The 64,078-nt window shown below is 31.4% G+C and overlaps 5 protein-coding genes and 2 pseudogenes across 8 annotated transcripts in view; 5 read left to right on the plus strand and 2 right to left on the minus strand.

Moving 5' to 3' along the window:
- The window catches only part of LOC101216466 (splicing factor 3B subunit 3), a 16,205-nt gene extending 2,716 nt beyond the window's left edge, over positions 1 to 13,489 (plus strand). The window contains 15 exon segments of the mRNA XM_031888829.1: positions 1,043 to 1,130; positions 1,251 to 1,406; positions 1,551 to 2,199; positions 2,202 to 2,759; positions 2,762 to 3,061; positions 3,064 to 3,515; positions 3,737 to 3,782; positions 3,785 to 4,046; positions 6,205 to 6,520; positions 6,647 to 6,802; positions 8,194 to 8,335; positions 9,785 to 9,861; positions 10,236 to 10,375; positions 12,361 to 12,469; positions 12,838 to 13,489. Of these exon segments, the coding sequence (XP_031744689.1) occupies positions 1,043 to 1,130; positions 1,251 to 1,406; positions 1,551 to 2,199; positions 2,202 to 2,759; positions 2,762 to 3,061; positions 3,064 to 3,515; positions 3,737 to 3,782; positions 3,785 to 4,046; positions 6,205 to 6,520; positions 6,647 to 6,802; positions 8,194 to 8,335; positions 9,785 to 9,861; positions 10,236 to 10,375; positions 12,361 to 12,469; positions 12,838 to 13,035 (3,649 nt within the window). The 3' untranslated portion in view covers positions 13,036 to 13,489.
- Positions 13,490 to 16,841: 3,352 nt separating this feature from the next.
- On the plus strand, positions 16,842 to 18,347 carry LOC116404980 (strigolactone esterase D14-like). Its single transcript, XM_031888457.1, has 2 exons — positions 16,842 to 17,318; positions 17,679 to 18,347. The coding sequence occupies exons 1-2, from the start codon at positions 16,924 to 16,926 to the stop codon at positions 18,130 to 18,132; spliced, it is 849 nt and encodes a 282-aa protein (XP_031744317.1). The 5' UTR covers positions 16,842 to 16,923; the 3' UTR covers positions 18,133 to 18,347.
- A 2,342-nt stretch (positions 18,348 to 20,689) lies between these two features.
- LOC101216712 (serine/arginine-rich SC35-like splicing factor SCL33) lies at positions 20,690 to 24,564 on the plus strand. 3 transcript variants are annotated; one of them, XM_011653764.2, is made up of 7 exons: positions 20,690 to 20,828; positions 21,413 to 21,568; positions 21,792 to 21,869; positions 22,530 to 22,694; positions 23,422 to 23,547; positions 23,668 to 23,781; positions 24,308 to 24,564. In XM_011653764.2, exons 2-7 carry the CDS (start codon positions 21,423 to 21,425, stop codon positions 24,330 to 24,332), a joined length of 654 nt encoding a protein of 217 aa, XP_011652066.1. In that variant the 5' UTR covers positions 20,690 to 20,828; positions 21,413 to 21,422; the 3' UTR covers positions 24,333 to 24,564. The 3 variants fall into 3 exon arrangements, 2 of the variants coding, with proteins under 2 accessions (XP_011652066.1, XP_011652068.1); XR_969105.2 differs by lacking the exon at positions 24,308 to 24,564 and adding an exon at positions 22,136 to 22,346 and having other exon boundaries at positions 20,811 to 20,828; positions 23,668 to 24,041; XM_011653766.2 differs by lacking the exon at positions 24,308 to 24,564 and having other exon boundaries at positions 23,668 to 24,046.
- A 1,741-nt stretch (positions 24,565 to 26,305) lies between these two features.
- On the minus strand, positions 26,306 to 27,256 carry LOC116405108 (F-box/kelch-repeat protein At2g44130-like). The gene has a single exon (XM_031888799.1). It carries the CDS (start codon positions 27,254 to 27,256, stop codon positions 26,306 to 26,308), a length of 951 nt encoding a protein of 316 aa, XP_031744659.1.
- Positions 27,257 to 42,798: 15,542 nt separating this feature from the next.
- LOC116401608 lies at positions 42,799 to 46,796 on the plus strand (annotated as a pseudogene).
- Positions 46,797 to 47,820: 1,024 nt separating this feature from the next.
- Positions 47,821 to 52,051, plus strand: LOC116401677 (histone-lysine N-methyltransferase ATXR4-like). The gene is given in 8 exon segments (XM_031889318.1): positions 47,821 to 48,273; positions 48,902 to 48,957; positions 49,725 to 49,851; positions 50,704 to 50,773; positions 50,866 to 51,004; positions 51,006 to 51,040; positions 51,281 to 51,352; positions 51,515 to 52,051. Coding segments are annotated over 8 exon segments (1,023 nt in total). The 5' UTR covers positions 47,821 to 47,868; the 3' UTR covers positions 51,634 to 52,051.
- Positions 52,052 to 52,815: 764 nt separating this feature from the next.
- On the minus strand, positions 52,816 to 59,430 carry LOC116405190 (annotated as a pseudogene). Its single transcript, XR_004218347.1, has 12 exons — positions 58,875 to 59,430; positions 55,969 to 56,659; positions 55,367 to 55,453; positions 55,187 to 55,270; positions 55,018 to 55,107; positions 54,835 to 54,920; positions 54,422 to 54,476; positions 54,237 to 54,328; positions 53,965 to 54,078; positions 53,725 to 53,872; positions 53,481 to 53,636; positions 52,816 to 53,390 (listed from the first exon to the last, which is right to left on the minus strand). The product of XR_004218347.1 is annotated as a carbon catabolite repressor protein 4 homolog 1-like (transcript).
- Between the last annotated feature and the right edge of the window lie 4,648 nt (positions 59,431 to 64,078).

The following is a 64,078-nucleotide window of genomic DNA, read 5'->3' on the forward strand; positions in this document are numbered from 1 at the left end:
AATCTATGATGGCCACTTATAGATCCTAAAACAATTTTACTCATGAATTAGCTTGATCAAAACTAGTTCAATGAATCGGTTGAAACAAAAAATATAAAGAAAAATTTGGAAAAAAACACACAAAAGGGATTGAATAAACACAAGGTTTTTAATATCATTAATCTGAATTTTGCAAAGTATATCAATAGATGTTCAAAGGTCCAGAAACTCAGAAGTCATTCGAAAGCTAAAAAATGAAAATTGTAGAAAATAAGACCTAGGAACATGAAACTTTATTGAATACTAATTGAGAAGTCAGAATGCAAAACAAAAAAAAAATGTAGAAATGCTCTAATTTGTCTTAAATAATTCCTCTAGAAGGCAGCAAGCTTGATGCACATGCTTGACCAGGTTTAGCATTATGAATTCCAATGCAGTGCACACTTGACTTCTGCACAATCTTTCTGTCCTCTGTGCCATCTTCCAAACTGTTCGACTTTTTCATTGCCATCTTTGCTCTATTCTCTCCTCGACACATTGAACTAACTTCATATATAAATTTGAGCTTGAAAATATTTGTCTATGCAATGTGAAAGCTTCTTGGATCTTCTTTGCCTTGATTTTTGGGATAGCTCCTTTGGATACATGCAATAGATTAATGGTGGTGGGTTCACATCATTATAGATTGCTAATTGCTATTAGTGATGGTATTTCTTATTTTTCATCTTGAACCTTGTATAAGAGGAAGCCATAGCTTTATAGGCACCTTGAATGAGGGCCATTTTGAGTTCTAATTTGTTGCTTTATGATAGAGTAAGTAGCAAGACATCATTTCCGTGATGCATCATGCGTTATATTGCTTACCATTGCTTTGTTTTTATACCAAGCTTCTGATTGACATGTTCTATTAGTATTTCTCCTTCCTGATTGTGACAGCTTTGGAAATGTAGATGTACCTTTCTCTTTTTCTATGAAATTAAAATAAAAAGTAAAGGGGAACATAAATATATTTGTGCATACTCGTTCATTCTTTCTCCTTACACCATGATCTTCTTTTTTCCAGTGGATGCTTTATTGCTGCTAGTGCATATGAAAATCGTTTGGCTTTATTCTCCACTTCAATATCTGCTGGTAGCGACATCGTTGATAAGGTTGGAACGCTTTCTTGCTCATAAAAAACTATAACTTTCATGCATATTGATATTAACATTTTACAAATTGTTATTTCATGAAGAATGTTCTGTTGAGAAGTTTTAGTAACCTGGTTTCAGAGAATAACTTATCCTCCTGATAGTGAAGGAGATTCAGTTGCTCCTCGAAGCATGCAGAAAGCCAGTATATGTGGTACCATATGGAGTATGTGCTTTATTTCAAAAGATCGTGGGCACCTTACACAGGACAACAATCCTATACTGCTGTTCTTCTTAATAGGTGTGGTACAGATGCTATGCTTTTAGAAGATGGAATGTCAAAAATTCTGTTGATTAGATAGCATTTGATTGTGAATTATTATATGTTTGGTATTTGATTATAGTTGGAAGTAGTTTTGTTATGTGCTGAAGACTTAATACTGCAGGAGAGGAGCGATTTTGAATGAACTGCTATTATTGGGATGGAATATTAGGGAACAGACTATACATGTTATATGTCAATTTTTGGAAGATGGACCCCTGGCTTACGAGGTTGTTGAAGTTCCTCAATCTTATGGATTTGCACTTCTATTTAGGGTTGGTGATGCTCTCTTGATGGATCTTAGAGATGTTCACAGTCCCTGTTGTGTTTATAGAATTGGCTTACACTTCCCACCCAACGTGGAACAAAACTTTATTGAAGAGTCATATAGAGTACAAGATGCAGATGACGAAGGACTATTTAATGTAGCTGCATGTGCTCTGCTGGAACTGAGGGATTATGATCCCATGTGCATTGACAGCGATGATGGCAGTTTGAATACAAACCAGAATCACGTGTGCTCTTGGAGTTGGGAACCGGGCAATAATAGAAACCGAAGGATGATTTTCTGTATGGATACAGGAGATCTCTTCATGATAGAAATGAATTTTGACTCTGATGGCCTGAAAGTGAATCAGTCTGCTTGTCTTTACAAAGGTCAACCATACAAGGCTCTTCTGTGGGTTGAAGGTGGATATTTGGCTGCATTAGTGGAAATGGGGGATGGAATGGTCCTGAAATTAGAAAATGGAAGACTGATATATGCAAATCCATCCAGAACATTGCCCCAATTTTGGATATGTCAGTTGTTGACAAGCATGATGAGAAACAAGACCAAATGTTTGCATGCTGTGGAATGGCACCTGAAGGGTCTTTAAGGATTATTCGAAATGGTATCAGTGTAGAAAATTTGTTGAGGACATCTCCAATTTACCAAGGTATAACGAGTATATGGACCATTAAAATGAAACGAAGCGATACTTATCATTCATATTTGGTACTGTCATTTGTTGAAGAGACCCGAGTTCTATCAGTTGGCTTGAGTTTTATTGATGTCACTGATTCAGTTGGTTTCCAGTCTGACACCTGTACTTTGGCATGTGGTCTTTTAGATGATGGTCTAGTGATTCAAATACATCAAAATGCAGTAAGGTTATGTTTACCCACCAAGATCGCCCATTCTGAAGGCATTGAGTTATCTTCTCCAGCTTGCACATCTTGGTTTCCAGATAATATTGGTATAAGCTTGGGAGCAGTTGGACATAATGTGATTGTTGTTTCCACTTCTAACCCATGCTTCTTATTTATCCTTGGAGTTCGAAAGGTTTCTGGTATGACTATGAAATATATGAAAAGCAATATTTGAGATTGCAGTATGAATTGTCATGCATTTCAATTCCTGAAAAACATTTTGCCAAAAAAGAATCAAATTTTCCTATGAACTCAGTTGAAAATAGCATTATGTCCACTCTTTTGAATGAGGTGAGTTGTGATACTATTATTGTTATAGGCACCCATAGGCCTTCCGTGGAGATTTTATCTTTTGTTCCCTCTATAGGCCTTACGGTCCTTGCTTCTGGAACTATTTCATTGATGAATATATTAGGGAATGCTGTTAGTGGATGCATTCCCAAGATGTAAGACTTGTTTTAGTTGACAGGTTTTATGTTCTTACGGGGCTCAGGAATGGAATGTTGCTTCGTTTTGAGTGGCCTCATACTGCTACGATGAACTCATCTGATATGCCTCACACTGTTGTTCCCTTTTTATTGTCTTGTTCCGATTCTTTCAGCAAGGAATTTCATAATGCTGATATATTGGAGAAGCACGAGGATGAAATTCCATCTTGTCTTCAATTGATTGCTATTCGTCGTATAGGGATCACTCCTGTTTTTCTGGTTCCTTTGACGGATAGGCTGGATTCTGATATAATTGCTCTAAGTGATAGGCCGTGGTTATTACATAGTGCTAGACAGTCTTTCATATACTTCCATATCATTTCAACGTCAACACACGTAACTCCTGTGTGTTCTGCTGACTGCCCTAGTGGACTACTATTTGTTGCGGAAAGCAGTCTACATTTGGTGAGGAACCTTATGAATATTTTGCATAAACACATATATCTTTTACATGTACATGATTATCTTTGATTAATTGTAAGTTTGTAAACACATCATGTGTTTGCCTCAGATGATGAATTGGTTTATGTTTCTTCCTGGTATTTTTTGGGATATGAGTTGTATATAGATATACTGATGATGGTGGACCATTATTTCTCATCTAATTAGTACTTTCAATATTCTAGGTAGAGATGGTGCATACCAAGAGATTGAATGTGCAGAAATTTCACCTTGGGGGCACCCAAGGAAGGTCCTATATCACAGTGAGAGCAAATTACTGCTTGTGATGAGGACTCAATTGATTAATGATACATCTTCATCTGACATATGCTGTGTAGACCCTCTTAGTGGGTCAATTTTATCATCTCACAAGCTTGAAATTGGAGAGACAGGAAAATCCATGGAGTTGGTGAGGAATGGAAACGAACAAGTTCTTGTGGTTGGAACAAGCTTGTCTTCTGGTCCTGCCATAATGGCCAGTGGTGAAGCTGAAAGGTTTTGTGCTTCTCACACTTTTTGTTCATTTTATGTCTTAGATTGAAATGTTTATAATTATAATTTTTAATCCCGATGGATGAAGTTTCTTGCAAATTAAGTTTTTAAAATTAATATCAATTTGCAATGTGTTTGTAAAAATACTTTTAAAAGTTATTAGCAATTGCTCATGCGCAATGCACATATGTATAAATTTTAAATTTTATCATAATATTAATTCTATTTTTTTGGACTAGAAGTTAGTGTAAATATTGAAAGTCTACATAAATCATATTAATTAAAAATTTCAAAATGGTACTTGAGAAAGTGATGAGAGATTTTTTGTGGAAATAGGGTGTGGAAATAGGGTATGGTCTCAAAATCTTTGACCTTGGGAGTTCTAGGTATTGGAAATCTTAGACTCTGTAATGAGGTGTGGTGGGCAAAATGGTTGTGGTAGTTTTTCTCAAAGGAAAATGCTTTGTGCAATAGGATTATTATGTATAGATATGATCCTCCCTCTTTATGTGGGTTACATGGCATGGTGTTTAGGGTGTTACTGTGTTAGTAAAAAGCTTTAGTCAACTATCAATTATCTCCATTGGAATGAGACCTTGTGGGTGGTATCGAAAGCAAAGCCATGGAGGTTTATGCTCAAAGTGGACAATTTCATACAATTGTAGAGATATGTGGAGGTCCATTGTCCTTATCATCCCTTTTGAGATGAAGGATTTCATACAATTGTAGAGATATGTGGAGGTCCATTGTCCTTATCATCCCCTTTTGAGATGAAGGAAGAATTTTGTGATAGTCTTATTTCTTTGCGGTGTTGTGGAGGGATTTGACCTAAGAGGGAGGAGGGTTGGGAGGTTGCTAGGTTTAATGCGTCCTTATGTGCGTTTGTCACCTAACCTGTAATAAGATCTAGTCGGATTTGAGTTTCCTTGTATGTTTATTTTGGCTTGCTTGCTTTATACGTTCAAATGAAAACTGTCATTTTCATTGTGGAAAAAAAAAGGGAAATTGTATTGGGTGGCAAATTAGTTTAGGTATTTTGCAAAAATATCTTTAAGGTTTGTGATTTTGCAAATATAGCAAAAATAATCAAATTCAAGCTTTTATATGTGTGGGTTGGGCTTTATTTTTTTACCATTTTTGCAAATAATAAAGTATGTGTGCTATAGACTTAATTATTATAACTTGTTTTGCCATTTTTGCAAGTGTCCAAAAAAAATGTTCTAGGGGTTCCATGTTTTTCGATGGAAATAAAAGGATATGCTCAGATCAGTCCATGTTGAAAATTTGTCAACAGTAATTGATCATTCATGAACTAGGATGTGATCATTTTTTAATTAACAAAAGAATAAGAAATCAGCTTCTTTAGGGAAATGAAAATACCAAAAAGGCCACTAGAAGAAGGGACAAGCCAACAGCACGACCACAAAAGTAGAACACAAATTTAAACTTTAAGACAGACAATCTTTCATGCAAAAAAGGCCTTCTGCAGATAGTAGCTAGAAATTAGAAAAAAGGTCATTGGAAAAGGAATTATAGAATTAAGTACCTAATTGAAGTTGTAAAATTTGGCAGACTCTCAAATGCATACATGATGTCTTCAAAATTTCTTCTATTTCTTTTCTGTCAAATGCTTCATGAGAAAATTCATTTCTATTTCAATCAAACAAGCCCTCTTCCTCTCTCTTGATACAGATTTTATTTTCTTTCCTTTTTTAATAATAAAAAATTTATCGGTAATTTAATAGGAAATGAAATTTCAGTGGTGAGGTGAAATGTTCAAAACAGCATAGATGAAAGTGATGGACAAAAAAAAATCCTCAAAAGATCAGTTTAACCATGGATAAAGAATGGGGAGCATTGACTCAAAAATCCTATATTTGAGTTCAATTCTTCTTTTAAGAGAAGGTGGAGTTCAAGTCTGATGAAGAAGTGCTTCTTGAATCTTGAACATGACTTTGCAAAGAATGAGAATCGAGGCTAAATTCTTCTCTCCCCCTTCTCTGGGTTGTTGGAGATAAGCTTAAGAAAGTTTATTCATCCATCTTTTTCATTACCTTCTAGCACTATAATGAAACATTCTCTACTGTGCTGGTTGAACTTGTAAATTTCTGCATTATCTTCCTCTATTTTCATTAGTTTAACTGACTATATCCTTTAACAGTACCAAGGGTCGGTTGATTGTCCTCTGCCTTGAACACGTTCAAAACTCAGATACTGGCTCAATGACTTTTTGTTCAAAGGCAGGATTATCATCTCTTCAAGCCTCACCGTTTCGTGAAATTGTTGGATATGCTACAGAACAGTTATCAAGCAGTAGTCTTTGTAGCAGTCCAGATGATGCAAGCTCTGATGGTATAAAACTTGAGGAAACAGAAGCATGGCAATTACGGGTGGTTTATTCAACTTCCTTGCCTGGAATGGTTCTTGCTATCTGCCCTTATCTTGATCGATATTTCTTGGCATCTGCTGGTAATGCTGTAAGTTGCATTCCTTCTGTTCTCTTTTTGGCTTCTTGTAGATTCTTCTTTTCTGTCCTTGAGATTTAAATGTCTTTTGTGTACATCACATGATTGTTCATTATTCATTCTATCTACTATTTTCAGTTTTATGTATGTGGTTTCCCAAACGATAGTTTCCAAAGAGTGAAAAGGTTTGCAGTTGGGAGGACACGTTTTATGATAACATCTCTTACGGCTCATGTTAATAGAATTGCTGTTGGCGATTGTCGTGATGGTATTCTATTTTTCTCTTATCAAGAGGTAAGTTGTAATTGTAAATTCTTTTTCATTCTCGCCCTTTATTTTTATTGTTCAAAGCTTTGTCTCAAAATTTCCTACGCTTTATCATACTATTTTTCAAAATAAGCAAAAGCCTTTGATTGTTAGAATGAAGAACCGCAAAAAGCCTACAAAAGCCACTGGTTGGTTGGTTCTAAGAATTCAACCACTTATCATTAAGATGTAGTCTAGGAGGGGAAAATTTGGGAGTGACAGGTAAAATGGTTAGAGTGGGCCAAGAATGGGATTATGGGAGTAGCTGCCTGTGTTGTGAGAAGAGAGTATTTGTATGTGTATTTGGGGGACATTTGAGGTAGCTTATTTTGTGGGTAGTTGAGGTCTATGAGCAGAGAGAACCAGCTTTCACTCTAGATTGGGGAAGGATATTCCGATAGTTCCTTTTTGTGAAAGATTCTTAGTTTTCAATTGCAGACTCATAATATCACAGTGCATTGAAGAACTCACAATCTAAGATATAAGAATGTTCCAGAGATACTGTGTTGTTGGTTCCTTTCTTGTGTCGTAGGTTTTTTTTGTAGGTTGAGGAACATGGATATCTAACACTAGTTTAGGTACCTATGTATAGCCAAAATAAAAAGCTACTTCGCTAACACACTTTGATGACTAGTCTGCCTTATAAAATGAATGTATTCACTAGTGCCCAAATAATGATGGCGTTCCTCTAAAGAAAAAGTACTTGGGTACATCTTGGGCTACACAATCTTTCTGCAATCCAACCAAGTGTGATCACAAGTTGCCATGTGACAGACTTTTCTTTTTGAAAAAAGATACTTTTCAAACATTTTTTTCTTTCATTTAAAAATAGAATATTTTTGTTTGTTTGTGATTGAAGAGAATGCATGGGAATGGGTGCAACCGCCCAAGTATTGCTCTCCCCCAAATCAAAATATCATCAAAGGCAGGAAAAAAAAGTAGGGTGTTGTGTTTTCTTTACCTTCTCTCCAATTTTCCCTGTTTTTTTCACTTTAACGATAAATCTAAATCTGCTCAAGTTTTGAACTCTCATAACCTACTCAACCACCGTGAATATTGAAGGCAGAATTACCCAGCACCTAAAACACATCCACCAAGAATCCCGACAGCCCATCCCATTGGTTTCCATCCATTGTCCTTCTCTTTGCTGGAATTTGTAGACTCATCCAACCAACTGAGTCCTCCTGAATCATTAAACTGGAAAATCTGGTTAGGTGCACATAAAAATTATACCTCGGATTTCTCAATCATCTCCCAAAGATAATTGGGTAGGAAGAGTGGAGCTTTTTATGTTGCAAAATTTTTAGCTTGAAAATTTTTCTTTAATGTTTGATGGCATGTTGTCTTACACCGAGCTGCACCCACTTCTTGGATTGTAGGATGCTAAAAAGCTGGAGCAAATTTATTCTGATCCTTCACAGAGGCTAGTTGCTGATTGTACTCTTTTGGATGTTGACACTGCTGTTGTTTCAGATCGTAAGGGAAGCATTGCTATCTTATCATGTTCTGATCGTTTAGAAGGTACATATAGCTTTTACTGTATGGATATTTGAAAATTGAAATGTTATCTTGGAGAGTTGAGTTTGAGTCTTTCCCCTTGATAAGAAAGTTTGAAAAAGCTTGATGTCATCTCTTCCTTTTTTTACTAATTCCAGCAGATGTAGTAGTGAAAGCAGATTTTTTGACACAGAATATGGGGAAGCAAATCTGAAATGATATATATAAATATATTTGATCAAATGGGAATTGCGTGGATGTGTGTCTGCAAATAGAACAGCCCACAGCCTCAAACACTATAAAACAAAAATTAGCTTCTTGTTTACACATGAAGGAATATTTATGAACAAGAAACGCTCCATTGATGAATGAAATAAAGGGTAAATTCCAACATCAATAATTGATTGCAACAAAAGCCTCCAGTTGAAGATCAAGTAAGATAAACTGAAATGAGTAATTAGGGATATGATTGGGGAGTTCCTCCACCATCCTCTTTTTGGGAGAAGAGTTGTTTCTTATGTCTGGCGAGGGTTAGGACTTGTCAGTAAAAGCAATAATGGAGTTTTTAGGAAAGTTGTGAGGGACATTAGCGAAGTTTGGTCCCTTGTGAGGGTTTTTTTAAAAATGGAAACAAGCCTCTTTATTAATAATAATAAAAGAGACTAATGCTCAAAGTACAAAAGTAATATACTAAGAGAAGAAAACGACAGACTACCAAACAAATTAAACAAAGATGAACCCAGACAAAACATATGGGAAAACAACCAACAAACAATCACAAAGTAGAAACAACGAAAGAACCAAAGCAACAAAGAGCTGAGACACTAGTGAAGATCTTAATACAAAGAAAATAAACACTTTGATGAAAATCGCCCACTTCAGGCTGAAATTTTGAATACCACAGCTTCAATTTGGAAGGAGTAGTAAAATCAAGTTTTGCTTCGCAAGAGGGCAAGAAAACCTAAAAATAATTATAAGGGTTCCTTGTGAAGTTTGATGTTCCCTTTTGAGTTTTGATTTCTAAGATCTTACAACATTTTTGTTTGTTCGAGCCCTTCTTATTGTGGGGCTTCCTTCTTTTTATGGACATAGAACTTTTGTATTTCCTTCTATTCGTTCATTTTTCCTCAATGAAAGTTGTTTCTATTACAAAAAATGATGACCAATGGATTAAGGAATAGAACAACAAGAAGTATTTTTTATGTCAAAAAGGATGAGGGCTAACGCTTCTTTAGGAGTTTAAAGTTAATTGTAGTACTATAACCTTGGTAACTGAAAGCCTACCAAAATACTTCACATTGATTCATTCGTAGAATAATAATTTTTCTTTACCAATTTCTGTTGTACCTAAACTTCACTTGCATTTATGCCTTGTGGCTAAATAGAAAATGGTGCACATGTTTTGGTTTTTCATACATTTAGCATTGTGGCCAAATTGAAACTGGTGCTTACTTTTTATTTCTCTATTGCCAGATAATGCAAGTCCGGAATGCAACTTAACGCTGAACTGTGCTTATTACATGGGTGAAATTGCTATGACCTTGAGGAAAGTAAGTTGTTCCACTTGCACCTTGCGACATACTGCATGGAAGTTCTAGTGATATTTTTTGTTAATAGTTCTTAGAATAGTTAGTTATTGTGTAATACTTTTATATTAAGGTCAAAGCAGGTGGATCTTAGCGAAACTTTATTGTTATAGAATTATCTTGAATTTAATTCACAATTCAGGAAAAACTATGAAATTCCAAGATCCCTAAAGTAATTGATTTTCAGCCATGATGATATTCTACCATTTGAATGTTTATCATGATTTCTCGTGGAAAGAACTGGCTTTACATGATATGCCTTGAAGATAAATTTTTCCTTCTTCATATCCATCAGTAAGTTAATAGCAGTATGCCTTTCTTTGGTGTTTTACATGTAGGGATCTTTTTCATACAAACTTCCAGCTGATGATTTGTTGAGAGGTTGTGCTGTCCCTGGCTCTGATTTTGACTCATCACACAACACTATTATTGCCAGTACACTATTAGGGAGCATTGTAATCTTCACTCCTTTGTCGAGGTACATGCTCTTGATCATACAATTGACATTTTTAATGTTTATTCACCTTTCATGAATAGGAATGCTTACTTCCATAGGTTCCCCCTGCTTGGCTGCCTTATTTTATCTATGCAATGTCAATCCCTTAAAAAAAAACACAAGAAAGAAAGAGAGATTTTTGTTTTCCATCTTTCAATGCAGTCGATGCGGGTCTCAATTTACTGAAATATCAATAAAATGTGGATGTTAAAATTTGATTATTTTTTGGAAAAAGTTATATAAAAAAGGGAAATTACCTTTCTGGTCCTGAGTTCTTACTAATATGCCAGTTGAGTCCCTGATTTTTAAAAAGATTTTGTGTCCTTGAGTATTGAAAACTAGGTTTAAAGATCATTCTACTAGCAGGAATGCCAAAAACAACCAAAAATTTGACTTGATAGCTAACGTGGCAAACATGACTTGAAAAAGATATATATGTATATATCTAATATCTCCCCTCCTCTCTTCCTTCTCTTTCTTGACTCAATGCCTGCCATCCCCCCCCCCCCCCCCCCCCCCCCCCCTTCCTTTCTGGTGACTTTCCATTATCGACCCTCCCCCCTCCAACTAATGCCATTAAAAAGAACGAAACAACAATGTCACAAGCATAGCAGTATCCAATGGACAATTGTAGTTGTAACTGGGAGATCCATAGGAATGAAGTTTTAACGCATGAAATCTAGTAATAAACCTATATTGGCACTATTCAGCTCTTGAAATTATAATCTAGGGGGAAATGTATCTGGATTGGATTGGACTCGTTGGGTGATAAGCCAATTATGTAAGCCTTTTTAATATTTTGGGAAATAATTGATTAGAGAAAAAAAGCTGAAGTACCTTCAAGCAAAAGATGTTTTCCCTTGTAAGATCGCTTAAATAATGGGAGTAGGGTACTACATCTTGGGACGATGGAATTTCATCTCAAAATTAATTGACTATGGGAGAAGTAGTCAATGCAACTCTTAAAGATTGTGAGGTCTCCCTGTCTAATGTAGGATTCTAACATGCTCCTTCAAGATTATACCTTTTTAGATCACCATTCTTGGATTGGATCCCATTTTTTTCAATCAATATGTTTGAGCTTAGTGAGCTCTAATACCATATTAAGAAAAACATAAGGTTCCATGTCACAACCTTGCCCTAATACCATATTAAGAAAAACTTAAGGTTCCATGTCACAACCTTGCCATGAGTGGAATAACCCATGTATCTTTTACAGTGTATGAGGCCTTGATATTTTTTTTAACCTGGGATCGTCGACATTTTTCGGTTCACTATTTTTGGATCAAATTTTTTCTTATTTCTTTGAATCTTTTCCTTTTTCTTTTTTTCTTTAGTACCAAATACGCGTTTAGGTTTCGTGGGCTATGATAGCAAATAGATAACATAGATATTAGATATCATGGGTCTTATCTCAAAATCAATTGGCTAAGAGAGGAGCAACACGTATCTTTAAAAGATTGTGAGGTCATCCCATCTTTTCAATGTAGGATCTTCAACGTTTTCTCTCATGAAGGTTCCTCTTTGAGTTCATTTTTTTATTGGATTCTTTTTTTTGTTGGATCAAATGCACGTTTAAGTTTTATGGACTCTGAATGATACCATGTTAAATCACAAATCAGCCAAAAAACATAAGTTCATGTATTACAATAAATTTCATTATATCATTATCAATACTTCTAACAGTATATTTATGGGGGCGGTCATCTGTTCTATTCTTCCATTTTTTTCTTGCTTAAGCTCATTTCATGATATGAGTCCCAAGGTTCTTGCGGAGTGTCTTTTTTCATCTGTTTGATGCTTCCACATAACATTTATATCACCAAAAAAACCTTTAGAGATGCCCGTGGCACAAAAGTATCATCAAATTCAAATTTCCCTGTGGATAAATTCATCGGGCTTTTGGACCTTCCATCAATATTATGTGGGTCCATCTCATTGATTATCTTTTCATTCTGGTTTTTCAGGGATGAGTACGAACTTTTGGAGGCTGTTCAGGCTAAACTTGCAGTTCATCCACTAACTTCCCCCATTTTGGGGAATGATCATTATGAGTATCGTAGCCGTGAAAATCCTGTAAGAGTGATGTTTTGTTTTATTTTATTTTAATGTTTCTTCAATGACATGGTTTTATCAGTGAGACTATGAAGTTAGAGTACCGATCATGAACTGATAAAATTTAGGGCTCTTGAGAGATCTCAAGAGAGGGCTTCAATTACTTTGAAACACTTGGTTTTTATCATTTGGTTTTTTCGCTATTAATTTCTGTAACTAGCATGACATAAACTTGATGCACAAGATCATATAACAAGCATTGATTTTTATGTGTTTTTGTTATCTTAGACTCCTGTTATTTTATGGTTCCGCACTCTTGTTAAATCTGATTAGAATTTAGTTGTGCCTTCTAATGAAATTGCTTATGCCTGGTTTGTTTTGGTTTTCAGATTGGAGTACCAAAGATACTTGATGGTGATATCCTAACTCAGTTCTTGGAACTTACAAGCATGCAACAAGAGTTGGTATTATCGTCATCTGTTGGCTCACTAAGTGCAGTTAAACCGAGCTCAAAGTCAATGCCGGCGTCTATCCCCATCAATCAGGTTGTGCAGCTGCTTGAAAGAATTCACTACGCACTCAATTAGTTATATAATTAACCTTTTGTGGGAGGAAACTTTGGAGTTGGAATACCCAAACACAAAGAGCTTACATAGGTCTACCTTCTGTGCCTTCACGTACTATACTAACTATTGCGGTGGCGGAAACACACATACAGCTGCGATGTTATTTTACAGATTGGCCTGTGTAATCATTGATATTTAAAACGATGTCAACTCCTCAAGTTACATTTCTCTCTACAAGGAACAGAGAGATACCTGTACAGGTGAATAAATTTTTTTTACCAATTTAAGCTGCCTAACATTTATTTTTCTCTGTAGTATATATAAATACATAATTTTATTATCTGAAAGTGGAGATGAATACAGAGAATGGTGGCTAGTAAAGAAAAATCTTTGTACATTAGCTAAGCAATGAGCTACTTTAGTTGTTTCTTTATCGTATATCTCAATCTATGTGTTGATTCAGGGTTTTGATAGACATTTTTTCTTTTATACCAGCATTGGATAGTAGTACCATTTGGGGATTTGTGGTTCCTTCCTTAATAACTTCTTCTCCAGTGTGTAAGAATATATGTAGAGCACAGCTCCAATGTGTATTTTGGCTGCCAAATATTATTTTCTTGAGTATATGCAGGATATCTGATGTTCTTAGATCCGGAGTTCCCGATTTGATTTTAGCAGCGAGTTTTCCTTGGCTTTCTGCAGGGATGATCGTGTGCTGCATCATAAGGGTAAGGATCTAGTTGCTAACTTGTCATATATTTCATTGTTTCTTAAAGCGTTTTACGTAAATAGCTTAATTGTAAATATTAGACATCTCATGATTCATCTAGAAAATTGTGTGTACGTATTTCTAAAGAAATGCCCTTGAAACGTCTCAGCATTTCTTTAGGATTCAAGGAACGAATTCCTTTAGATGGGAAAAGGTGTCATATAAATATCTGAATAGTTTAGAACTAAGAAAGCTTAGAATAATCTTCTAGCCTAAGCTAAAGGATATCACGCCTATGAATAGGATTTGAGACCTCATTTGTAAAGCAAAGCAAATAAAGTAGAGAATTAGGGTGTGCTTGGAGTGATAGAAAATAATATTTGAGTACAATTGATTTTATAAAATTTGATTGTTGATTTTTAAACAATGTTTTGTACCACTCTTTTATATCTTTTATTTGAGAAATAATTATTTTACTAAATAATTATAGTTAAGATCTATTTTATGTTATAATATGCATGTTTGATATATGTTTATATATAGATATGAAAGAAAATTCAAAACATACGTATTAATCAATATTTTACACAAAAATTGAATTAGATGTCTAAATCACCTAACACCTAATTCCTTCAAAATTAATTTGAAATGTTTTTCATATTTTCTATAATCAATTTCAGTTTATTTTTCTAAAATCAATTTTAGTTTATGCTAATGAAAAAATGATTTTGACTATCTATAAATCATTTTCAAACACACCTCTAGTGAGAAGAAAAATGAGCTTAGTGTTGAGAGAACGAAAAAGATGTATCGTTTTTTTCAATAAAAGTTTGTTTTTTTTATTATCAATTTCTTATACTCTTAATAATCTAGACACTTCAGTGTTAAAGCATTTCTTATTGCCATTGTATTGAAAGTAGAAATATCTATCTTTTTGAGATATGCAATAGAAACGTTAGCCAGTGACTTTCCTCAAACTCAATAGTATAATAGGTCAGTAAATGTGACAGCAATTGAAGGTTCATGGCTGAAGAACTGCTTTTGGATCCGACAAGTAATTAATAAAATATAAGAATGAGCTGTAGATAATTTAATAATTTTGTTATAATTCATAAATAGTTTTAATTATTTTACCATACTTGAAAATGTTCTTTTTAAAAACTATTTTTTCTATTTCAAAATTTGATGAGTAACTATTCGATGTATTTATATTATATTCTTAATTTTTTAAAAAATGGTTACCAAAGGTTCGGTGTAATCCAATTATCCAAATAAAGTTTTTTTTATTCTTCTAGATTTTACTTGATTATCAAAAGAAAAATGTAATGTTAATCATTAAAGAAGTTTTTAAAGAAGTTTAGATTAGTTGAATTGAGTTCTTAAATCACTCTGTGCACTGGTATTGCATGATGTAATTTTACTAACAATGTTTCTCCTTCCCTCCCTCCAACGTTTTTTATGATCCCACCTATCAATCAATCAATATCAATGACGTGCTCTGACCATCATCTCTAGTTGATTGGATGCACAAATTCTTGCCTTCAGTTGAATTGTAATATTTTCATCAATCTTTCAGTGGTTGGTATGGTCTCTATGATCTTCAATTTATCCAAATAGTCCATTGAGCCACCTCAATTCATAAACTAAATTGAGTAAAAATATCTTAAAGACATTATTTAAAGTTTAGCATCGATACAACAAAAGGGTTCATAGGTTTTTTCCCCTTTTTAGTATAATTGTAGAGAGACAAGATATCGAACCTTTAATCTCTAAATTAGAATGTTGTGTTGATTACAACTAAGCTTATTTTGGATTAATAGATTTAAACTATAGATCTTTAGTTGGACTAGCTGTAATAAAGGATACTGAGATTGATAAAAGATTAAGAAAGGATACTTTAGTCTGCAGTGGTAATTTCTATATTACCTTAAGAATTTTAGTTCTTTCCATAAGTCTGAAAAGCGTAGATATGAGATCTATTCAGTATATCAATTGAGTCAAGGGTCATTAAATGAGGCACAGCAGGGAAGGAGAAGTAGAAGTAGAGATGCAGAAACAGCTTTATTTCACTATCAAAGGGACGATATGCCATAAATTCAAAAAGTGGATAGCAATAGACACGTTAGTAAATAGATGGCCAACTTAGTTGGTGTGTATTTATGATAATATTATTCGCACTTTCTGTTTTTAACATGAACCATAACCAATCCAATAATAACTTTATCTTCTCTTGATGATAACAAAAAAATAAAAGCAAAAATACAACTCAGAACAGCAAGATAAAAAAGGAAACCAAATTGACCCTTTTTGTGGTTCCATATATGCTATCTTGTCCATTGTTTTAATGTTTTCTTATGTGAGTAAAGTGATTCCCTCTTTCTTTAGAATGTGATGGGAATATGAAAGTAGGGCTTCAGTTTAATATAACAATTAAGTTGATTTGTGTAATAATTGACTATTCTAACATTTTAATCTAGATGGATGCCTACCTTTTTGGATTTTGATTTTATTTTCCATTTTAATGCCACAGTAGTTGCAGTGTGTGTGGTCTACGATATTCTAAAGGTTAGGAAGATATCTACCAGGTCAATATATATATATATAATTAGGGAACGGGATCATAAATCTTCAACTTCAACTTCCAGGGTGGAATGTTAGGTTTATTACGAGTAAAAAGATCAAACCTTCAACTTTTTTTAAGTGAAAGATCATGTTAATTATGAATGAAAGTCTGTGTCAGTTATTACTAAGCTAAGTTAAAACCAAAAAGATGATTATGAATGAAAGTCTAACATGAAAATGTAAAAACTAAAGAGATAATTTGTCATTAAAAAGATTGTTGAACTTAATTCAATACCATTACTCATTCGTTTGTTTATGAAAATTACAAAACACTTAGGTAATGACTAATCTAGCTAGGTTTTAAATGTGAATATATTATCTTTTTGTTCAAAACAACCTAAACAATTTCCAATTTATTTAAAATTTTCAAAATTTTCCATTTACAATAACAAACTCAATTGAAAATATGACACAAAAATAGATGGAGTCAACTTTTTTTTCCTTTTTTTTTTTAACTTTTGAGTGGAAAAACTACTATAAATACACAAGGAATAGAACTAGTGTATATCTCAACACTCCAAAGCCTTAATTTATCCACATTCCATTCAATCTCCATATCCTAAAAAAAAACCATCAAAATGTATAATGGATTCAATTGTGGAGGTGGATCAGCGATTGCCGAAGCTCTCAATGTCAATGTGTATGGCAATGGCAGCGAGACACTCGTGTTGGCTCACGGATTCGGGTTGGATCAAAATGTTTGGCATTACATGGTTCCCTACCTTGCTTGTTTCTTCAAAGTGGTTGTTTTTGACTTGGTTTTTTCTCCAAATGTGAAGCTTGAGCTATATGATGAGAGGAAGTACTCAAGTTTTGATGGATATGCCAAAGATCTGTTATGTGTTCTTGACCATCTCCATGTTAAGAGAACTATTTACGTCGGTCATTCCATGTCCGCTATGGTTGGATGTGTTGCTGCAACCTATAGGCCTCAACTCTTTCACCATCTTGTATTGTTGAATGCCTCTCCAAGGTAATTCCCTCTAAAACTCTCCTTTTGTTTTGGTTACCATTGACAAGAATGAAACAATATAAAACCAAACAAAAAACCAAGTCCACGGAAAGAACTCCAATATATAAAAGGTTTTCAGAATATTGAAAATTATACTACGCTAGAGGTTGAAATTTTGTTTTTAAGCGAAAAACTTACTATGTGTATATAAACATAGTTGGAATAATTAAGGAATATGCTTTTTCCTCAAGATGAAATCAGTTTTTCTTCGTCTTCAAAAATATTAAAATTCAAGTGCTTTTAATGGGTTAAGATCATCGAAAACGTTTAATATTCATGATTTTTCTTGATTATTGTTTTATTAACTTTTTTGGTCTTTAGGTATCTCAATGGTGAAGGATATATTGGGGGATTTGAAAAGCCACAAGTTGATGAACTTTTGAAAGAAATGGATAAAAACTTCACAAAATGGGCAAAACAATTTGCTCCATTTGCTGTGATGGTGAACAATTCTAAAGCAATGACAGAAGTTGAGCATTCTTTGGGAAGAATGAACCCAAAAATTGCTCTAACTGTTGCAAAAATGGTGTTCTTAAGTGATTTAACAAAGCTTCTACCAAAAGTAAAAACTTCAACCTCCATTATTCTTACAAAAAAAGACAACATTGTCCCAAAATCAGTTGCATTTTTCATAAAATCAAATATTGGTGGTAATTCAAATGTTAACATATTGAAATCTCAAGGCCACTTCCCTCAACTAACAGCTTTTCCTCAACTTTTGAAAGTTTTGACTAAAGTTCTTCAACTCAAACAGTACAAGATCATCAACAATTGACAAATTGATTCAGCTCGCGTTATCGTTCCTGGTATCGCTAATTGATCAAATATATTCTATGGAGTATTATTGTGTGTTTGTCAATCCATTTGTGTAAGATTTTCACATGAAGTTATAGGTTTGTTTGAAGCACTATTAAGTGATGAAGTAATTTATTTTCATATTTTGGTTGTGTAAAGTTAACATCATTATGGTTTGACCACAGCTTTCTTGGACTCAGCTATATATATATATTTTTACATTAGAAAAAAAGGATGTCTAAAAAAGAGTATGAATTTAATGTGTTTATTTTCAAATGCTATATTCAATAATATTATTCATCTCAAGATCTACACACCAACCAACTACCAAGGAGTTATTTTGTTAATAAATAATCACATGATATAGTTGATGAGATGAGATATAGACAAATGGGAAAATTGGAAATGTGGAAGAATTTACGAAGATTATGAGTAAGATTCATTTTAGATGCACATACAAAACTAGGTTGCAAAGATCAATAGAGACAAGCTCCTATATGAACTTTTATGATATATATATCAAATTAAAGGCATTGACATTATTGCTCTATAATAATACCACAAATGAAAATTAGCTACTTGATCTTTTTAATCATCTAATTGTATCATACAATCGTGAAATTAGTGTAATAAACTTTGGAATCACGCATGGGGATCAATCTTAAAAGCAAATATCTCGCTAGTTTGATACATTTTTTTTTGTTCTTTGCTCTTTTTTTTTACTCTGTTTGCGATTCTTGTTTCATGGTAAAGAATAATTACGATGAGAAATCAAGACGAAATAAACAATTTCACTATATAATGATGCAAGCAAACATTGAAAAAGAACTTAATTAGTTCTTTTAAAAGGTGATTTTTTTTATTTTATCTTTAATAATGGTCATTCATACGAAATTTTCACACATATAACAAACATAACGAGTTAGTAAAACGAAAAAAATAAATGCATCAAAGTTTTCCATAAAAAATTAAAACACTTCGTAACAATTTGTTGAAGGTTAGTAAGCTTACATCTTTTTATGGAATTAGATTAGATTGAATAATAAGTGATGAAGTTTAATTCTTAGTAGTCAATTATATATAGAATTCATTGAGAGTGATGGTAGGGCTTAGAAATTATGCAAGGTCATGGCATGTGGGGTAGCATTGTGGACATAAGGCTCTATTGCATTATGTTTTTAGCTATTACGTGATATCACGCGACATATCTTTAAAACTAAATTCCACAAAGCATCTAATGCTCAATTAAGATTCGAACAACTTAAAATTGAATTGTAAAAATACATAATGTGCTCGAATTTTTATAAATATAGACATGTAACGTCATTAATCATTTTAAAACACCATCACTAAAATAGCTTAGTTTGAGACGGAAAAAAATCAATTTCAAATAATATAACTATACACATTCTAAATTTTATAATAATATACGTAGATATACATATTATTATTATTAGTTATAGACTTCACCTAATTTGGATGGATTTTTGAAAGATAATTGGGATATTCGTGGAAACTTACATAATTTTTTCTATTCATGGACATAATTAATCCTTCTACATTGTCACAATTTACACTACACACAGTAAAGACGAAATGAAGGCTTTTCCAAACATTCTTTTATTAGTTTCAAAAACACAAGCCAATTTTAAAATATATATTTTATAATAGTAAATCAAATAAGTTTTTTTCTTTCCAGTCTTTCACATCTTTATTTAGTATATACCCAATATACTAAATACTTGTACATATTTATTGAATGTATATATAGTTAAGTTAAGAATAATTTGTGGACGTAGTGGTGGAGACGATGGCCTTTCAATGTAATGCGTAGACGATTGTTGAGGTCTGAAATTTGATTAATAGATTGTTGTTGAATTTCTTGTGCTCTCTATTATGCTTTAAGTCTTGCTTGTGTATCAAACTCCAATTGTTGTTTAAGCTTGGTTTCATATCTTGCAACTTGGTCTCAAACTTGACATTAGAAAACAACTCATGACTGTAAGCTTTTTCTCCATTTTGTTGTACCAACTCCACGCACGCACCGTACCATTTATATAAGTTTTCCTTGTTCAATATTCTTTATGTTTTATTCTTGGTTTTGTTGTTGAAAATCAAACAACGGTTCTTCCTAGAAACTAATATTATATTATAATACTGAAAATTTGAGTATGAATCATAGGAGTTTACACTTCTTTGAAATTCAATAGTCTCTTCTTACCCCGAACACGTCGTTGAAATAAACTAAAATCTAAAAGGGTAATGACCTTTGTTTTTTTTATAGTTTAACCTAAGTTATTAAAAAAGAAAATAGTACGATAATGAATAAGAATATTAGAGAAAAATTAAAAATAGGAAAGTTACAACTATATTATACTCCAAAAGAAGTGCATTTAGTTTTACTAAAGAAAAACAATATAATTTATTTGATTCTCATTCTTGGTTATTGTGGATGAAGCACAACCGTCGATCTCCATCTAACAAATGATTTTATAACAGTCCTCACAAGAAACAATAGACCGCGAAGTACACAATCAACACCGAGAGGGAAGTTTCTCGAACATAAAAAGGGCGTTCGTGGTAGAGAAAGGTGAAACCAAAGGAACATCCAACAATTTTGATCTTCCAGTTTGAACGAAGCGGCTTCCTTCGCTTTATCGGTTCTCCTATTCTCAGGTTCTTGCCTTATTCTTTACTTTTTCAATATCTCAATATTTTCTCTAATGGAGATTACATTTGTACGAGTTTTGATTCAAGAACTGCTGATGATATAGTATATGCATGAGAACTTTTCCTTCTTTTTTTTTATGCCGAATTCTGTTTGATATCCATTTGTTCACGTTCGAAGATCGTTAGATGTGAATGAAGCTGCAACTATGTCCGGTTTTTTTTTTCTAGTCATCGTGTTTGTTTCGCTGTGTATGGAAATATTTTGATTTGGTCGAAATCGATCTCTTTAGCTCTGAGGAAATATTGGAGCTGTTGATCGAAGGAAATGCTTGTATTGCTTTCGATAAAATTTATTAGGCTGTTTTTGGTTGATTGTGTGTGTATGTTTTTTTTTTTAAAAGTAGCTGATATCGTGTTTGTTTTCTAAATAAATAATAGTCTGTTACTGATTCTTTCGTTAATCTGTGGTATGGTGGTAGCTTGCTGATTGATGTGTTAGTGTCTGCAAATTTAGGCTTATCTGTATCATAATGTTCAGCACATCTGTAGTTAAAATCTTGATTTGTTTTCATTTTCTTGGTGTCGTTAAGGAAATCGAAAATGAGAGGTAGAAGCTACAGTTACAGTCCATCACCACCAAGAAGTTATGGCAGGAGATATCGTAGCCCTAGTCCAAGGGGTCGTGGAGGTCGTAGAAGGGACCTGCCAACAAGTCTTTTGGTTAGGAACTTGAGGCACGACTGCAGGTTTGTGACTTCATTTTATATTTCGTGGCTATTTCATTTGCCGGGTCTTTTATACATGAAATTGTGTTGGTTCTTCGTTTTTCCTCACATATATCACATGCATGCTATGGAAAATGCTAAGAAACGCTTTATTTTGTTGAGAATACAAAGGGAAAAAGGAGATTGTGTTTGGTTTTGTTCTCTATTGAGTTGATAAACTTTTTTATTCATATGTATTTTGCAGGCCAGAGGACCTACGAGGATTATTTGGGCGGTTTGGTCCCCTTAAGGACATTTACTTGCCACGAGATTATTATTCTGGGTAGGGTACATTGGAAGATTGTTATATTGATTTTGTATGCATTTGGTTTGTATACGTGTATGGATGTTTTTCCTGCATGTTTTAACTCATTTTAGTTCTTTAGTTTTGGACGTATCTGATCTGCTACATATTTGTAAATATGTCTTTATTGATGGTTGGTCCTAGTGATTGCTTAATGGTGTGGAAATGGTCCTCTGTTTTCAATTATTTGGTTTTCCAATAATAACATACAATCTGTTTATGGAGTTTGGTTGTTTTATTGAAAGTAATAGTGTTGAAGACAACCAATGAAGTAATAAGAGTATCTTGTGGAAGACAAAAAGCAAGTAATTTGTTTTTTGTGTTGAAGACATTCAAGTAAGTTCTGATGACTTAAATGTGTACATGAAGATTCGGTGGAAGTTGGGTTAGAGTACATTGAGAAGAAGTTCAAGTCTTGAAGAATTACATCTCAATTTTTTCTTAGCCACTCAGAAGGTTAGCATGGTGATGTTAATATTCTCTTGTTAGAGCTCTCTGTCGATGTTTCTATCACTCCCAATCGATGGATTAATGATCAATGATGCCACTGGTTTAAGTGACATTTTCTGATTTTTTCTGAATCAGCGAACATCCTTGTTTAAAATTGCATTATGAACAGTAAAATGATTGTGACTGCAGAGAACCGCGTGGTTTTGGATTTGTTCAGTTCGTTGATGCTGCTGATGCTGCTGATGCCAAGTATGAATTGGATGGCCAAGTTCTCCTGGGTCATGAACTAACTGTTGTGTTTGCTGAGGAAAACAGGAAGAGACCTGAAGAGATGAGAGCACGGGACTCATCAAGGTTGCTATCTCTTTCCTTAACCTGTTTTTTAATAACCAATTTCTATTGCAAAGCTAGGATGCGTGGTGATGAAAATAAATCTCAACTTTTAGAAATTCTCTAGAAGCATTCTCAAACTTCTCCTATATCTGTAAAGTTTCTTTAGAGACTGAGGTACAACCAGAGCATTGGTCCAGACAGTTTTCTTGTCTTTGAAATTTTGACCAAAGAGATGCATCTTTGATGGCAAATCGTGGATGTTACAAAGGCCTAAGGGTGTACTAGTGCTAATATATTGGAAGGATAAAAAAACCTGCCTCTTTAGAATAAATGCATGGAAGAGATGTTACTGCTCTTCACTCGTGGAACGATAGATGGGGATCAAGGATATGTCTAGATTTTCTTTTGTTTGCAATTGAGTGTTGAACTTACCATGAAGTACAGTCCAAATAAAAGGTAGGAATCTTAAGTTTCCATCTCTTATAAGAAAATTCCAGACCGAAGTTGATTCCATTAACAGAGAGTTGAAGTACTTGAGTAAATTGACTGTAGCCACTCGACACCTATTGCCCATCGACCATCATTGTGTTTTCAGTCAACGGATAGTAAGTTATATGTTTGATTCAAAATTGCCTCTGGCTTTGTATTCTATCCTTGACCTGCTCTTCCTACAATCTTTCGAGAAGTCCTTTATTAATTGTAAATATATATACTCATTATTTTTTTTCATGTGTGAAATTGTTAACAGGGGTCGGTCCTACAGTTACAGCCACCGGCATTCACCATTGCGATATTCACAATCACCACACTATGATCGAAAATATTCACGTTGTCCAGAGTATTATTCCCCTGCACGGTCCAGACGATATTCAAGGTGAGTGGTTATATTATTATTTGTATACTTCTCTCATTTATGATTATTTACTCCATTAAGGAAAGTGGGAGGCAGAGGGTGGTTTGTACCAATTTCTAATCTTTCATTTATGTGATATAGGTCGCCTAGGGGTCCGAGGTACAGGGAGCAATCGTACTCAAGGTCACCATCTGATCCAAGGGGCCGCAGTTACAGCCGAAGCAGGAGCCGTAGCTATAGCCGAAGTTATTCTAGGTGAGTAAAAATAGTTTTATTCAAGTTTTAAGAAAAGCCAGCGAGCCAGCTGATCTTTCTGAAGACAGACCCAGAAACTATGATTTAAATTATGCTTGGAATTTGGATTTCAGAGGCTTTGTATATGTGTTGTGTTTTAGAAAATGCTTTTGTTTAAGAGATAAAACTGATTTTTATGCTCTTATTGAACAAATTAATGAGCTTTTATGGCTGTTTTCTCCATGTAAAATGAAACTTTGGATTTTTAGACTTTTCTTTTCTAAAACACGCCCTAACATCTCTATCGAAATCATGTCTTAATGTTTGTCTGCTAGTGAGTGAGGTTATCAGAGATTAACTTTGAGACTGTATGCTTAAAAACTATAGTAGATTGATTTTCTAACAATTGCCATTTTCAATTATACCAAAGCAAATTCTATTTAGTTCCCTATAGCTTTTTTTTTTTCCTATCAGTAAGAATTTCTCTTATTTACATTATTTTTTATTTTGATCGTAATTAATTGAGATCATGAATTAAATTCTGTAGGGCTATCTTCGCATTAGACCATTGACTTATGCATTATACAATTCCAAGCTGATGAGTTGTACAAATGTTTCACGATCACTTCTCTTAGTTTTGTAACCAAATATAATGTTGCATATACTGTTGAATTTTCATCCATTTCCATAAATTCAAAAATGGATTTGTAAGAGAAACATTGTAATTTCATTGTAAATATTTGACAAAAATTCTTACTTAGACATCAATTAAAGTCTAAAACACTGAAATTTTTGTTGGTTGAATTGGCCATCCAATAGACCCAAATAAAGTTTTCTAACTCATTCTTATAGGTAATCTGTTCTTTTTTTTTTTTAATTATTAATAAAATTTCATTAAATTAAAAAAAAAACAAATACAAAAAGTTCATATATTTTAAATTTTAATTATGTAAGTTTATCGTTGGCATATAATTAATAGAATTTTATTAAATTCAATATATATATATATATATAAATGTATGTAATTTTGGGTTCAGATTAAACCAAATCTGGTGTTTTTTAGATTATACACGACTCAATAGAAAAAATCTAAATCAATCCAACAATTAACCTATCGCGTATTCAAAAATATTATATATGACACTATATAATAGAACACGGCGTTATAATATGAGATACAATTAATACACCAAAATCAAACATTGGGTAACCTTGGTCCCTCAATAAATCCCTCTCTAAATCTACTCTTACATTTTGGGTTGGTAGTTTGGATATGGTTATTGAAATACCTCTAGATATTATACATCTATATAACTTTAAAATAAGGTTCGTCAAGTTCATCCCCTAAATATTATTTATCTACATATCTACATAGTCCTATATTAAGGTTCGTCTAATGTTTCAGATCATTTATACGTTTTTTACTCAAAATTTTAAGTGAAATGCCTATCTTCTTTTATGTTTTATTATATTATAACAATTTAGAATTAACCTATCTTATTTTTTGTCATTATATTATAATAATTTAGAATTAAAGGGTATCGATTTATATCATTAAACTTTGGGGCATGTAATTATACATCTGAATGCTTGTCTATACTTTTGGTTGTTTCTTAATTATAAGAATTGTTAGTTAAATTATATACTAAAAAACTAGTCAATAAAAATCACTTACAAAATTATATATTCATTGTTTCTAAATAATCTTTTGTTCAAAGTCTCTCTCTGATTTTTAACACCCTAAAATTTGGAAATAATTTTTAAAATCTCCAAGAAGAAGAGTTAGCCGTTGTTAAAATATTATCGTAGTTGGATTGTCATACTATTACATCTAAATTTGTCCATGTCAATAGATTTATTGATTTAAAGATATTTTTATTTTTACAACTTTATATATATTCATACCCATTAATACAGTCATTTATATCATATCAATTAAAAATGTGGACCTTAACCATCATGTTCAACTTAGATCTTGAATGGATTAATAATTTAATATTGAAACTTAGTCCTCGTGGCATTTAGTGCTTTGGGCCAAAAGTAAATGAACAGTCTCTTAATTATAAAGACGTCAATGTCAAAGAAAAACTATAAAAATATCTATATATGTCAATGGATATTTTTTAGAACATTATTGAAAACAAAAATTAACAATTAAGTTATATTACGCTTTTTGTATTCCAAAGTTTATTTAAGACTCATTGTGAGTGAAGTATAAGAAGAATAAATTTCAAAACATAAACAAAATTGATAGTTAATATTCAATACGTTTTAAATGCACATACGCAACAATTTTACTAATTTGCTTATAAATTTAATAGTAAATCTGAATATGTTTTCAATAAATCTTAAACATAAATCTCTATATGGAATTTTTATTGACAAACACCAAAATTGTATTTTAACATAAATAATAATACAAAATGCTATTAAGAAATAGAAAAAGGAAAAAAAAGGAATGAAAGATAGTTGAAATCAAATGTGGGTGTAACAAGCCGATTGTACGAACCCCGAAAATTCCTCCGGCAATTCTATTCTTTCCAATTTACCATTTTGGCATTCTCCCATGAAAACTCCATTCCTCCCCATGAACACAATCGCCTTTTCCTCCATATTCACCCCCAATTCCCTCCCCCGTCACCGCCGTGGTTTTCGCCGCCGCCGCTGCAGTTGCCCAGTTGAATAATTCCCCTTCTCTCCCCACTCCCACCACGTTTCTTGGACTTCTCTCCTCACACCACGCGCTCTCCACGCGCCGCCACTTCCCTGTCTTTGTCTCATAAACCTCCGCTGTCCTTTCGAAATTCCCCTGATTTTCAGTCTCGTACCCACTCACTACCCATATCTCCGACCCAATCGCCACCGCCTCGCACTCGTCTCTTCCCCTACTCATTGCCGGCAACTCTCTCCATTCGTCATTTCTAATGTTGTAAACCCACGCCGACGCTGCTGCGTTCTTCCCCTCGTCGTGCCCTCCCGCGACGAAAATTTCACCTCCGTACTCTGTTGCGCCGAAAAACGACCTCTTCTCCGGCATCCCTTTCCCTTGCCTCCATTTCTCCGCTGCGAATTCGTACACGAACACATCCTCCACCGGACGATAACTCACTGGATCCCATCCGCCGATCACCGCCAGTTTTCCATCGACGCCAATTATCCGGCAGAACAGGGGAAGCCCATTCGGGTACTTTTCGATGGGTTTGATCCGAGTCCAATTACCGGTAGCCGGATCGAAGGCCGACACACCAAACGCGATCGGAGCGGCTGATTTGGCTTCGTCGCTAACTGGCTGCAGAAGTGACTGGACGGCGAACACCGCTTTATGGGTTCGGCCGGAAAGTTTTCTGAGATTGTAAAAATGGCGGCTGAGAAATAGACGGTGCCAGCGACGGGAAACTCGGGCAGCAACTCGATGGGTTGTGAAATGGGATCGAGTTAAGCACTCAAGGGCAATTTCTTCGGGCAAACCAGGGATCAATTCATCTCCGATATCCATCATTCTTTGTTTGATGTTTCTCATTTTATTTATTTATTTATTTGGGTATTTATAGAGAGAAAAATGCTTCTAGAAAATGACCTTTTTTTTTTTATTATTACTATTATTTAAAAAATTTCCAATGTCTAATTTCTGCTCTTTTGTTTGTTTTAGGTGTGGGGAAGTGAAATGGGGGAATGTCTTTTCCAACTATTATTGTTCATTGGATACTTTTCCCTTTTCTTATTCTTTTCTTATAACTCATCGTTCCAATTTTTTCAATTTAGAGCAAAAATCCAACAATATTGAAGTTTTTGTAAATTAACCCATTTTATTTCATCTAATTCACTCTTAATCTTTTAAATGTTAATCACACAAAAATTGCATATTGATGATATATATTTTACATGCAAAAATAAATATTCTAGTGAATGGTCTAAATGATCACATAATTGGAAACCCAATACTATACTTTACGCAAAAATAGACTACTTTACTTGATATAGGTATATATTTGAAAATGCAAGATATTGTGTTGTATTGTTTTAAATTTGAAGGATGAAAATATAATGTATTAATTAATAGTTAGATGGCCCAAAACAGAATACTTAAATAAATTAACTATATGTAAGGAGAGATTTGTAGCTTTCAACTTTAACAAAACCTAAACTCCTTTAGGATTTGAAAGGCTTCTATTTGTTTAATCAATGTTGTATAGTTACATTAGGGAGATTAATGAATTTGTTCTTTTGAATTAGCTAATGAATGGAAAATGGAAATGTGTGGCTCACAATTTTAGTTGTTTTTGGTATGTGGTTTAAAAGTTAAAATGTATGTTTTTAATCAGTATTTAATACGTTGTTTGTTGTGCATATTAATTAGCTAAATTAATTTTAAATGTAATTAGTTAAATTTTGAATAATATAGGAATTTGATTTTCATTATCAAAGATGGCCTAAACCTTTATGTTTCTTCGATAAGCATGAGTTTTTTTTTTTTTTTTTTTGTCAAAATGAAAAATCAAAACCACTTTTCTATGTTGGTCTTTCAAAACATTTATGATTTTATTGCTTGTTTGTTCGTCGTTTAATTTAAATTCAATTAAACACGTCTTTTTTCGATATGTAAATTGACTTAAATAAAAGTATATTTAACTGTTTTGTTCGTATAAATATTGTACTTAATGTTATTTTATATAATTAACCTTATAGTATACTTTAACTATAGTTGAAGGTATGAATCGAACCTACACAACAAATAAGATGATTGTCATGAGCCAATTTCATACCTACAAAAATAATTGTTCGTGGGACAAATGGCCGAGACTACTGGAAGGATTCCTCTTTGGCTAATCGGTACTGTTGAAAAATGAATGTTAGTCGGTTCATTAAAGTAGACACAAATCATACTTCCGGCTAGATTGTGGTGAGAGTGTTAAGAAAGATCTTTTGAATATTTGACAAGTAGGTCTATAAGAACTATTTGATCGTCCTTAGACAATCTCTTAATAATAAATTATTATAAAAGACAATTAATAAATAATATGAACTAAGAATTTTAATTTTGTAAAAAACACTTTCATTAGCTTTTTTTTTTTTTTTTTGTTAATATTTGTCATTTTAGTATATTATTGGTCGAGTTAGTAGTTAATAATGGAGAAAAAGTTGGTGGTTGCAGAGTTGGTTGTCTAAAGTGATGATTGAAGTTGGATGTGATAAAATTGATCATCTAAGGTGATTTTAGCTTATGCTGGAGTTTTTTCTTGAAGGTGATTGTCGAAGAATTGAGTTGTTGTCGAATTTGATAGAGTGGAGCGTGGCAACCATGATCATTGATAGTGGCCAATGGGTGAAGCCACAGAAAAAATTGGATGGAACTCGAGTTGTGGGGATAGTTGGTAAAAATAATTAACTCGACTCTAGTAATATTTAAACTCGGTGAGTCAAACGTTGAGTTGATAATTTTTGTCAATCCAAGCTAACTTATGTGGGTGAAACAAAACACCCCCTTAAAAATATTTTCATAAATCAAGTCATCCTTTAAAAACTAAAAATATAAACTTTGTTTTCAATTACTTTTAGAATTTGGTTAAGAATTCAAAATGTTTAGTTATTAAATATGAAAATTGTTAGAAAGACATTAAGATTCTTTTAGGAGTTTTCTTGGACTACTGGCTAATTCGCTAGGTAAAACTTTGGTGTTTGCAGATTCTTAAAAAAGAAAAACATATATAATGCCTCGGTTGTTGAAAATGAGCTAGCTAGACGCATAACAATTTCTCGAAAAAAATGGATAAGTTGAATAAACCGACCCTCGCAATGCAATCTCCATCGATACTCAAATGTCTATTGATTGGGCATGTGAAGTTTTGGTACCTTTATGCATCAAATTATACATATAGTTTCATACTACATTGGTGTAAATTCTGTTGCAAGTACATTAATTTAGACATACGTGCATGTCAAAAGAAAAAGTTGATGTGAAAGGGCTTAATTAGTTGATAAAATTAGAAGTTAATGATAAATGGACCATCACTTTTCATTTGAAGGAAACGTTGAATAATTAATTCTTTTGTATTTGTTGATAAATTAATCAACAAAACCATTAAAGCTATCCTAATATTGGCCGACCATTATCGCATCAACTCAACCATACGTACAACCATAAATATATCATTTAGATTTAAATTAAGTATGCATACGTAAAGTTATTTTTAAAATTTTATAAATATAGTAAAATTTATAGTTAAAATCTATCCTCTATCGACCATATATTTTGAATATAAGTCTATCAATGATAGACTGATAATAGAAATCTATAATTTATGGATTTTTCTATATTTGTCGTACATTTGATTTTTATATTTAAAATTGATAACGATAATTAAAGAAAAAAGTCTAAACAATTGTAAGTAGACGTTGAAAAGAAAATTATTATGATGCAATAAGTAATATGAATATTAGCAGATAATAAAATCAAAATTTTAAACATAATAAATATATTAATCTTACAATTTAGTAAACTTAAAGCTGATTTTGGACCATAAGAAAATATTATTTTTAAACATATTCTGTTGTTGCATAATGAATTATATAATTAATATGCTTTTTGGCCTATTTAATATTTTTAAAATTTTATGAATCTCTTGTTAAGATATAGTTGTTGCATTATAGAACTTAAAGTTCGCATAATGATCAATAGTTTGGTTTTTTCTTGTAAAAATAATAAAATCACATATATGAATCTAGCTAGAACGAAAAGTTTGATAATCTATTAGGAACGTTGAAAAGTAAATTAGCCAAACAAAATGGTTGAGGCAAAAATCAAGGTTGAAAAAAGAATTTTACTTTCACATGAAAAGAATGATAAATTTGTTTGATAGAGGAAGAACATGACCTATAGAATAGAACGTTTGCACAAGGACGTGGTGTTTTCATAACTTTAGTGTGCAAATCTTTCACTTCTTTATATTGTGTTCTTCCCCTATCAAACAAGTTTATGAGTGGAAAGTGGTTTTAGTTTCTCTAAAATGTTATAAGATATATTTATAGGAATAGATTACCTACGTTACCTATCATAGAGTTTTGGAGCTTTATTGAAATATAATCATTTACATCCTTCGGTCCAAAGTAACAAGATGAGCACTTTCTCCTAGTCCATTTTAGTCTTACTATGACAACGTCTTTTAGTATGCTTATCTCATTAGGCATTTTGTTAGGCTCGACCTCAATTTAAGTCAAGACCTCAACCAACCATGTGCTATAGGTTTAGTTTGGATCATATATAATGTTAGTTTTGACCCAAAAATTATGTTGTTTTTTTTTTGACATATTATATGCCATTAGGTCCAAAATTACCAAATTATATATATAGGCCAAACTTGTACTTCAATCCTAATTTCCTTAAAACTAAAATAATATAAATGTAAAAATGGAAAGGATAAAATAAATACAACTGAATTGTTTCATACTAAATCAATAATGTTAAAAAAAATTCAATATTAAAGACGGGATTCCTTTTTCACAGAAAGAAACAAAAAATCAATAATGTTTCCATTTCATTGATTAACATAAGTTTCTAGAAACATACTAAAATATAAATGAAGATGAAATAAGGGAAGGAATCATCAGAAAGATGTGTTTTCCTTTTTCTTATTTTTCTTATTATTGGAGAACAATGAGACCATTTTTTCAATTAAAAAAATAAAAAATACCTAATTTTGTTTAAATAATATTAGAAATGGTTAGAGAGTGGAATTGACTGTTCCACAAGTCACCCACATGTCAACAATAAAATAATTTTAATATATAATAGAGAAGTGCTTCAAAAGCAAGCAGTTGGGAAGAAGCACATGGGCCGCTCTTTGTTTTCTCATTACACATCTTACGCCTCTCCACTTTTATTCCACACTAATTTTATGTTATAACTTTTTTTTTTCTAAATTATAATAAGTCGGTTATTTAATTAGAACATAATTATATCTAACTTAACTTAAAATTGGAATTATAATTTGATATTATTTTCAATCAAATTATGTTAAACTTCAATAATTTCAACCCTAAGAAGAAGCACATTGAAATCAAAGTCATGGATATATCATTGATATTTAGAATATGGTTTCAACCTTATCTTAGCTTTTGTCATTTTCTTTGAATTTCACCTCACACTTAATCTACTATTTTCACAATCTTATCCATTTGATATTTTGATTAATGCCCTTTAAAGTTGTATCTATTGCAGCCTTAATTTTAAACAGTATTTCAATCCATTTCTTTAACTTTTAGTTCTATATTCTATTCCATGGTTTATAAATTGTTTTAATACGTTTTAATGCATCTTTCAATCTTTTAAAGAAAATTTAATAGCTATTTCTTTGATGTAATTAGAGTTGAAAAAGAAAATCATAATTAAAATTTTCTAAATCCATTTGAACTCATTTTTAGCGTTAAGAGAATTATTATACACAGATTTAAAGTTAAAAAATATATTAAACATTTTTTTCTTGACAATTTGAATCTATCCTAAGCTTGAATCATTCTTTATTATGGTACAAGTAGGATATGATTTATTTAATCAATGGTCATTGTTTGTTATGTTATAGGGGCATCTTCTTTATTATTATTATTACTACTAGAAAGAAATGGTGTGTTTTAAGAAATTTTTAAAGGTGATTTAAAAGGAAACTATTTAATTTATTTTTATAAGGATAATGATTCATTGAATTTTGGTAAAAACAGTCTTTTATATTTGAATTCTATGTTAGGTTTTGGATTTAGTTGATTTGAATCTCCAAATAAGCATATTTCATAGTTAATTAGGATTGCAAATTACAAAACTATGCTTTGGGATGTCATAATCTGGCTGAGTGTATATGATTTATTCTCTTTATATCTCATATTTTTATATTTATGTATTTTGGATTTAATCCTTATATTTAAATTATATTTTCAATAAATATTTAAAATAGTTCAATTTCTGTTTTTAAAAAAATTGAAATACTTCTTGTTATCAGTTTAGAATTTCATATGCTTAATTATGTAGTATTATGTAACGAATTTAATAAAAATTAATTATAAACTATGGTGTCTAAAATTAAATATAACTCAAAGTATCCAAACAAAAAATAGTATTTAAATTTATTTTTAAAATTAATTACTTGAAATATATATTTCAAAATCTTAAAGTATTTTTAATTTGATGAACTTACAAAAACAATAAGACTTTAGCTCAATTGATACATGGAAATTTAAAGGTTCACGTTCAAATCTCCTCCTTTCCAACTTCTACTTTAAACAAAGGAAAAAGAATCAGGAGAAAATTGCATTGCAAGGGAGGAAAAAGACAATTATGTTATGATTTGAATAATGTTTAGCATTATATCATGATATAAAATTTGCTTTAAATATAAAGGAAGATCGGAATATATAAACGTTAACTCTCCAAGTAAAACTTTCAATTGTTTTAGTTTATATAATTTAATAAAATGCACATTTGGTCAAGAAGTATTACATTTCTTTCCAACTTGAGTTTCAAGATTTATTTTTCAGTATCTACTCACTTTTTGTCATTAATATTAATGTCTAAAAATGAATTTACAATAATGTTCATTTTAATTTTTAACTCAAATAATAGGCCTACTTAATTAAGTATAATTGCTGAATTATTTTAAATTAATCAATAAATATTAATATTAAAAAAGAAATATTGAGTCAACAATTCCAATTATAAATAGAAAAAAAGGAAAAAGGAAAAGGAAAGAGAGAGAGAGAGAGAGAAAAGAAAATAATAAAGAACGTGAGAGGGAGAAGTCACAACTGAGAGTGATTTAAATGAAATGGATAAGAATATATAATTGTTGGTATAAAAGGCCTACTGGGTCCTCTAATGAATGGTGATGAGTCAGCAATCGGATTGGATTGAAAAATGGATAAAAGCTGAGCTGGAGTCTTTGTCTCCTCACCGGTCATCACGCCTTCACTTTATTTTGCTCACCCTTTCTTTCCTATCAAATATATAACCAATTCAGTTATTACTAACCTAAGTTCCTCAATTTTTACCAATTTCACTCCTTCCATCAAATATTTTACATAATAAATCTACTTTTTTTTGTTTAATTTTAGTTGAATCATCTCTAACCTGTACATGAATCAAATCCATAAATATACATATTTTGTTTGAAATCGTTAGATTTGAATACGTTAATTTTCTCATTCCGCTAATATTAATAATAAAATACAGACAGAAAGATATGTAAATTTATATAATTAAAGGGTGGGTGGGGCCTTGGATGGGGCAATAGCTTAAAGCTTTTGTTATTGTACTAAGAAAGTGACTTCTCTTCAAACCTTTCTTTACATTCAAAATATCTTCTCCTTTTTCTTTTCTTAAAAAGAATAATTGAAAAAGAACTTTAGTTTAAACTTAACAATTTAGTGATTATAATTTCAAGGATAAATTATAAATTTTAGTCTAGGTTTGCTTCTATCATTTTGTTTTCTAACTTTTAAATTACAAATTTAATCATTTTTTTTATAAAATCAACCCATCTACTCTATCAAAATGAATTTGTTTTAGGTATTATTAGATGTAAATTTAATTGTAAGTCTAAATTAAAAAAAAAAACTTTTAAATCTCAATTCATAAAATATCCCTTACACACGAAATTGAAAGTTTGTGAAATCACTAGACAAGAAAATTAAAATCGTAAAGATCCATCAAATGTTTTTAAAAATCTAAATACCAAATATACTGAACTTATAATTTAAACCTCGTTAACTAAGTTTGTAAGATTAAGAATGAACACACAAGATTTTGAATTAGATCTATAACTTAGCATACTATCCATAAAGGTCCTTTTTTGCCCAACAAGTTTGTGATTGTGTACCCAAAACTTACTTTATTTTATTTTATTAATAAAAGTACACATCAAATAATTACACATATTATGGAAACAAATCTGCCTCAACTAATAGACAAAGTTAATTAGGAAATGAGTTTCTAAGTTACAACCTCCTCCACTTCCCATTATGCTATACCATCAGGTTTCCATTCGATTCTTTTATTTTAAATATTAATAATTTTATTCTCTAAATCATTTTTTAAAATGGAGATAATTTGATTTTTTTTCTAAATTTTAATGATTTGCTAAAATGAATATAATTTGATTTTTAGAAGGAATTTAATTTTTTTTAAAAGGACAAAAATCAAAATCAAACCCTACTTTATTTCTTAGCCCTCATTTGTTATCTAACCAATATTTTTTAAAAAAATGCAACATAGTCAATGGTCTAAACTTTAACAATAAAAATTTTGGAAATGAAATTATTATCATGGTCACTTTTTTTAGGATTACAAAAGAGTAAAGTTGATCCCTCTGTTATCGACCTTTTTATGGTTTCATGCGATTATAGTTAAACATCCATAATTTAAGACTCTTCACTGATTAGGTACCATAGGGGAAAAAATATGTTTAGATGAGTTTTTATTCATAAGTTTGTGACATGTTAACATGAATATTTATAAATATGTCAAAGTTAAACATCCCCTTCAAGTTTTTAACCTATATAGAATAATTGTGATACAAATATAAAAAAAGTGAAATTAAAACTAACGAAATAGTTGTTTAGATTTGTAGAAATTACATAAATATGATATAATTTTGGTTTTGAGGAATGCGTCGGCTATTCTTCGTGGGCTGGGCTGGGCCTTATATTGTGACAAAGGTCAACAGGTCATGACTATGGGTTTGGAATTCAGGCCCAAAAGCTCAATACATCGAAAGTAAGGAATTCGTTACAATCTGTCAGTCTTTTGTCAAGAAAATTGTTGCCATTTTTCCGTTAGTCATTTAAGGTTCATTCTGATTTCATAAAGTTTCATTTTTTTTAATCCATTGTTCGTTTTTATAGTTTCCGAGTTCATATTTTAAAATGAAGTTTTGACATCCTCCATTGATGTCATGTAAATTTGATAAACAGTGACCAAATGAGTTACTTTTTAAACCAACACTAGTTACATTTTGAAATGAATAATGAGTATAGCTTAAATGACGTAAAATGTGTATAATTACTATCTTGTTAAATCTTTCGTTTCCATCTCACCATGGTTGACAAAGGAAAAGTTCTTTTTTTCTTTTAATATTGGACCAATATAGATATTTTATAACTACAAGTACTAAATTAAACTTTTAAAAGTACCCATATTGGTTTAACATAATTCTTATAGTTTGGAAAAATTAAAATTGAGTATAGTATAACAAAACCATTGGTCGACAAAATTTATGTGAGACATTAGAGGAAGTAAATTGGTTATTCTTGGAGTAATTATAATTGATGACCATTTTATGAATAATAATTAAAGATATAGCAACATTTTAAAAATATTATAAATATAGCAAAAATATCGCTGATAAACTTGTATCGCCGATAGATTTGTATGATCTATCAATGATAGACCGATATTTACAACATGGCCTATCGGTGATAGAGTTTTATCATTGATAGAATTTGACAAATTTTGTTATATTTACAATTTTTAAAAAATGTTGCTATATGCTTAATTATTTTACCTCTAATAGCTAAATTTGCAACTATTCATTATTATAATCTCATGTTGTTGTAATTGAGTTAAGATAGTTTGTCTTTGGAGCGTAAATTACTTTAGTTTGAACTGTAACAATATTTGTTGAGATATGAACTATTTAAGTTCGAAATTAAAATTTTTCAAACAATGTTGACTATTTAACTAATGGAAGTATTTCCTCTAACCGTAGATAGCTATTATAATCTTAAATAATTCTTCTTTCAAACGTCGTGTAAGATTTAGATTATAACTTTTTTTTCAAATAAACAAATTATAATTTAATCTACAAATAAATTAGAATTCGAACTTAATTGATATGATATTTTAATTTAGAGGTACCAAGTTGAATTATAGGGACAAAACCTGGAAAAAATATTAAGAAAAAATGAATTGATTTTTTTTCAAAAGAAAAAGAAAACAGAATTCACAATTACATTAATTTTGCTGAGTAACTTTATATGATTATGACGGAGTGATGGAGACCAGGTCCAACGACTCCAGCTTTAAGGTGACGTAAATAAAACGACAGCCCAATTAAAATTCAAATAGTCGGAAATGCAACCAGTAAAAGAATTACACGTGGAACAAACAATAATGTCGTTGAAGAAAAAGGTAAACTAGGAAATCAGCCACCGTGGGATCTGAAAACGAATCCAAACCGTACAAATCAAACGCCAGAGGAGAATGACTTTGGTTAATGATAATAGATCGGGGAGTATCCGAATATTTATTGTCATTCTTATTCATTCTTCTTCCCTCTCTCTCTCTATGCTTTACAGAAAGGTAAAAGTACAATTATTTGCAAAATGACACATTTACCTCTTTACATTTCTTTTATAAAAAATATAGTCTATTTTTCTGTCAATTTTTCATTTAAGTAAACTAGACCTCCCCCACTAAATTTATAGTTGTACAATAGAGAGAGGTTTTAAAATATTTTAATTAATAAAATTGTCTTTTGCCATATTTAACTCAAATAGTTATAACTATTTTAAGAGAAAGATACTTGTCCGACTGGTGTGTTCACATCAGATTGCAATCCTTTATATCAATTATTTAAATCATACTCATATGTTAAATAGTACGATAATCCGTTACATAATGCTTCATATGTATGGTTTAAATCTGTAAAAGGATATACCCCTAAATGTCAAGAGTTGTAATAGAAGCAAAGTGCAATGCCATTCATTTGAATATATTTTTTTACTTAGATCGTGATGCTTTACATCCATGGTTCAAATTACATCTATACACCATGAATAATAATAATACTCCTTAATATTATTTCCTTTTCCTTTCACAATAAATAAATAAATACATTTTTAACAAGCTTAACTTCAATCTTCAATCTAACATCTAAATAATTTAAGAATTTTATGTACATATTGTTTCCTTACAGTCCATTTTATATATAGTATAGTACATACGAGTAAATGAGCTGAATTATTAGCTAAAGACTAAAAATAAATATAAATTTGTGTTCCAGTTTTTAACTTGTTTCTTGAAAACCTTGGTAGAAATAAATAACAAATGATAAATCTAGAGATAGAAGAAGGGTTTATTTGACCTAGTTTTCACTAGGGTTTAGTTATTCAACTTTATGTTATATTGTATGCTTAATGAATTGCTGAATTTCTTCCCTGTAAACATAAACTAAGTAGTGGACTCTTGATTATTATTGGTTGTATTTTATATTGGACATCGCTTAAGATTTGTTTATATTAATTTTATTCTTTCAATTTAATTATCCAAAAATCAACAAAATCAAATAGAATATCATCCCTAATTTTAACTTTCAATATATAATCAAATTCAAATAAATTAGTATTATACCATTCATCAATCACCACTAAACTTCAATTTATTTAACTTTGGGTTATTTTCATTTAATGTCATTAATTTTACATGGTCCACTCTCAATTATATCATACAAATTGAAAATTTTAACTTTTATTTTAGGCCTGGCTGCATTTATGGCACAATAAAAATTAAATATTGAGAAATGACAATTCAAAGAAACAATGATAGGCATATATGTATTTAGTGCCCTATAGCTAATAGACCTCATAGAAATCATCAAAACAAACCAGAAAAAAATTGATTGAAACTTAGAAAAACAGGTCAAATGTAAAAATCCAATAGCTATATCTAATTATTAACCTCCAAATATTTGAAAATTTAACTTAGTTAATTTGCTTTTGATCTAAGTAATTATGCGTCAATCATCAACCAAGCCAATACTTAAATACATTTCAGATAATACCTATCTTCCTCCATCATTTTACCCAATTTTACAATCATAGTTTATCTTGAAATCATTCTTATCTCTTTTTTGAAACTTTTGTATACAAACGAACAAGGAAAAATGCATAAGAAGCATCCAAATATTACCCTGTTTATACGTTACATTTATCATTGATTTTAAAGCTTAAATTTATTTATTTGATCATTATGTTTCTACTCTTATTCTTAAAAATTATGTCAAGTTTTTTTAGATTAAAATTAAGAAAATTAAAATATTTGTAGCCTTTTAATCTTTGAATTTTGAGTTTAATTCATAAAATTTAAAATATCACAATATCATTTTGATATTTGAGTTATATTTCAATTTCATTCAAAAAAAATTACAACATTTTCATTTATATTATTTTGAATTCTCACTAAATATTCACCATAAATAAATTAAACAATTATGAAATTTAATTTTAAAACTAATTCCAACAGAGAACATAATAATAATTTATTTGAACATTTAAAATGAATGAGTAAATATTAAACCTAACTAAATGAATATTTAATGAAAAACCATAATTTAAATAACGTTTAAAGTATATCTAGAGGATTAAATGGAAACAAAATTTAATTTTTAAATACAATAAACTATAACATTTTGAATCAAATCAACTAAATTGAAATCAAAATTAAATTAAAACAAAACTAAAGAATATATTATTTTAAACTGAGTGAAAAACAAAACTAAAAGTCCTGTACCAGAAAAAAGAAAAAGAAAAAAAAAAGGAAAGCTTTTTTCTTTGTTATAAATACCAAAATGGATGGGAACTACAGAAATCGATACATTCGATTTGATATATTAAATTTTTAACGTTTGAGTTTTGTAAGAATTGAATGAAAAGAAGTAAAGAAATAAAAGGGGATGTGGACTGAGTATCTGCAGTTCCATTGCCTCGCTTTAAAGCTCCTCCTCCTCTCCTCCTCCTCGGTAGCCACTCGTGGTGCTATTGTATTTTGACTACACAACGTACTCCACCACTCGCCTTTCTCTTACACGCGCATGCTTTCTTCTTCTCTTCTCCTTCAACAAATATTTGGACTAAAATTACTTTGCAAACCCTATACTTTACAATTTGTTTAATTTTAATCTTTTCCAAATTAATTCATAACATAAAAATCCAGGTTAGTGATATAAAGTTTCCTTTTAAAATCAACCATAAAATAGTAGATCATACTTTTAAAACAAATCAAGATTTTATTTGAATTTTCATACATTTTGATGTTTAGATTAAATTTTAATTTAGGAGAAAACGTTAAGAGACAACAAATGGTTTTTGAAAATATATTAGGAAATAATAATATTAATTAATTTTAAAATTGATTGAAATCACGCATTTAGAAGTGTCCTAATTAAAATCAAATATGTCTCAAATTATCTACGTCAAAATAATAAATTTGAATTCTTTTAAATTTATAAAGTAAAATTTAAAATCTTGAACTAGAAGTTAAAATTGAGTCAAATTTTATTATAACTATGGGTTCAATTTCTGCAAACATGGTAGGTTTAAGGGCCTAATTCTAACATAGGTAGAAATTTAGAGGTCTAATTAAAATTTTGAGAGTATATTATAGAATGGTATCCACAATTTGCTCATGATTTTACTTTCCTTGTTGGGACTTAGGGGAGAGTGTCCCCTCACGCTCTTCTATAATACCTTCCCTTTATTTATTTTGTCTTTGAATTTCAAACATGGATTTAAATTATTTTTCAAATACCATTACGTGTCCTTTGAAAAATAATACATGAAATTATCAAAATTGTGAAGCTTTGTTCATGAAAATCATTTTTTAGAAGTTATGAACTGTTTTGAGTGCTTTTTTTTTTTTTAACATAGCATCTCCCTTTTTAAATTTATTTTACTCCTTTATTCTTATTGTCGTGTTAAAATCATGAGAGAAATTGAATTAAATAATTGAAAGATTACGTATAAATTATAAAAATCGTTTTAGAAATTATCCAATCCCAATAAACATAAAAAAAATAACTAGGTTGAAATATTATTTTGGTTAGTTCAATAGATTTTAAATTTATTGAATGAATAGACTAATAAACAAAGTTTTTTTTAAAAAAAAAAAAATTGAATATTTTATCTTATAATCAAAAGTCCCAACTTGCATATGGAGGTTATTTAAATGTAAATGTAACATGTAAGAAGTGGTTTTTCTTTCCTCCCCTAATTGTAAATTTTAAATAATTGATTTTGATTTCATTTTAATTAAATTGAGAAACAAAGGTATGAACTAAGAAGTAAGATGGCATCATGTCCAAAAAGTCATTTCTGCAGAATCAAAGCTGTAAAGAAGTGGTTTATATTATATATTTTCTAATTCATATAGATTCCATCTGTAAAGTAACTTCAACACACAAACACACACCCACGCAAAAAAGTTACTATTTAATATTGTTTTGGTTTATATATAAATTTTGTCTACAAAATTCAATCATACGATGTATTGTTTTATTTATATTATTCAAAAAATTTCCAAAATTCTTAACATGAACACATTTAAATGGGTTGAATTTCTAGGACATAACAACCTATTTTAGATTAGGGAAATTGTTTTTTTAGTAGGATCATGTGAGTATTTCTTATATATGTGTCATGTGAAGTTGATGGGATATCTATTATATTTCTAATTCATTCTTCCATAAGAGTCAACTATTTTTTAATAATTAATCTTCCATAATATTATTTTAAAGTTTTATTCTTTTCACATTTTTAATTCATTTTATGGCGGATATATCAGTTTATAGGGTTGTTTGAGCCATTAACTCACTTACATCAAGTGGGTTATTATTGTTTATTTGATAGTTGGGTTATTATTGTTTATTTGATAGTTTGATATCTTATTCCGATAGCTTATGTTTTCCAATTATTATGACTAAAGTTTAATTACATATAAATGATTTGAAAATTTTGGCTGTTTATTGTGTCTACTCACTTTAGGTTAATATAGAAAACAAATTTTGTAAGTTTTAAAAGAATAAGCTTGTTTTTTTTTAAAAAAAATATATTGTAGAACAAGAATAACAAAATATTGAATTTCTAATAAAAGGGGTGTTTTTGGCAATATTTTCATTTTTCATTTTAGTTTTTGAAGATTAAAGATATTTATTTACTTATCTTGTTTTGTATCAAAATTAAGTAGAAAAGTTGCATTATTAACCAAATTCCAAAAATCACAAACACATTTTTTAAAATTATTTTTTTATAAAAAATTTAGATATGGAAGTAAGAGATTTTGAGGTAGAAAAGATTTTTATAAACTTAAGTTTCAAAAACAAAAAAGAGTTCATATTTCAAAATCTAAAAAGAAAAATACAAAGATCTCATATTGCAATTGACAATTCTTTAGTTTTTGTTTTTGAAAATCAAGCTCATCAACATTAACATACCCTCTAAATCATTTTCACTATCTACTTTTTGTCAACGATTTAAAAAAAAAATCTTTTAAAAACTTTTTTCTTCTTTCTCAAACTTGACTAAGAATTCAAAACCCCGATAAACATGCAGATAAAATAAGAAAGAAATGGATTTAAATTTAAAAAATAAAAACAAAAACAAAAACAAAAGATAGTTACCAAATGAGAGTAACATTTATAAAATTATTTATTAAATATAAAAAAAAATGTTTGGGGCAAGAATTTGGTTAAAGTAGTCATGTACATATTATTATTATTTAAAAAATAAACTATTTTAGCTTGATTAAAAATAATATTACTATTTTAGCTTGATTAAAAAAATAATATTACTATTTTTGCTTGATTAAAAAAATAATATTACTATTTTTGCTTGATTAAAAAAATAATATTACTATTTTTGCTTGATTAAAAAATAATAAATATTAGGAGAAAAAAAAAGATGAGTAGTAATTGAGAATTTCTAAATAATCGAAAAAAAATAGTTATTATAGAATAATTCTTAGTCCAATGAGTAGAAGAGTTAAAAATTAGAATGGTAATTTAGAGAAAGAAGATAGATAAATAAATAGAAAAAAATGGGGAGGGAAAAGTAGTGTTGTCGATATAAACGAGGCGAAAGGAATTTAGAAAAAGCGAAAGGAGAGTGAAGAAAACGCGGGAGAGAGTGCGAGTGGGTGGAAGAAGAAACAAGGAAGGAAGGAGAGGTCGCTTTGAAAGCAGTCGTACACATCAGACGCTTCTTCTTTTTAAGTAACCAACCCCTCCACTCTCTTCCTCCCCCAAATTACTCTTTCCCCATTTTTCCGAATGAATCGTCTAGCCCCTTTATCGGAGGAGCCCATCGACGAACACGACGCTCGTACTCGTACTCGTAATCGCAACCGTACCACTGCCGGAGCAGGAGGAGGAGGACGATCCTGGCGGAACTGGATCAGAACTCATTTCTCCATCCTTTCTTCTGCAAAAAATCCGATGGCCTCAATGTTCTTCTCAGCGTCCTTGGCTGCCCTCTCTTTCCCGTCTCTCTTCAACCTAACTCCGCCGTCTCCATTACCAATCAGGTCCCTCTCCCTTTCCTTTCTTCTCTTTACCGTTTCCGTTTAATAAAATTTAAATATACAAACAAACATCTCTCTTAGGTTTAGTTCCGATTTTGATTTGTTGGAGATCTCTGTTTTTAATTATTATATTTTTAAATTTTTTGAATAATGTAATATAGTATTTGCAACACTTACACGTTTCTTAAGCTTTAAATTACTGAAGTACCCATGACCCTTTTATTTGAGTGACCAAATTAAACCTCTACCCTCCATCCTTATGCTTATTTTGGTCCCACATTTCATATATAGGATCCTACACTTCTTTCTATACCAACAAAATTTTGTTACATGTTGGACGAAAATTGGGATCTGTGATGGAAAATTGGAATTATTGTGTGAATCACTATCATTCCATTTATCTTCAAAATTAATTTTCTTGACCAACGATGCCGCACTACAAATTTCTAGAAAATATTCGGGTTTTAAAGTGATGATAAATTTTAGGGGTATCTTTAGTGAGTTCATATATATATAATATATATATAATTCAATGACGTGATAGGAAATTTGAATATTGTACTTTTCTTTTCTTGCTTTAAAATAGGTGTATGATATCTTTATATAAATTGAGTAAAGTGACATTAAGTTTTTGTTATTGTTTATGAAGTTAACAAACAGTCATTTTGTTTTCTTTAAATTAATTATATAAATGAAACATTTTCTGAACTCATAAGTGAAAATATGGCATAGGAGGAGATCATAGACTAAATTCTTTAAAGATATTTTATTTATGTCCTATTTATTATTATTATTTGGGCCTTTGGGAAAGAAAAGAAACTTGTGATTTAAGCTAGAAGAATGTGCTGAAAACCAAAAATGAGTGGTCCAGAATTTATGTTTAATGCAACGATTTTCTTTCTTTCTTTCTTTCTTTCTTTCTTTTTAATGAGTTTAAAAAGTTGTCCCTCTTTTTCAGTCTAGAGGTTACTACGAATTATTTTCTTGAAATTCTATATATAATTTTTATACCAATTTGAAACAAAAATAGATGAATTTTAATTAATACGTGTATTTCTTAGAAATAGGTAGGGTACGGACAAAATAAATTGTGTATTTTTAATTTTAGTCTCTAATGTTAGTTTGTAAAACTTGAAAACTAGATTAACATATTTTATTTCCCTTTTTGAAAATTAATATTATTATTTAATCAATTTTGGTAAAATTTAACTTTGAAGTATTTTCTCCCTGAAGAAAGAAAAAAACTTTGAAGGCTTAAATTGAAAGTTTATTAAAAGTATTGGGATTAAATGTGGACAAATGGAAATATAAGAATTAGAGTTCAACAAATTATGTATGAGGACAATGATATCTTAACTTATCAACTTTGTGTCACATAAATTTGCAGTTTTCTTTTAAGTGAATAAATAATTATAATGAAATGTTGTTTTTTGGAGTAGGTTTCGTCGTCGTCTCAATATATCATAGAGCATTTCGCGGCGGCAACGGGGTGTCGGAAGTTGAGGGGGAGAGTGAAGAACATATTTGCGACGGGGAAAATAACGATGGGAATGGCGGAGGAGGTCAGCTCCGGCGTCGGCGGCGGAGGAGGAGGAGGAGGACCCACAGGCGGTGTAACACAAAAAGGTTGTTTTGTGATGTGGCAAATGATTCCGAATAAGTGGCTGATAGAGCTGTCTGTGGGAGGCCACAGCATAGTGGCCGGCAGCGATGGCAACGTCGCTTGGAGGCACACACCTTGGCTTGGCTCTCACGCGCGCTAAGGGCGCCGTTCGCCCTCTCCGCCGTGCTTTTCAGGCAAGTCTCCAATATCCAGTATTATTCATTTTTCTCTATTTTATCAAAATTTGGGATCTTCTTTTGACGAGGAAGAAATTCGATCACTCTTTTATAATTACATTTCAAAATTATTTTCAAGATACAATTAAAATTTAAAAGCTTGAAAAAGTAGTTTCTAAAACTTTTTATAATAAAAAAACATTAGTTAATAATTCAAATGTCTTTGTAAGAATGGTGAGACAATTATTATAGAAATGGAGAATACGTGTGATTCATTTCAAATTTAAAGAAACAATAATGATTAACCTTTTTTTGTTACTTTGATTTAAAAAAAGTTTGATTTGTGAAATGAATGAAAAATATTTGGATGTGTGTAATCAAAATTGGCCGAATGACAAATTTTTGAAAAAGATTGTAATTGAAGGAAATGCGTAGAAAAACCGATACAGGTTATAGTTGCATCCAATTATTGCATGTAATGTATTTCATGGACTTCGAAAAAGTAGAGTTTCAACAAGTTAGGATGTATATTCTCAATTAGTTCTGTTACTATTTGTTTCTCTACATGTGGAGTTTGGGAAGAATACTTCATAATAGATATAGCCCCACCCCCCACTAATATTTTAGAGAGGCTTCACTTATCATCTCTAGACCCTACCATTTTTGAGACCTAAAAAAATGTCTTCAATTTTCTTTCTTTCTTTCTTTCTTTTCTGATAAACTAAGTCTTTATCACTAGGACCATCCCTTAGGAAATTGTGATATTAATTTAACCAAGAAGAAGAAGAAGAAGATGATGATGATGATTTATTAGCCTTCTTTGCAAATTGTTGATTATTTTTACAAATGCTCGTGCCTTTTAAATTTATTATTTCACAAATTTCCATTCTTAAATAATTGCAAAATATTAATGATTGTAATTTAAATAATAATTAGTAAAGCCCCTTATTTGTAGTTCACTAAAATAATTTGAACACTCCAAAATAGTCCTATCCAAATTATTGTTGAAATTCATGAGAAAAGAAAAATATTTAATTATTTTTCTATTTTTTTATGAAAATGTATATTTAAATCAATGGATTAGTCTAAAGCCAACTAAGCAAACTTGATTGATTGAAATAATTAAAAAATTTCTCTGGGTCAATAATAATAAATTAAGTCGAAGCAAATTATAAAGTCAGAATGTTGTTTCTTATAATTAAGAGAAAGAAAATCAATGTGGGAAGATGTTGACTTTGAGTTATAAGAACTTTATGCATAATTTGTTTTTAATATAGGGATTGGATCCTCTAGCAATTTCAGAAGTATTCTCTCCAGCTCAGTACATGGGAGAGAAACAAATCATGGCCATTGATTGTTTCGTATTGAAATTATCAGCCGACCAAACTGATCTTGCTGATCGAAGCGACAACACAGCTGAGATGATCAAGCATGCAATCTACGGTTACTTTTGTCAAAGACGTGGACTTTTGGTCTACTTAGAGGACTCCTCATTGACTCGAATTCAATCTCCTGGTTCTCACCCCATGTACTGGGAAACAACCATGTCAACAAAAATCGACGATTATCGAACAATTGACGGTGTTATGATTGCCCACTCTGGTGAGACCGATGTCATCATCACACGCTTTGGAGATGATCTTAAAACCGGCCCTATGATCACGCGATTGCAAGAGATTTGGAGTATTGATGACGTGGCGTTTAATGTTCCAGGATTGTCTATGGATAGTTTTATCCCACCTAAACAAGTTCAAAAGAATTGAGCAAGTAGTGAATCGTAATCGGTTGTCATCGCTCGATAGATCAACAGTTGTGATTTGATAGATGAAAGTTTAGGTTGAATGAGTTCAATCCATGATTAAATGTAAGTCTGCATGATCCAAAAGGTTAAAAATAATATAAGATGACATATATGTTAATAGTTTAATGTTTTCCTTTTCTTAAAAAAAAGAGAGAGACAGAGTAGAGAAGAAAAAAAGAAAGGAAAATTGCCTCCATAAATGTTTAAAAAGTTTTAAATCTCTTGTTGGTGGGATGCTGTTAAATTGTAATTTTTACCCACTCACGGTAAATTTCTAAAATGCTAGAACATTTGAGGTTAAATACAACATTGTAAGTAATAATTAAAAAGTTAAGTGATGAATATTATTTGAATGGGTAAAAAATAAAACTTGGAATTATTATGAAATAAAGTTGAGTGATGGAGACATAGCCTAATAAAATAGACTATCGAAGGGCAATCTTTGCCGGATCTATGTCTTTGAGACAATGTGATATGTCTAATCCAATTATTAATTTTCATAATAAAAGAACCTTATCATACCTTTAGGATTGTAATAAATCTAAGTTTGCAAATATTAACAACAATATTGATTCTCATTCAAAAAATTTATTCTAACATTCTCATTCAAAAAATTTATTCCAACGTTCTACATTCGATAAATTTATAAAATTTGAAATTATAAATTACAAGTGTATATAATATTTTTGAAAAACTACAAATATAGTAAAATCTGTCAAAGTATATCAATGATGGAAGTTTGTAACAGTCCTCAACTTTGCTATATTTGTAATTTCTTTTAAATATTGCTACTTAACATATTTTTGGAATAGTTGCAAATTTAGTAATTAAATTCAAAATAATTAAGTATATAGTAACATTTTTTAAAAAAATGCAAATATAGCAAAATTTGTCAAAATCTATCAATGATTAGAGTTTATCATAGATCATGTTGTAAAAATTGGTCTATCATCGATAGATCATACGAGTCTATCGGTGATACAAGTTTATCAACGATAGTTTTGCTATATTTACAATTTTTTTTAAATGTTGCTATATATTTTCAATTTTTTTTAAATGTTGTTGTATTCTTAATTATTATTCGTGAAATGGGTACTGATTTACTAAAGTTGGACTATTTATTGGACCGGCCCAGTGCAATATCAAACCGTGAGCCCAAGTAAGCCCAAATTCAACTATTTCGTCTCTAATCTCTCCAATGGAGTACACCGTAGACAGAGAAATGGCGTCGTGTTCCTTGGTGCGTTTTGGCCGTTGGATTTCCCGGTTCAAATTCCCGTACACTCAGGCCAAGCCATTTTCCTCTCCGTCACCTTTCTCCTCCTCCGCCGGACTCCGCGATGCCGATTCTGCCGCTCCTGGCGGTCCGCCACCTATACGAGTCTCGCTCACCGATTCAGCCGGTCGAGGTGTTTTCGCCACTCGAAAGATCGGCGCCGGAGAACTCATACACACAGCCAAACCACTCGTTGCACATCCTTCACTATCTTCTATCCACCATGTGTGCAATTTCTGCCTGCAGAAGCTGCAGAGATATGCTAACGTCGACTCCGATGCTCGTCGTGCATCATTCTGCAGTGAAGAGTGTGAGCAACATTCCAAGGTATCAGTACAATTATATTCTCTCACTGTTTTAATTAGGTTAATCTGTTTTAAATTTTGTTTGATTCTTGATCTGTTTTGCGTTAATTTTATTTTGTGAAACCACAAGCCGTTCTTACACGAATTCGTTTTCACCTGCCTCTTGTGTTGTACGAATTGTCTGCACGAATTCTTCGATTAAATCGTATTTATGAACTTATTTAAGACTCAATTGAGTATTATTCTCTCTCTGCTGCCTTATTCGACGTTCGTTCAGAAGTTTGTCCTATGTCCGCCATGTGTTTGTAGTTTTGGTTCTGAAAGTGATACCATTTATCAAATTGTCATTTCGCTTAGATGCATTTGAAAAACTTCTATGAATATCGAAATAAGCAAGTTCTTACAGTAGAAATTTAAAAAGTTCAAGGTAGAACTTGATTTTTTCAAGTGGTTATTTCCTTTGGATCCGAAGCCAAAGAGATGCATTTGGATTTTGGGAGTCTTAGAACTGAAAATTTAGCAGTTGGAGAGTTGTTTATCATCTTTGTCTTTTATCTGCACTGTACATGGAGAGAAGAACAGCACCCGTATTTTTCCTGTCTAGGCGTGGGTTGGTTAAGTTTCATTATGTATATGGTTTTTTCTCTTAGGTTTTCCACGATGTTGAAATGGAAGCGGATTGGTCAGACTACGACAATTATTGCAGGTGCATTAAATTTTCCATTATTTAGGTCACCAATTAATTTTATGTTTCCTACTGTACATATATGCATTCGAGAATTGATGATTTATTGGAGTCAGTACAGTTATGACTGCAATTTAGAGTATCTGAAGAGAAAGCAAAAGATTTTCTTGTCTTTAAGGCTTAATGATGTGATTGATTTGTATATATGGGCCAGCCCCATTGTGGTTCACTAACCAAGCCATCGACAAAATCTCTTTGGTATTTAGTTTTATAGGCTTCACTTTCCAGCTCTAGTGTTTAGTTGTCTGTTTTCCTTTTTTCCCCCTCTTGGGTAATTTTCTTCTGTCTTCTATTCTGTATTTTCCCATGGATAAGAACTGCTGCGTTAAGAACAAATCTTAGTTTAATGGCTGAAAATAAGCAATGTCGTTGGGAAATGATTATTTCTGAAGGGAACTCAATTCTTCGTTGTCAATCTACTGTCATTAGTATTTTTTGGTGCCTTCATGGAATAACTTTGTCATCAGTGTTTTTCTTTATCCCATTTTTTCTCCTCTCTTTTAACCTTATTCAAGATTTTTAGGCAATAGAACACCTTATATAAAGTGATAACTTTTTTAATCTACGAAGATAATTTAGCATGCAAGGGTAGAAACCTGAACAAAATAGTCCATATACTGATAAACACGCACATGGCTTTCAATGTGCCTTCTATACGAATGACTGGTTGGTAACTTTGTAGTGGTACAACTAACATGTCAAAAATGTGTGTTTATGGCCTTGTCAAGGGAGCGAGGGTTCAAATATCCTCTTTTGGTGAAGCGATTGGCTTGTATGGTTATATCTGGAGCTATGTCTTCTGACCACCTTGACATACTTCAACCTTCTCGTTTGTCTACTGATATAGTTTTGGAGGTAAGATACTCCACATGTTTCATATGATTGATTACTTATTGGTCCGTATCCAGCAGACAGCTCAATAATTTGCTGATATTACATTTAGGTTTAGTTTGAATTGGTCTTAGTCGGTGTACTCTATCCTATTTCCTTGGATGTGTTATTGTTTTAGTTCATTGAAATTTTGATTTAAATTATCAATTCCTGATATTCTTTTGTAAGCTCGATTTTGGAGAACAAGTTAATCTTTCATTGAATGTTAAGTACGCATATATTCTCTTGGAGTTGGAAGGAAGGCTGCAAAATACCAAGTACACCAAAAATAGTCTTGAAACAAGTTTGATCAGAACTAAAGCACAGAGACGCCAATTACAATTGCCTTCAAGCATAAGTAATAGAAAGAATAAAAATCTTTCTTCCACAGTGAAATAGTGGTGCCCAAATTGAAGCATTAAGCTAAACCCAACCTCTCGAATTATTGCAAATTTATTTTCAAGCAAGTTTCGTTTCATTCCAACCAATTGTGTCAGAAAGATGGCCGCTGACTAGCACTCCACATGTCATAAATGACAAGGATGATGAATCTCCTCTAAATACCTCCACCAATAGTATGATATTGTCCACTTCAAACCTAAATCCTCGTGATTTAGCTTTTAGTTTTGTCTTAAAGACCTTATACCCTTAGAGATAGTTGTCCTTAATTTGCATTCCCAACAGTAGTGTTGTTCTTCTTTTTTTCTATTCTTTTTTTCTTCTATTTCCATTTCATTGAAAATCTGGCTTTTAGCTTAAATAAAATGTAGGTGTATGTATTTGTTTGAATTGTCTAGGTACTAAGTGAATATAGTTTTATTCATCTGAAAACTTCAGTTAGAAGAAGGATACAGCTTGCTGAGAAAAGCCTTGATCAACGCAAACATCACAGATGAACGGATGCTTTGTATCCTACTATATATGCTGGCAAAGATTTGTAACAATATTTCATGTCATGCTATTCTTTCCTCATTGTTGTTGACTTACATATATTCCAAGTTTTAACTCAAGAATGGTATACTGGAGTTCTCGCACGAATTCGTATCAATGCCTTCCGAATTGAATTGGCTGGAGGGTATGAAGATCTTCATTCTCTTGCAGCAGCCTGTGTCGAAGCTGAAGCTGCTGTCGGGAATGCTTTACATGTTGCCATCTTTCTATAATCATGACTGTGGTCAGTGCTACCTCGTTCCTTTTTCCCAAGCATCTCTTTTTATTGAAACATAAAACATGTTGAATAGGAACTGTTGACATAACTGCCACAGAGTTCTCCGCTTGCACTTGTGACTGCAGTTCCACGTCAGGGAAGATACAAAATTATGTAACAGGACATAGGGAATTGAAGCAAAAGAGAGAAGAAAATCCGACTAGCTAAAGCTTTAGTGCTAATGTCATGAGGCTGTGTTTGTTGCAGATCCAAATACACACATTATATGGATAAATAATGCAAATGCAAAATTGAAGGCCCTCCGTGATGTTGATCCTGGTAAGTTTCTTTTGTGTTTCGTTATAGGTTCAAGGGATGTATACATAAAATCAACATAGGATTTTAACAATTACAAGAATCCAACTTGTTTACAGAAATCCTGGTAATTATGCTTTTTGTTTAGAGAACTTATAACTACAACAATTGTTACTGAAATGACAGATGAAGAGCTCCGTATTTGCTACATTGATGCAAGTATGGACTACGACGCTCGTCAAACTCTTCTGCACCGAGGGTTTGGTTTTATTTGCAAATGTGCACGATGTTCATATGGTGATTAAGGGGAGTTTAATTATTGGTACATCAAAAAATTTTCATATATAGAATGCTCATCTAAAACAAAATTGTTGACTTTGCTTCACTTCTTAACTAGGTATTAATCCCATATGGTTGTAGATGTGGCCCTAAATCAACCTTATTTGTGATTCTATTATGGCTTGGCTTCTCCTGATGGCCTATGGGAAAGAAGAATAGGACCAAAGGCTCCAATATCTGAAATTTGTGAACATTTTTGGGATATGAATAGAGAACAGAGGGAGAAATGTTATCCTTTCCAATAATTCTCATTAGGTGTGTTGTTCTATGACTGCTAATTTATGTTAGTTTTCTATGACATACAATAATGGGAAGTTCAAAATTCAACCGTGCAGGTTTCGAAGTGTTTTCAAATTAGTGCCATTAGCAAGAATACTATTATTTGATGCATTGTAGTAAGTTTAACGTTTAGTTTATGGTATGTTTGAGATTGTCCAATATGGTTAAAATTGCTTTTCATTTCGATCATAAAAGTGCGTTTAGAATTTTAATTTTTAATATTAAGTTAGATTTAAATGGTTAAATTGCTTTTCTCGGATTCAAAAGTGATTTTAAGATGTTAAAATCACTTTCTGGCATTTGAGCCTCAAGTTTAAAAACAAATACTTCAGTCCTTGAAAATTGTAAAATAGTTACAAATTTTCTTTGAAATGATTTTGAATTCAAAATTGAAAATTTCAAGAACAAACGTCCATTTTACCTAATTTTGTTTGATCCAAAATTTCATTCCCATTGGCGATAACTAAAATTGAAGGCGATTTAGTGACGCTTATTGCTACCACCATTTCGTCTATTCACATTACTTTGTTACTTTTCTAATTATTCCTCGATTAGTTAAAACTCTATTTTATTTATTATTGACTCGTATCTCATTTTTTTACCTTACAAAAAATAGTCTTAAGGTTATATACTTTCATTAGATGTCATTTTTTTTATAAAATTAAAAATCCTACTCAATTCATAATATATTATTAGTTCGCTAAAATCATTTAAGTAGAGATACCATTAAAAAAAACCTATTATCGGCTGTTGTAATAAATCCATACTTAGAATTGGGTTAAAGTGTTCAGTTAGGAAAGATTAAACAATAAAGTATGTGTGTACATATTAAAAAAAAAACCACAGTTTTAAAAGCAAGAGATGAGTGGTAATCAAAGGAGATACTTTTATATTGAACAGTAAAGCCATTTATCATCAAACTTAACCACACACCACTCATTCTCTGCGTGCATCTCAAAACCCTACGTTCCTTCAATTTCCCACCCTTACCATAAAAAAAGAAAAAAAAAGAAAGAAAATAGCAAAGTAAAATAGCCGTTAAGGCACCATCTCTCCCTTAGAAAAGATCACTAGAGAGAGGAGCAAACATTGATTTGTGGATTAGCTAAGCGAGTTTATGAGATTGGTATAGATTTTGAGAGAGAGAAAGAAAGAAAGAAAGAAAGAAGAAAGAGGTGTGTGTGATTGAGGAAAGCAATGGGATATAATTTGAAGGCATTGAAAGATTAAAAAACTTTTACTATGAGATGAAGAAGGAAGGTACCAGAGAAATACAAAAGCAGATCTCATCATAGTGTGAGGGAATGATCGATCTCTCTCTCACCGCTTGGAGATAACAATTGATCCAAACACCATTCTTAATATTCTTTTTTTTTTACCATCCCTTTTTCTTTCCCTTTCTTTGCTGCTTTCATGCTTTTCTTCCACACACACACCTGAACAACTACACACACACAAACACAATTAAAATTCAACTTTTGGAATAATCATTTTTCCATGCAACCCAAATCATGCATAAGAGTTAGTTACCTACACTATTTTGGTTAACGTCTAGGCCGAGATTTGCACCGGAACTCGGCAAGAAGTGCTATATGATCGGAGGACCACACTGGAGATGGAAGGGCTGTATCTTTCCTCAAGCTCTCCTCATCCAACAGCTCTAACAAAGACTCCACTGTTAAAGTGTCCGCTGGTGAAGAAACAAATTTATTTAGAAATGAGAAAAAAAGAACATTCCAGTTTGATAAAATGAACAGCAGCCGGAAGGATGAGCATACCTGTGTAGAAAATGTAGTCCAGAGTTCCGATAAAATCTCTAGTACAATTTGTAAATAAGGGTTCATTTGTTGTAGGATCCAGTCTTTTCCTCTGCTTATCTAAACCGATGCCAACTCCCTTTATTGCAAAGGAGGAGTAAGCACTAACCTGTGGAGAAATCATGGTTCCAATATAAAACAACAGGGAAGATAACTTCAGTGCTGGTTTAGATACATTGACACTGTTGATAGAAGAATTACCAGAGGTAGCTGATGTGACAATTTGCTATGTGGTTGACATAGATTCAGAGGATCTACAACTAAATCCGGATGTGTTGGTTCTACCTTCCCCTAGCAAGAAGATGATGTGGAGCACTGCAACAAAGTTCAATGACTAAAGATAAATTAGTTGAAACATATCCCTTTTTTTCCTTTTATCCCAAATAATAATAATAATAGTAATGATAATAATTGCACAGATCTTTGACACAATTGTATGAACTTATTTGTCAGTAACAACGAAGAAAACAAACCTTCCAGGAACAGAATTAAAATCCCCACAGACCAGCATTGGAATATCTGCACTCACGGCTATTTTCTCCAGTCCTTTCAATAGAGTATGCACCTAGTTTCAAGAATGTTAAACAAGACTTAGATTCATATTCAAGGAGAAACCCGAAGGAAAACATGATACGGTATACAACATAAATAAAATTACCTGCCAGAGCTTGACATCTTTTAACTCTTGGTTCCCATTAATATGCGTATTAGCCTGATAGGAAGTTAATAATAAAATATATAAGCACGGGAGAAGAGATAGGAAATTGCAAGCTTGGCTCCCACAAAGAAAGGCCAGCAGAAAATTACACAAGAAACCAAAAAATTCAAATCTATTAATACTGTTTGTAGAAAAGCATATCAAACAGCAAGATTGAAATTAACAGAACACAGGTGTCCAGAGACAATCAAAACCCACGTATTATCTAAAAGAGAACCTCTGGGAGAAAATAGGCTTAAATAATAATAAAAATTAAGGAGCCTCATCAAATTATTAACAAACAATTATATTAGAAGCAACAAAAGCAAACCATAGAGACATTGCCAAATAGACAAGAATTCAAGAATTCTTACACACAAACAAGCTGCCTCTTTCCTGGATTGTCAACTGTTGGTGTGCTGAATTTTGATTCAAGAACTACGATAAGTGCAACATCATCCTAACAACCGGTGCAGTAAAAAATAATGCGTTAGTTCACAACACCCTGTGCAATCAAAATGCCTGGACTAGAGGGAAAAGAAGCACTAGAAAATCACCTTGATTAATCTGTTTAAAGCATTTCTCTTTTGAACAGTTAGAATAGTCGCTGGATCAGTTAAAGATTGTGCAGCTTTGTTAAACTCAACCTGCAAACATGCCAGAAAACAGTGAGGATGCAGCAATATCGCATTACAAAGAAAAACACTTTCTCAAACACTTCTCAACCTCATATTTTTTGACATGTGCAAATCTATCTCTACGGAAAAATGTTGCACAGCCATCAATAGTTTGAATATTCCCATTGTAGATCTGAAAAAAGACAAATACAGCGGATGAGAAAACAGATAGACCTCAAATCTATTTGTATATAAAGAGTATACTGCAAACGGTAAATGTGAAATAAACCTCGTTGGTTTTTCTCTTATAAAGTGCCTGATAACCATGTTTGTCAAGTTCAGGAGCAAAAAATTCCACAAAGTGATCGCTCTGAACCTGTTTACAGACGGTGAACAATGCATAGTTCAAACACAACATTCAATATTTGACCAGAAAATAAAAATAAAATAATATTAATATCAACATTAAAAAAATTATCAAAATTTTCAGAATGGTGTCAGTTGTCACATTCTCAACCTTACAAAGGTACCCACTTCCAAAAGAATGAACAAGAAAAACTAGTTTCCTTGGACCCATCTTTTACAAATCTCAGTATTTTGGGGACTACACATCCTATTGTGTTGAAACGAGAAATAAGATTGGATGTTTTGAAGCGAAAAATACTTGATTGCTATCTTTCTGATTTTTTGTGAACTGAACTTTTCTTTAAAAATATAAAGAAAAGTATAGCACAAAAAGATGAAGCCCATAAAATATTCTGAATAAATAAAATGCTTAGAGAACATCAATTGCAATTGCAACAAAACAAACTTCTAGAATCCCAACATGCCACTGATGCTATAGTAGCCAAAATTTTATTTATTCACAGACATGAAGACAGTGATATTTACCTCCTGAAGACAAATTATATCTGCACGATAACCAACTATTTCTCGAAGTAGATTTTGCCGGCGATATGGCCATGAAAGAGCCCATGAAGGGCAATAACTGAACGTTTCATTTGTGGCATATACATCAGCCAAAATATTGTAGGAAAGCACAGTAAACGTTCCTGACGATGATACTCGACCATCCAAATCCAGCTTTCCCATCACATCTACCCCATTAACTGGTATTACTCGACGTGGACTAGGGGATGGAGCTGGAATGACCCTAGAAGTTAATACAGTAAGTGGAGATGCCACAGGTAACATCGTTTCCACATCCACAACAGCACATTCAAACTTGAGGACCTGGCCAATATCTTCAGCGGTTGGTGTGTAACTCTTATAGCGTCCTACTTCTAACCAAGTTTCCACTCCCGTCTTTTGTGTAACAGCTGCTGAATTGTTGTTGTTATTGTTATTATTATAACGTCCAAATAACTCTTCCTCTTCATTACCATTTTCGTTCATAGCACTTGCAGCACGGTCATGTAGGACACGATGATGCTGCCAAGAATCTGAGAAGCATTTGGTGGTGCAATGATAACTTTTAAAAGCAGGGATTTTGGCTTTAACACAACCTAAACATTGTAAAGTGGCTGCCTCAGAAGGATGCACACTACAAACAGCAATTTTTTTATCACTTTGTAAGCGGTACCTGAAAAGAATTTATTGTTTAAAGTTCAATATCAGCAGAGCATCATTTCAACAAAATGATAGATGTCAGACCATACAAATTCCTAATTCTTATGGAGAGAAAAAGAAAATAGATCTTGAAGAAAAGCTAAATTATTAGATTGAAAAAATGAGCTCCATCAATGAAACTATTTCCAATAGAGAGATAAAAAAAGATATTATTAAGAAAATGCCCAAGTGGTATAACATTTAAGGGCCACATTCTGCCTTTGCAGCACTAGGATTTCATCACCACAATTCAATTCATCATCAATTTTCATCAATATGTAGAAACATTAGAAATTTAGGGGGCGTTAAATCCATACACAATCCAGAAATACATCTTTCAATTTCACATGAAATGGAATCCTGACTTGAAATAACTTAAAAGTTGGTGTAAACCACCATAAAACAGTTTATTCCAGAGTGAGAAATGTTTAAATCATCAAAATTAGAAGAGAGCCTTCAAAAGAGAAATCCCCAACAAAAAGCTGAACAAATTTCAGTAGCCTAATTAAATCATAACCACCAGCAATTTAAAGAGTATGCCAAGAAATCAGTAGGGTGTAGTCAGTACACCTTACTTGCAGCGCATCTTGGCCTAAAGAAACACACACATTAGAATAAATACACACACAAGAGTGATGTTGAGAAAAAAGGCTTCATTTTCAAGTTACCATTTCTTTAATTCCTTATGGTCTCATCAGTCATCATCCATTCATATACTATAATTCTGCTTTTTTTAAAATCCGTACTTACTAAAAAACATCACTTTTCTGTGTTTTGCACTTTTGCCTCAAAATAATATTGTGCAACATCGATCCCCACAAGAGAACATATGCAGGCTACTAAGAGCATAATTGACAAAAACACATTGATTTTAAGGTTTTAGTCCGTCTTAGGTTCAAATCTCTCAAGCTCACCTTCATATGGGAAAACATAGAAGAAGAGGAAGAAGAAAACAATATTGTTTTGAGGAAAGGAAAATGGGATTCATATATTATCCAGAATTATCTTCTTTTTTACAATTATTCATTTACAAATCCACTGCACAGCCTAACATTTGAACTTGTAGTCTCTTCTGATCCAATCAATTCTTCATTCGAGTATTAATGTAAGCAGGTATTTATTGAAATTTTAAAATCCACAAGACTCCACTATGAAAAAGAAACTGCTATATTTCAGCTTCAAGGCCTGCTCAAAGCAAGGAAATTCCACATAACTGAAGCCTCCTGTCCCTCCAGACCTAGATTATTCCCTCTACCTTCCCTTTCCCGACAACTCTTTTTTATCCATCAAATAAGAGATATACTTTCTATGTGGGAATTCCATCCCTGTATGGACAAAAGTTCAACAAATTTTTTATGGAAAAAGATTGATTTATGTCCCTTAAATTTTAAGGTTTTTTTTTAATTTTCGCTTTTCAAAATAGATAAGAATTGAAACTACACTCGGAGAGTGTTTGGGCCACCAACTTGAAGTCGAAGTTGGGTTGGGTTATTATAACTTACCCCATTTATAACCTACCAAGTATCATAAATATTATTTTAAAACTCTCTTTGATCCCATTTACTACTTTCTTGTAATATTTCTACTTATCCTCTCCCTCCTCTTTGTTAGAGTGTTTGAACCCCAAACACATCCACATGTTATTATAACTCATATTTACTCGTAAGTCATAACCAACTGAGAGAATAGTTAAATTCTATATCTGCAACACGCCCTCTTCACTAGCTTTCCAAACGACTAAAAAACAAATAATAAAAGGGCAGCAACGCCTTTGGACATGTATAAAAATACTGACGTAGTACAATACAACCATTGGCATCTTTATATAATCAAGCAAGCTGACAATTACATTATATTATTTGCTACATTCATAAATCGTAATCATGGTCATTTTTCCTAGTAGTAGGAATATAGAAGAGATAACAGCTAAAAACGCGTTTAGAAATTAATCTCACCATATAAAAGTCAAAAAACATACAGTCATTTTGATACAAACTGTCTCAAGAGTAGCACCAAAACAATTCCAAGTTCCAAGATAAAGAAGAAACCACTAAACCCCAAACATATCCAATTGAGGTACAACGACCAACAGTCAAGACACTGTAGAGTAGTAAACAACCAATAGACAATAATATCACAAAAGGAGATGAGAACCAATTCAAATTCCGCAATGATCGCTTGGAGCTTACCATCTGTATCTCAGAAATTGACCATCAAGAGGAGCGGACTCAGATACATCGTCAGTACTGATATTCTTATCGGGGCGGCGATGGAGAACGTAGGGCGTAAGTTCGCAGCCTACAATAGGAATATCAGAAGGCAGGTGCACGCGTACCACGCTCAGCATACTTTACTCTCGTCAATCGACACAACGCGGCATAGAAGATAAAACGAAAACACTCGAAGCTTCACGAAAAGCAGAAAAGGCATCAAGAAAGCGGATTCCCGGCGGATCCGCCATTTAGAAGAAGACGAAAACCGCCAGAGTTGAAGGAGAAGAGGAGGACTCAGGTGCGGATCTTGAGAGGAGGAAGTATGGAAATGGAATCGGGAATTTGAAGAGAAGATTTGGAGAAAAAGGGAGGAAGAATGAGATGGATGATTAGGGTTTTAGAGAAGAAGAAGAAGAAGTGAGAGTGGAATTGAAATTTTTTGTTGATGTGTTTGTTGCGATTTTAATGCCTTTTCTTTTAGAGAGAAGAGAGAGCTGGGAAGTGGAGGGGCGTGAAGAAAGGGAGGGATTGTTAGGGGGTTTATATACTATGACTTCTTCTTCTTCTTCTTCTTTCTTTCTTTCTATTTTATTTATCATTTCTTTGCTATATCATATATTATTATGCGACGTTTTGGGTAATATGCTAATTCCTTTTCTTTTAGACTACTCTGTGACTAATAAAAAGTTTCTTACTACCAAAATCAATTACCCGGGTTGGGTTGGTTTTATTTTTGGGTTCGATTGAGTTTTAAAATCTTTATATTTTTTTGGATTGGGGTTGAATTAAAGCTTTAAAAGTCTGGTTCCAATTTGTAATATTATTGAAATATATGTTTTTATATTATAATTATAAATTATGAGTATTAAAATTCATGTATATTTTTATGGTTTTTTTTTAAGTTTACGATTAATATCTTAGATTTTAATCAAACTTCAGTTATTATTGCGTGTGTAAATAAATTTAAGAATTTTAAGTTAATAGAATTTACTAAGAAGGAAAAGAAAAATAAAAATAAGCAACCTCACAACCAAAGAGACCTTGTTAGACCCGACTTGTGGAAATATAGATAGGTGAATATAATTAATGACATGTGGTTAAAACCTTATTTAGATGCATTGCATTCTTGATAGCAAACTTTACTTTTGATTAGGAAGTGTTTGATTTGACATTCTTTCTCAAAATTCAAAATTATTTATTTATTTCAAAGTTATATTCGGACTTATTTTATGATTTTATGGCATTTTGAAAACAAAATTTGATATTTCTTAAATATGTTTTGATTTCTTACGTTCTCCTCTTCTAGCTAGTTTTGATTTTAGCACGTATTAGGAACATATATACATGCATACCTATACAAAAGTAATATCACTAGTTTTGATTTTAGCACGTATTAGGAACATATATACATGCGTACCTATACAAAAGTAATATCACTATAAGATCTTCGTTTATAAAGTTTTGGATGAACAATTTTGTGAATTGGTTTGGTAGTATTCTTTTTTAGTTATATTGATATAGAAATTGCTCACACACCAACTACCCAAGGGATACAATGAGATTGCATAGTGTTTTGAAGAAGACATTGATAGGAAAAATATTTGTCACCCCACCACATATATCAAAAGGCATGGACATGAACAACAAAATGAATTGCCTACTATTAAATGTCCCCCACCTACATACAAGACAATTAAAACTTGTGAGATATTCAATTAATATCATTGTCATGTTCGTGAAAGTTGTCCAATATATACCAAATCAACAATAATTTGATTACAAGGTGACTCGATAAATAACTAAGTGTAGGAGAGTTTGTCCATGCGTGGTTTGTAATATTTAGTCACTAGTCGTTACTTTTATAATGGTTGTATAATTATCAAATAAAAAACAATAGAAACTCGTGTATATTCACTTTGTCGTGAGAGTTTATACCAACAATGATTTCTCAAATTTTAACAATGTTCGTTACAGATACAATAATGTTTTTAAATCGATGTAGTTTACTATTTAGGACGAGAAGATGTTATTTCATCTCTGCCTTTTTTTAGTGTCATGTACTATGAACTAGTTAATCAAGCTAGGGAGAGTGAATAAGAAGATTTGAGCTTCTCATCTTCAACAAAAGCATGTGACTAAACTTGTCTGACGAGTTCATGTTTACTAGTAAGATTGAGGTAGTACTGATATCGAGCACAAATTTAATCACATATGATAATTGGTCCTCTTAAAACTCATTGAAGATAGTGGAACCTACCTCATAATAGGTATGATACTTTGCACTTATCCAGGTGGACTTTAAAACATTACACTTCATTCACACAGAGAACCATGTTTCTTGAAATTAAACTCGAGTTTGTGTGAGATTTACTCTCTAATACTTGACTTTAACTTGAAGATCGTAAGGAACTCTTATATTTATAGGTTTTTTATAGGGTCATGTGGTTTCAAGCTTATGTATATCTGACCCTTTTAACTGAAATATAATTTTTAGTTTGGTTGATATTTGGCCGAATCAAGCTTAAATGTTGACTTTTAATTGAATATAAACCAACTATGAAACACTAGGGGCCTTTTTGGGAGAACGAATGAGTTATGAAAAAATTAGTGTTATGATAAAACTAGTGTTATGATAGTATGTATTTTGGGAAATAGTGATGTGGGAAGAATTATGGGGTGATTATGATAAGATTTTTTGGAGAAGGGTTGTGTAGGTAATAATATGATTTTTTTTATACATTTTTTTTAATTTGTATTTTAAATATAGTACACAAATTTTGTATATTTAATTTACGAAATTGTTCTATTTTCGTAAAACATATTTCAAAAATTTATTTAAATGTGACCAATTTTCAACATTTCTTACGTAATTATTACATGCGAATAATTTATTAATTTTTATTTTGAATTAATATTATAACTGCAATACACAAATTCTGTATATTTAATTTATCAAATCATAGTAGTTTTATATTCAAAATTTAATTCAAATAAATCTTAAATAAGATATTGCAATTAAATTGATTTATTTTAAAGAAAATTATTGTACATTAAAGTTTAAATACTTTTTAAAATATTTGTTGTACATTTATTTAAGTTATTCAATCGTTCAAAAAGTTATTTAATCTAACATTAAATAGCCTCATTTGATTTTTATTTTTTTTTATAAATTTAATAAAATTAATTTAACTTAAATTTATCATTAATAGTTTATATATGCATAGGTCAATTTTCAAATAAAATATTCGAAAATTTGAAAATTGAATAAAATACATGAAATAATAATTTTTTAAAAAATGTTAAATACGATGAACAAATACATAAAATAATCAAAATTAATTTCGTAAATAAAATAATTTAAAAACAATATTTTTTTTAAGACTATTGAATAAATTAAAAAAATGATACAATTTTTAAAACAAATATATAATAAAACTATTGGAGAGAGCGATTGAGTAAAAATAAGGTTATCATAAGCTAAAACAAGAGTTATGACAATCATTCTCAAAACAAGTCCGTCCAAAGATGACACTTCCAGGCCAGGAGGTTGGATTACCCAAACGATAACTATTAATAATTAATAAAATTAGGAAAGTTCTGGTTTCATCATTTATATATATATATATATATATATATATATATTCAATTTCTAATTTTTCAAAAAACACATATGTTTTTTAAAAATATATTAAACAAATTAAAATAATATTAATAATAATTGAGATAAGCTTATCAAATTATAGTTGGATTGCAAATTAAATTTAGAAAACCTAACATAACCAAATTATGAAAAAAAATTACGTATAAAGAAAAGTGAAAAATAATTGCATCATATTGTTCACACGAGGAATTGAACTTTGTTATATTGATGAATATTGTGAATACAGTCTCTACTATTTACTCATTTGATATTTTCTCTCGAATACAATTTAAAACTTAGAACTTATCGATCTTTGGTATTCAGGATGTTGTTGTTGCAAGTCGATTTGAACTATTATGGAATTCAATGAAAGTTTAATTTTCAAAGTCAGTCTTTCAGAAGTTAGATATAAGTTGTTATTCGAACTTGCACGTCTTCAGAACTTTAATTATTCATTCAAAGAAAGACCTACTCAAATGAATGACAAAGATCTCTATTTATAGATAAATTTTTGGGCTTTAGGTGGGCTTTGGCTTATTTGCTTGTTGAGCTTTGACTTTAACCAATTTGTCTGTTGGACTTTAGCTTGAGCCCATTTGCCTTATTGGGTTGGATTTGGGCTTGGACCCATTTGCTTTATTGGACTTGAGTCCATCTGTTTGTTGAGTTTGGACTTGGCTAATCTGCTTATTGAACTTGAATTGAGTTGCATTGGGTAAACTTAATTATCAAAATCCAATAAAATATAATTATGAAATATTTGTTGTGATGATGTGGCAGAATTTAATTGGCCGAAATTTATTGCTCAACACCTACCAAAAAATGGATAGCTACACTTTTAGTTATCCATTTTGATTGACTTAAAATTTTATTATTAACGTAAATAGTTTGAATTGTCGTGTTTTAAAAAATTAAATTGTTTTATATCATTTACAAAAGTTATTTTTAATTATTAGTATAAAATTTTATATTATTACAAAATATTTATTTGTAAAAATTAAAATCCTAGTCATTGTATTGTTTTAAAGAATAAAACAATATATGTATGATAAAAGTAGGACAACAATCTATCACTCAAAGAAGTGTGACTTTACTATATTTGTGATTTTTTTTGCTAACAATTCTAATTACACTTTTTCTTCTACTAAAACAATGGGCTTTCTATTTGGGCTCACTTTAATTCAGCCCGCTCATTAAAGAAGCAAATAAAAAACCTAGCCCTAGTCACTATACAAATCCGAATGAACTAGGGTTTCTTCATTTTGTGAGCGAGTGTGAGAGAAAGTTCCTCCTGCCCCAATCATGCCGGCCGGCCATGGACTTTGTGATGGTCGGGCACCCCAAATCAATTACACATTTTTTTATAAAAAATAATCAATACATACAATGGTATTATTAACTACTAATTCTAATTAATTTATATTTCTTTAATTGCCTTTAGTAATTAAATTAATGTTTAATATAAAATATTTTTTTATTTTAAGTGATTAAATAACTAACTAATATAGCAATCTATTGCAATAATACTAAACTTATTATA

Source organism: Cucumis sativus, chromosome 7 (genome assembly GCF_000004075.3).
Source record: "Cucumis sativus cultivar 9930 chromosome 7, Cucumber_9930_V3, whole genome shotgun sequence".
Lineage (NCBI taxonomy): Eukaryota > Viridiplantae > Streptophyta > Magnoliopsida > Cucurbitales > Cucurbitaceae > Cucumis > Cucumis sativus.

Coding starts and splice junctions, on each gene's coding strand:
- LOC116404980 (XM_031888457.1), top strand. CDS start 16,924: ATGTATAATGGATTCAATTGTGGAGGTGGATCAGCGATTGCCGAAGCT. Junction 17,319..17,678: donor TTGTTGAATGCCTCTCCAAG/GTAATTCCCTCT, acceptor TTTGGTCTTTAG/GTATCTCAATGGTGAAGGAT.
- LOC101216712 (XM_011653764.2), top strand. CDS start 21,423: ATGAGAGGTAGAAGCTACAGTTACAGTCCATCACCACCAAGAAGTTAT. Junction 21,569..21,791: donor AACTTGAGGCACGACTGCAG/GTTTGTGACTTC, acceptor TGTATTTTGCAG/GCCAGAGGACCTACGAGGAT. Junction 22,695..23,421: donor AGAGCACGGGACTCATCAAG/GTTGCTATCTCT, acceptor AATTGTTAACAG/GGGTCGGTCCTACAGTTACA.
- LOC116405108 (XM_031888799.1), bottom strand. CDS start 27,256: ATGGATATCGGAGATGAATTGATCCCTGGTTTGCCCGAAGAAATTGCC.